The sequence below is a fragment of the Capricornis sumatraensis genome, chromosome 12 (assembly GCF_032405125.1).
Source record: "Capricornis sumatraensis isolate serow.1 chromosome 12, serow.2, whole genome shotgun sequence".
Lineage (NCBI taxonomy): Eukaryota > Metazoa > Chordata > Mammalia > Artiodactyla > Bovidae > Capricornis > Capricornis sumatraensis.
In genome coordinates, this window is record NC_091080.1 from 25,731,277 (window position 1) to 25,803,083 (window position 71,807).

At 46.4% G+C, this 71,807-nt stretch overlaps 1 protein-coding gene across 2 annotated transcripts; it reads left to right on the forward strand.

Moving 5' to 3' along the window:
* Positions 1 to 16,198: 16,198 nt before the first annotated feature.
* On the forward strand, positions 16,199 to 28,359 carry CBY2 (chibby family member 2). Of its 2 annotated transcripts, none has more exons than XM_068984773.1 (2): positions 16,199 to 16,273; positions 27,148 to 28,359. In XM_068984773.1, the coding sequence occupies exons 1-2, from the start codon at positions 16,199 to 16,201 to the stop codon at positions 28,357 to 28,359; spliced, it is 1,287 nt and encodes a 428-aa protein (XP_068840874.1). The 2 variants fall into 2 exon arrangements, with proteins under 2 accessions (XP_068840874.1, XP_068840875.1); XM_068984774.1 differs by lacking the exon at positions 16,199 to 16,273 and adding an exon at positions 17,454 to 17,507.
* Positions 28,360 to 71,807: the final 43,448 nt, after the last annotated feature.

Sequence of the window (71,807 nt, forward strand, 5' to 3'; positions counted from 1 at the left end):
GGTAGTAAAGGCAGAAGATCCTGGTATGTGGAGGAGAAGAGTCACAGGATAATAGAAATTAAGGGGAAAGGGGGAAAAAAAGTGTTGGTGACCCTACAAAAGCATCTTGCTACAGTAAGTAAACAGAGCTGTCTGTCTTCAGAAACTGACCTCTTAGCTACTCTCTTAAATAAGGGCTTATATTTATTTTGTTTTTTTGGCTGTGCCATGCAACATGTGGGATCTTAGTTCCCAGACCTGGAATGGAACCAATACCCTCCTTGGTGGAAGTGCAGAGTCTTAACCACTGGACTGCCAGGGAAGTCCCAATAACTACTTTTTTTTTTCTGTGTCTTAAAAAAAAATTTTTTTTAACACCAAAACCACTTTGTATTTGGGTTTAGCCAATTAACACTGTTATGGTAGTTTCAGGTGAACAGCAGAGGGACTCAGCCTTACATATACATGTATCCATTCTCCCCTGAAGCCCGCTACATGTATCCATTCTCCCCTGAAGCCCGCTCCCATCTAGGCTGGCACATGACACTGAGCAGAGTTCCATGTGCTATATAGTAGGTCTTTGTAACTACTTTTAAAGTCAACTCTCCAGGAATAGTTAAAAACCACTTGGCAACCATTTGATTTCCCATTCATGGCAAGTGTTTCGTTGCAGTTTGGGATGTATCTGCTGCGTGCTGCAGTCCATGGGGTTGCAAAGAGACACGACTGAGTGGCGGAATGGCTGAACGGACACTAGGGCATATCTGTGAAAGTGTTAGTTGCTCAGTTCAGTTCAGTTCAGTCGCTCAGTCATATCCGACTCTTTGCGACCCCATGAATCGCAGCACACCAGGCCTCCATGTCCATCACCAACTCCCGGAGTTCACCCAAACTCACATCCATCGAGTCGGTGATGCCATCCAGCCATCTCATCCTCTGTTGTCCCCTTCTCCTCCTGCCCCCAATCCCTCCCAGCATCAGAGTCTTTTCCAGTGAGTCAACTCTTTGCATGAGGTGGCCAAAGTATTGGAGTTTCAGCTTTAGCATCAGTCCTTCCAATGATCACCCAGGACTGATCTTTAGGATGGACTGATTGGATCTCCTTGCAGTCCAAGGGACTCTCAAGAGTCTTCTCCAACACCACAGTTCAAAAGCATCAATTCTTCGGCACTCAGCTTTCTTCACAGTCCCACTCTCACATCCATACATGACCACTGGAAAAACCATAGCCTTGACCAGACAGACCTTTGTTGGCAAAGTAATGTCTCTACTTTTTAATATGCTGTCTAGGTTGGTCATAACTTTCCTTCCAAGGAGTAAGCATCTTTTAATTTCATGGCTACAGTCACCATCTGCAGTGATTTTTGAGCCCCCAAAAATAAAGTCTGACACTGTTTCCACTGTTTCCCCATCTATTTCCCATGAAGTGATGGGACCAGATGCCATGATCTTAGTTTTCTGAATGTTGAGCTTTAAGCCAACTTTTTCAGTCTCTTCTTTCACTTTCATCAAGAGGCTTTTTAGTTCCTCTTCACTTTCTGCCATAAGAGTGGTGTCATCTGCATATCTGAGGTTGTTGATATTTCTCCCGGTAGTCTTGATTCCAGCTTGTGCTTCCTCCAACCCAGTGTTTCTCATGATGTACTCTGCATAGAAGTTAAATAAGCAGGGTGACAATATGCAGCTTTGATGTACTCCTTTTCCTATTTGGAACCAGTCTGTTGTTCCATGTCCAGTTCTAACTGTTGCTTCCTGACCTGCATACAGGTTTCTCAAGAGGCAGGCCAGGTGGTTAGTCACTCAGTCGTGTTCAATTCTACGCGACCCCATGACTCGCCAGGCTCCTCTGTCCATGAGATGCTCCAGGCAAGAATACTGGAGTGGGTTGCCATTTTCTTCTCCAGGTGATCTTCCCAACCCAGGGATCAAACCCAGGTCTCCCACATGGTGGGCAGATTCTTTACTGTCTGAGCCACCAGGGAAGCCCTGAGGCTCTTCCAGTAGAAAAAGGAATTTTGACTCTGATAGGGTTTGTAAGGTAAGCAGATTTTTCTTCCTATCATCATTTGGGAAATTGGTAGAAGACATTTAAGAGCCTTGGTTCAAGGTTATGTGGCAAACTAACACACTGTCAGGGAGCTTGAGTCTAGCCATGCCAACCACAGCCCTGGGGACCCGTTCACTATGTGGATAAACCTGGACTTTACTTTCCAACATCTGCAGTCAGAGGAAGTCTTTTTTTTAAAAAAACAATCTAATTCTTTTTTTAAAACTTATTTATTTGGGTGTATCAGCTCTTAATTGCAGCATTCAGGATCTTTCCTTGTGGCTCCCGGACTCTCTAGTTTGGCATGCAGCCTTAGTTGCCCCTCGGCATGTGGGAGTTCAGTTCCCTGACCAGGGATCGAACTGTGTCCCCTACGTTGCAAGGCAGATTCTTAACCACTGGATCACCAGGGAAGTCCCAAAGGAAGTCCTTTTGTTACTCTGGCTGTGTAAGTAAAGAAATGCCTTCTGCTCCCCCTGCCGCTCCGCCCACACTTCTTTTCATGTTGGGTTGTGTTACTTTTGTGGAAAACAATTTGCCATTTAACTGTGCAGTGTGATAGGAAATTCTGAGCTGCTTCGTCCATGTAAGTCCCTAGGAATATGTGGCTGGAGCCAGGACCTGCAGACATATGTGTGGTCCAGGCTGGGTATATGCTTTCTGTTTTCCCTTCTCCTGGGTCCAGTGTTCGTAAATAACATTCTGTATTCCTGGACATAATACTTTTCTTCATGCCCTCCTCCCTTTTAAAGAGTTGAGTTAAAATGGAATTTTCCTTAATGATAATAGGTGAATGCAGTTTCACAGAATCAATTTCAATTTTAAGAGCACCTTGAGAATTACCAGGAGTAGTGAGTTTTATTGTATTGAATTAATAGGCATTTCTGAAGCCAAGAGTCTAGGGTTCAGACTGTCAATTTTTCCCCTTTCTGGCTTCACTTCAAAGATCATAACAGAAAGCCTGATCTTGAAATGAAACTTCTGAACGATGTGCCTTGCCAATGGATGGTCCTCATGGAAATAAATTTAAATAAATAAATTTATCCATGAGAGCCTGCAAGTTGAGGGTCTAGATTTGTATACAAAGTTTTCAAGGCATCAGGTCTGTTTGAGCTATTGCTTCTATTTTCTACTCAGAGGGTAAAGGGACGATCAAGTTCCAGTGCAAAAAACTTATCCTTAGACTCAGCTGTCCTAAGGATTAGTACTTGAGGATAGAAAGTGACACAGTTCTCTCTTTGACTGATAAGGGCTGCCCCAGGCCTGACACTGTAATGGTATAAAATGCAATCCCTTTACAGAAGATTCTTAGGGTGATTTGGTCTTGTGGGCTCGAATTTATGGTGAGAAGGGATTGTGACCTGTCTTTGGATTTTCAAGGTCATTTGTGTGTCTTATAAAGTCAGAGATTTCAAACTTGGTTGTGCATTGGAATCATATAAGGAATGACAAAAAGCATAGGTTGTTTAGTTTCCACCCCTCTATTTTTTTCCTCTCTCTCTTTCTTTCTTTTCTTTCTCTATTTTGTTTAATTGCTGAGTGGTGTCTGACTCTTTTGCGACCCCATGGACCATAGCCCGCCAGGCTCCTCCGTCCAGGATACTGGAGTGTGTTGCCGTTTCCTTCTCCAGCCCACCTATATGCTAACTCTGAATTTCGGGGAGGGGGGGTTGTCTCTGCAGGATTTACTTTTTATATGTGGCTGTGCTGATGCTTCCTTGCTGCGCTCGGGCTTTCTCCGTTTTCGGTGAGCAGGGCTGGGGGAGGCTCCTCTTTGTCGCAGTGCACAGGCTTCTCGTTGCAGTGGCCTCTCTCGTTGCGGAGTGTGGGCTTCGGTAGTTGCGACTTGCGGGCTTAGTTGCCCCGAGTCTTATGGAATCTTCCCAGACCAGGGATCGATCGAACCCACGTCCTCTGCACTGGCAGGCGGTTCTTAACCTCTGCACCACCAGGGAAGTCCTCACATATATTTTATTTTATTATTATTATTTTTTTAATTTTTATTTTTACTTTATTTTACTTTACAACATTGTATTGGTTTTGCCATACACCGACATTTGAGTAGACTCTGATGTAACTGGTTCCTTCCATTTGGGAATCACGTGGGTTATCCTGTGTGTTCCTTAGGTCCAGGCTCTGCCCTTCTCTTTGCTCCAGGATGCCGACTCCATCAAGGAGCTCTCTTGCTGTCTGGATTTGATCAGTGGGACAGGAGACGGGAGGCAGGAAGGTGGTGCAGGCGGGCATCCTTTCTCCTGACTCCGCCGTGGCATCTCCTTGGGCTGGCTGTGGCCTGAGTTGAAGGTACTGCTCCTTTCCCAGTGGCAGTCTTCCGCACTCTTCCATGTTCTCATAGCCACTCCCTCCCCTTGCCTCCTTGGGCTTGGGCTGGGAGCCTTGGCCCATGAGCAGCCCAAAGGGACTGCACGGTGCCCTAGGGTGTCCCTACACCCTGCCCACCATCTTGCAAACATTAGGTCATTCTGAAAAAGTGAAAGTTGCTCAGTCAGGTCCAACTCTTTCCAACCCCATGGACTGTAGCCTGCCAGGCTCCTCTGTCCATGGAATTCTCTAGAAAGGAATACTGGAATGGGTTGCCATTCCTTTCTCCAGGGGATCTTCCCAACCCAGGGATGGAACCCAGGTCTGCCACATCACAGGTAGATTCTTTACCACCTGAGCCACCAGGGACGCCCTGAAGTCATTCTGAACTTACCTTACATTTTGGGGGTCGCCTACTTTCTGCTGGGACCCTGAATAGTATAGGAATCACTAGAAAACTTGACTTTCCAAGTCAGCTCTCCTGTTCTGAAAGAGCTACTGCTGCTTTAAAGGTGCCTGAGAGAGCCCAGACCGGGCTGACGGTGGAAGGACCAGAGAGAAATCCGGTTCCCCCAGTCTAGTACAGGAGGCAGTGCTGCAATGACTGGGGAGGCATGAAGCCATCACTTCCTCTTAGGGGCTTGGAGATGGTTCCTTTACCCTCAGGGAGACTCATCTCAGCGATTGGTATCTTTGCTTCTTGGAAAAACATCCAGTGTCACATTCTCATCAGAGAAGGGAAGTGTCCTGAGAGAAAGCTGGACTTTCCCAAGCGGTTATGGGGTGAGGGTGGATGGTGGACGGCGGTTCTCGTGCATCAGGGAGAGTGGGCTTGTGGATAATGTGGTCTAGTCTCCTGTAAATCACTCACCTGCAAATGAACACGTGGCATAAGACGATATCTGCAGTGATCGTGGGTAGAAGGCAAGAATAAGTGCACCTGAAGTGGCAGTGACAGTCCCACTTCTAGAATGAGATATCGTTTTTAATTTGAATTATTTTCATTAAGACATTTTTTGGGGTAGCAGTTTAAGAGTCCGTTTAACATTCTGTGGAAGGACTGATGCTAAAGCTGAAGCTGAAGCTCCAATGCTTTGACCACTTGATGCAAGGAGTTGTCTCATTAGAAAAGACCCTGATGCTGGGAAATATCGAGGGCAGGAGGAGAAGGGGGCGACAAAGGATGAGATGGTTGGAGGGCATCACTGACTCAATGGACATGAGTTTGAGTAAGCTCTGGGAGATAGTGAAGAACAGGGAACCCTGGCGTGCAGCAGTTCATGGGGTTGCAAAGAGTCAAACACGACTGAGCGACTGAGCAATGAAGGCTCAGAGGAAAATTAGGGAGAAGAGACGAAGATTTCCCCTATGACCTTTGCCCTCACATATGTACAGCCCCACCCCTAGCAACATCCCCTGGTGGAGTGGTGTGTCTGTTAGAACTGATGAACCTATGCAGACCCATCATAATTACTTAAAGCCCACAGTTTAAGGGTCATTCTTGCTGTTGTACAATCTATGGGTTTGGACACATGTATAATGATATATGCTTATCATTACTGTATCATGCAGAGTATTAATATTTTCATTGTTCTAAAATCCTCTGTGCTCCATCTATTCATCTCTTATACCTCGTGCCCACTGAGAAGTACTGGTATTTTTTGCTATCTACAAAGATTTGCTTTTCCAGAATACCGTATGCTTGGAATCATATGGTACATAGCCTTTTAAATTGGCTTCTTTCATTTAGTAATATGCATTTAAGCTTCCTCCATATCTTTTCATGACTGGATTGCTCATTTCTTTCTGGTGCTTGCACCCACTGTGGTATTCTTGCATGGGAAATCCCATGGACAGAGGAGCCTGGTGGGCTACAGTCCCTGGGCTCACAAAGAGTCAGACACGACTGAGTGATTAGACAACAATGTGCATTCAGCACTAAATAATATATAATATAAAGTATCTGGATATATCATAGTTTATTTATCCAACCACCTCTAAACGACACCATGGTGGCCTCAACTCTTTCAGTGAAGTTACTGGGTAGTAGCACAAATACAAATTTATACCCACTATTACTAACGATGACCTTCACCTGAACTAGGGTATGTCTTGGAATACTATCTAATAAGGGTATAAAGCCAACAAGATAGGAAAAACAGACAGTAAACATGTCTACCATCTTTTTTATATTGATTTAAAATAATGTCCTATTCAATGTAACATCTTAAAAATTTTTAATTAGTATAATGGAAAGTGCTAAAAGCATCTTTTGAGGTTTCTTACTTGGCCGTGAAAAAAATAGAAGAGGCATACTGCTGGAGGAAATACTTGTTCTTCCCACGGCAATAAATACAGCTGAAATAATACATGAGAAAATATAGTGACAAGGCTTTTAATACCATTTACACACTGACAAGTTTCAAATTTATATTTCCATTCCAAATGCCTCTCTTGTAACTCCAGACTCTTATAAGTGGCTGGTTTCTTGACACCTTCCCTTGAATGTAATCTTCCTCAACTTAGCATGTCTAAGCATGAATTCTTAATCTCCACTCCTTATCCCACCCCCAGTCTTCTTCCCCCTTGTAAATTACCGCCATATTTCCCCCAGTGCTTAGATTAAAAGCCCTAGCTCCTTTCTCCCTTGGCCTATATCCAAACCCATCAGCAGGTCTCTTTGCTTCTGTATCACAGAATTCTGTGATTTAATATTTAATAAATATTCTGTATTTATTTGGACTCTTACAATTTTCTTACCCTCTTATCATGACCTGTATCATCTCTTTTTTGGACAATTGAAATTGGTCCCCTGTTCCTACCTTGCCACACTACAGTCTATACTCCATGGGTGGCCACAGAAATCTTTTAAAACCTAAGTCAGATCTTGCTACACTGCTGAGCACCGTCCAGGGGCTTCCTATCCTGGTTGGGGAAAAAAATCCTCTGACCTCTGGCCCTCTTGTCTTCCTGCACTCACTGGCTTGAGGCACACAGACCTTTTGGTTCAGCCACACCAATCGGGCTCCTACACCAGGGCCTTTGCCCCTGCTGCCCCTCTGCCAACTGCTCTTCTTCCAGACACTCCATGGCTTACCCACAATGCCCTTGCTCAGATGTCACCTTCTTAAGGAAGTCTTCCTCATCATCTGAAAAGGCTCACTCTGCCACTTGCTATCCCAATATCCTGTTGAACTTTTCTTTGGAGTGCTTACCCTGACATGTACTTGTTTTTTTTTTTTTTGCTTACCGTCTGTTTTCCTGCACAGGCATACAGCTCCGTGAGAACTTAATTTTGTGCCTTACTTTTTCAGCACCTAGGACAGAGACTGACTCAGAGCACGTGCTCAATAAATCCTTTCTGAATGACTGAATGGAATGAATATTCATTACTTAGCCAGCAAAACTGCTGATAGATGCAGAGAAAACTTTGAAGAAACTAGTATTGAAACAAGTCAAGTAGTGTTTGTTATACAGCTGAGTGAAGTACAGATACAGCTTCTCCTTCATAAAACATACAAAGAGCTATTATTTTGTGAACCAGTTATAGGATGACAAGTCAGACAAGATGTCATCTCAGCTGTAAATAACTTTACTAGAAATATTGTTCTGATGGAACAATTGTTTAAAATAACATTTGATGGAGCATCTGCTTTAGAATGTGAAGAAGATGAGGGGTGAGTGTACAGGGATAGCATCACTCATGCAGTTTATTCACTGGGTGGTGATTCACAGTCAAAGTATCACAGCAAAGCAATCAAACCCAAGACATGCACAATGAGCTAGATGATATCATGGATGCAATTGACCTGATTTTTACAAGTGGGAGAGATGTACAAAATGCCAGGATCTTTGCAGTTATTTTGTAGCAAGATGGAGAGTGATGATAAAAATCACTTGTGTCTCAGAGATTTTGCAGTTGTCTCTTTTTCACAGAAGAACAGTGTTCTAAATTTGCTAACCTTTTCTTGTGGTGACAAGTGGTTGTTAACTGTGTGATAGGAGCCATTTTTTTAAAAAAGATTAAGAAACAGTTTTTGCCTTCATGGAAGTGACAGTGTTTTAAGAATAAATAAGAGAGTTTAGAGCATTTTTTTTTTTTTGAGTAAAACCTCATTCAGTGAACATTTGGGATGCAAATTTTAGCAATAAACTTTGCATTATTTGGGGATAGGACTGAATACTAAATATTGCTATTTAGAAATTGCTGTCAATACTGTAAATATTTTTCCATTTGGATCAGCAGACCATTGTGAGGTACCCTTTTCATTGAGGACAGTCATTAAGTCCAAAAACAAAAGTAAACTGAACTTAGAATCTGACTTTTGGCTTACTATATTAAACCAAGATTTTAAGAAGGAACCACATAAAAAAAAAATTTACACTGTGCTCAATAAAAATATTACTATCTAATTTTTGTGGGAACAAAAATTATTTTGTTTTTAATGAATAAGATAAAATAGCATTCTTATAGAAGTTATTTTCTTTGTTTATCCTGTAAAATTTCAATTTTAAGTGTGTTTTATCACATGCATGCCTTATTAATATGTAAGAAAAAGCATCAAATTTATAAATTAAGAAATATACCTTTAGGGGTTTGCACTGGAAGTATATTTTTGGTGGGATTTACTATGAAAAGATTTTGTAGTCCACTGACTATAGATTAGCAATGTTCATATGTAATTCCCTGGTACAGTGTTCAAAATAGTCTGGGTCAAATTTGTGAGAAGATCTGAAGAATATTTAGTATCCAGGGTTTGTCTTGGGGCAGTAGGGGCACTCAGGGCATTTAACCTGATGGAAACTCTGGTTTATAAACAGTGATCAGATATGACTGAACTTTATTAATAGACACATACTGCATGCCAGACATTGCACAGGGCACTCATACCCACCTTATTTCATGACAGCAAACCATTCCTTCAGTTCAGTCGCTCAGTCGTGTCTGACTGCGACCCCATGGACTGCAGCACGTCAGACTTCCCTGTCCATCACCAACTCCCAGAGCTTGCTCAAACTCATGTCCATGATTATATTAATAATGAATAATAATTATTAATAATGATTTCATGGGAGATACTCTTCAACTGATTCCTCTGGGGACAGAAAATAGAAGAGGAATGCTATTCTGATAGGGAAGAGGGAAGGTGAAGGAGGGCAGGGTGTATGTGAAGTTGAATGTTCACATCCTAAATTATCAGCATAAATCTGAAAGTCATTGAATTATAAATGGATGGAGCAGTATCTTCTGCCATTTGCTGAAGTAGAAGGTAAAAATCAAGAAATAAAGCTGCATTTTTTGTTTCAAAAAATTATTTCAGTTCATCTGAACTTTTTTGTGAATTATTTTATATTTTTCAATTGTGAAATACACATAACTTCTAATGTAGCATCTTAATCATTTTAAGTGTGCAGTTCATTGGCTTTGAGAGCATTCATACTGTTATACAACCATCACCACCATTCATTTCTAGAACGCTCTCCATCCTGCAAAACTGAAACTTTGTATCCATTATACCAAAGTTTTTCTTTACTCCCTCAGAATTGTAACTTTCAAAAACTTTTATTTTTATTTATTTAATTTATTCTTGAAGTTCAGTTGGCTTACAATATTGCATTAATTTCAGCCACCCGAACTTGTCAATCACCACATAGTTACCTGTCACTATCGTGGGTGAGCCTACCCACTGCTGTTCTGAAGTCTTTCGTCCCCTACATTATCTAGTTTGGCCCTCCCCACAACTCCAGATTTTAAGGACTATCACACCTATTCTATCACAAAGAAACTGAGGCTTAGCAAAAGTAAATGGCGGAGGTCACAGCGCCAGCTCGGAGTGGAAAAGGGGTCTTAGGTAGGTGCTGACTTCACTTTTTCAATTACCCAGTGAGAAGGCAGGTGTTTCTCTGACACGGTCACCTTTAGAGGTTGTCCTTCCTTATGGTGTTGCCAGCCCGATCTCAGACCCATGTTTCAGAGGTCTAAACACATTAAAACTCACTGAGGAAGCTGAGCAAACAGAGCCTTTGTTACTTCTTGAAGAGACACTATAATCAATTCATTTGGCCCAATTTAGAGATCACATGCTGTTTGGTAAACATTTTATCATCCTTAGGGAATGACTAATGGATACTTAGTTGCAGGGGCTGCACATTTAATTCATTTGATGATTTCAAAATTTTGCTTAGACTGAAATGTACAGAATTGCATAAATTACTTTCGAAAGTGAAAATGTTAGTCACTCAGTTGTGTCTGACTCTCTGCGACCCCAAGGACTGTAGCCCGCCAGGCTCCTCTGTCCATGGGATCCTCCAGGCAAGAATACTGGAGGGGGTAATTCATTCCCTTCTCCAGGGGATCTTCCTGACCCAGGGACTGAACTTGTATCTCCTTTTTTTTTTTTTTAAATTAATTTATTTTAATTGGAGGCTAATTACGTTACAATATTGTAGTGGTTTTGCCATACATTGACATGAATCAGCCATGGGTGTACATGTGTTCCCCATCCTGAACCCCCCTCCCACCTCCCTCCCCATCCCATCCCTCTGGGTCATCCCAGTGCACCAGCCCTGAGCACCCTGTCTCATGCATCGAACCTGGACTGGTGATCTGTTTCACATATGCTAATATACATGTTTCAATGCTATTCTCTCAAATCATCCCACCCTCACTTTCTCCCACAGAGTCCAAAAGCCTGTTCTATACATCTGTGTCTCTTTTGCTGTCTCGCATACACGGTTATTGTTGCCATCTTTCTAAATTCCATATATATGCATTAATATACTGTATTGGTGTTTTTCTTTCTGGCTTACTTCATTCTGTATAATAGGCTCCAGTTTCATCCACCTCATTAGAACTGATTCAAATATATTCTTTTTAATGGCTGAGTAATACTCCATTGTGTACATGTACCACAGCTTTCTTATCCATTCATCTGCTGATGGACATCTAGGTTGCTTCCATGTCCTAGCTATTATAAACAGTGCTGCGATGAACATTGGGGTACACGTGTCTCTTTCAATTCTGGTTTCCTCGGTGTGTATGCCCAGCAGTGGGATTGCTGGGTCATAAGGCAGTTCTATTTCCAGTTTTTTGAGGAATCTCCACACTGTTCTCCATAGTGGCTGTACTCGTTTGCATTCCCACCAACAGTGTAAGAGGGTTCCCTTTTCTCCACACCCTCTCCAGCATTTATTGCTTGCAGACTTTTGGATCACAGCAATTCTGACTGGCGTGAGGTGGTACCTCACTGTGGTTTTGATTTGCATTTCTCTGATAATGAGTGATGTTGAGCATCTTTTCATGTGTTTGTTAGCCATCCGTATGTCTTCTTTGGAGAGATGTCTGTTTGTGAACCTGTGTCTCCTGCGTTGGCAGGCAGATTCTTTACTGCTGAGCCACCAGGGGAGTCTACGCTCTGCAGCGAAAATAACGGACCTTCCCCAGCTCGTCGTGCAGTTTGGAGAGGACAGACGTCATGTAATTCACTTCACCCATGCAACGCCTCATCTCTTCCCCGACAGATGAGAAGGAGAGGAAGGTCAGCACATACCCCACGTGCACCTCTGACTCCTGGGCCAAGAGCTGCAGTTTCTGTGGCTCCCTGGAGGAAGCACGGGGGCCCCGTGCTCTCTATGGACCCTCCTGCTTGTTGAATTTCCCCCTGCGATTCATCAGCAGGCAAGTTGCAGACGTGCGAAGCCAGTGTGCGTGCTTGCCCTCTGCTTTGTCTGCTTAGGTTAGAAACCCCCGAGGCAGGTCTACCTCCGCGTTCTGTGCGCCCACCCGTTGCGGATGCTCACGGCACGTGGATGATGGATGAGGGTGTTAATCCGAGTAATAACAAGGCACGTGGAGCACAGTCTCAAGGAAGCTTTTCAGTACTGGGTTATGGATGCGTGTCTCCTGCCGAGGAAGAAGGGACCCGTCATGGGCAGCGGCAGATGTGGGTACCAGGATGCCCAGCTCGAAATGCTCTTCCTTCAAAAACAAAAGGCAAATCAAGCAAGCAAAGAAACAAGCCCCCAGGCAAGCTGTAGTGTTGAGCAGGTTTTAATAGCAGCACCAGTTGGCTGTCAGCTGCTTTGAGATTATAAGTCAAAGGGAGCAAGATAATTTTCTATGAAGGTGCCAAAACAATGATTATTGACAGCTTACTGACAGCTTCTTTACATCGGTACTCTCAAATTAAATGTAATTTCCTCATTTCGGAGATGAGGAAACAGGGCTTCTGAGATGTGGGATCACTTGCCCTGGTCACATAGCGATACAGACTGAATATCTGCATCCCTCCAAAATTCATATTTTGAAGCCCTCATCCACAGTGTGATGGTATTTCAGGGTTTGGCCTTTGGAAGGTAATTAGGTTTGGATGAAGTATTAAGGATGGGATTAGTGTGCTTATAAAAGAGAGAGACCAGAACACACACACACACACACACACTCTCTCTCTTTTTCTCTCTCTCCTCCACGTGATGACATAGTGAGAAGGTGGCCACCTGCAAACCTGGAAACGGGCCTTATCAGGAACCGAACCTGCCAGCACCTTAATTCTGAACTTCCCAGTCTCAAAAACTATATGAAATAATTGTCAGTCATTAGGTCATCCAGTCTGTGGATGTGATTAGTAGACAGAGCTGACTAAGATGCAAGGTAAATAACTATTTCTGGGCCTCCAGATCTGTACCCAGGTCCGCAGTGGCCAGTGGCCATGACCTTGCTATCTTGCAGCCTTCTTTATTCTTATCAGCACTTTTTGTTTGGGTTCAGTAAAAGAAGTTCTTTTCACGCTACTGTGGCAGGTCAGCCCATGTGCCTATTTGCTTTCCTTCCTTCCCTCAGCACTCGCCCTCCTAGAACTAGGTGGGAAGGGGCTTTGATCAGATAACAGTGGATAATGAGTCTCCCAGAATGGGATACAATGCATGTTTGTGGTCTTAAGCCATTCGGTTTACGGTCCTTTGTTTGGGCGGCTCTAGGAGACGCATACAGCTCCCTCTCTGTAGTCTTCCCAGCTCAGCTCCTAATGTGGATATGAAGGTCCTTCTGTGAGGCATGTGTATAAGGGAAAACTAACTTGTGTTTTCAGGCGTTGTGAAAATTAATCACTTACAGAAACACTTGGAGAAACAGAAAAGAGCCAGTGTTGATGAGGGTGTGGAAAATTGGGGAACCCTTCTGCACGGTAGCTCAGCTGGTAAAGAATCCACCTGCAATGCAGGAGATCTCGGTTCGATTCTTGGGTTGGGAAGATCCGCTGGCTAACCATTCCAGTGTTCTTCGGCTTCCCTGGTGGCTCAGCTGGTAAAGAATCCTCCTGCAATGCGGGAGACCTGGGTTCGATCCCTGGGTTGGGAAGATCCATGGGGTGGCAAAGAGTCAGACATGACCAAGTGACTTTCACTTCACTGCACTGCTGGGGGGGTGATGGTGTAGCTGCTGTGGAAACCAGTATGGAAGTTCCTTAAAAAATTAAAAATTAAATTATGTGTGATCCAGCAATCCTACTTCTGGGCTTATATCCAGAAGAAATAAAAGCAGACTCTCAAAGAGACATTTACACCCTTGTGTTCATTGCAGCATTATTCACGATAGTCAAGAGGGGGGAAATCCCAGATATTCATCAGCTAATGAATGGATAAAGGAAATGTGATACATGAACACGAAGATATATTATGTTACTTAAAAAAGGGAGATCCTGTCACATGTTCCCAAACAGAGGTGTCTGGAAGGCATCGTGTTAAATTAAGCCAGTCACAAAAGGACAAATACTGTAAAATTCCAGTTACATAAGGTACCTCAAGTAATTGAAAGCACAGTAATAGGGACTTCCCTAGCAGCTCAGTGGTTAGGACGCTTCACTTCCACTGCAGGGGAATTTCAATCCTGGTTGGGGAACTAAGATCCTACATGTTGTCTGCTGTTCCCACCCGCCCCCGACAAAATCATAGAAGTAGAAAGTAGAGATGGTTTCTAAGGGTTGAGGGGAGGCAGGAGCGGGAGGAAGTCCTAGAAGTTCACTTTTGCGAGATGAAAAGATTCCATCAATCCATTGCACAGCAATGTGGATACTTTTGACACTCCTGGGTTATTTGCTTGAAAATATTTAAGATAGAAAAGTTTATGTTATATGTTTGTTATATATATGTTGTTATATGTGTGTTTGTTGTGTTTGTAACCACAAATAAAAAATAAAATACAAGTTAAAAGAAGAAACCCTGGGAGAAATTCTCATTGAAAATAAGACATTCTTTGATAATAATAATGGGATTAACTACCCTCTTGGTTTTTGCATATGTATGTCTTTGATTTTTTTGTACACTGGATTTTCTTAAAGCGAGGCTTGTGTGTGACTAAGGGGTGGGAGCTTTCGGTGGGCTGTCTCGGTGGCCCTGATGCATCATTCCCTTCGCTGTGTGTGGTATAACAACATGGGTTTGGAGCTTTCTGCCTAACAGGAGACTTGAAATACGTAAGAGTGTTCCCACTGACAGCCTCCAGGGACCAATGATTTGACAGAATGGAGGCCGGGAGACTAGACTGCTCATTTCATGCAGCCCAGGTGTCAACAGTTGCTACATGTGACCTAATAAAAATATGTATTTGGTCTTGGTCCCCAGTTCCTGGCACAGAGTAACTAAACCTTTTGAGATTTCTTGAGTGACAGTATGTTTTATTCTTCAGTCTTCAAAGGCCAGTGACATAATCAATCATGACCACGTAATGAAACCTCCATAAAAACCTCTAAATGACAGGGTTTGGAGAGCTTCCGGGTTGGAGAAATGCAGGGAGATGCCGGAAGTGTGGTTTGCCCTGATGAGTTTGGAAGCTCCGCCTCCCTCTCCCCTCATACGTTGCCTTAAACGTCTCTTGCATTTGGCTTTTCCTGAGCTGTATCTTTTTTTTTTTTTTTTAAGCCCTGTAATTGTAAGTAAAGTGTTTTCCTAAGTTCTTTGAGCTTTTCTAGCCAATGATCGAAATTAAGGATTGGGTTGTGGAAACCCCTGATGTATAGCTGGTTAGTTGAAGTACTGGTGGTCCGGTTTCTTTCTTTTTTTTGATGGTCCAGTTTCTTGCAGAGAATTCCATGGACAGAGGTGCCTGGCGGGCTATACAGTCCATGGGGCGGCAAAGAGTCGGACACGACTGAGCAACTAAGCGTGAGCCTGAGTGTGAGACTGGTGGCCCAAGGGGCCTCCCAGGTGGCGCTAGAGGTAAAGAACCCACCTGCCAATGCATGAGACATAAGAGATGCGCCTGGAGAATCCCAGGCAAGAGCTGGGATTTCCCCCGGGACAGAGGAGCCTGGCAGGCTTAGAGCCTGTAGGGTCACACAGAGTCAGACCGGACTGAAATGACTCGGCACGCGTGCATCTGTGGCCCAAGACTCCTGACTGGCATCTGAGGTGGGGGCAGTTCTGTGGGGACTGAGCCCTTTAACTTGGGGGATCTGGCATTCACGCCAGGTAGGGTGTGTCAGAACTGAATTGAAGGACCTCCAGTGGGCGTCAGAGAACTGAAGAATGCGTTGGTGTCAGAAAACATTTCAGACTCCATTTGTTTTTCTCTTGGTCTGGGAAGAGTTCCATTTGGGTTTCTTGCTTCTTGAGGAATCCAAGTAGAAGATGCCACCTCTGGAGAGAGGAAAGGGGTCCCAGTCCAGCCTGGCAGTGGAGCTGCAAATGTCAGCCAGGATGACCAAACAGGGGTCCAGTGTCTGGGCTATTGTGTGTCACACCGACCCTGACCAGCCACGTGGACACAACCAGATGCCTGGCCAGCAGGCCCCTCATTCCCACCTGTGATGCTCAGAGAGAGACCATGAGCCTTGAAAAAGACCGTATTGTTCTGTGATGTCACCTCTGGAATGTTCTGAGTGTTTTGGTGACCAACTTCTGCACAGGACCTATACCTGGCACCTAACGTTGGTATGGCTTTTTCCTTGAGCTAGAAATGGTAATCTTAGGAAAGCTAGTAGCTAAAGACTTTCAGAAGGCTTTGTCATCAACTATATAGACCTGTCTTACTTTCTGTTCAGAGATTGATGAAGCATCTTATCAGACACCATCTCCACATTCTTGTAAGGTACATAATTAACAGGAGGGGAGAAGTGAATAGCAGGAAGTCCTGTTTCGCAGTTGAGCAGCTGAGGCTCAGATGATGGGCTGGAAAACAGACATCTGCCTATTTTCTCTTTTCCACAGCACTCGAGGCCAAATTTTACAAGAAAAAGAGATACCGGATCTGAAAGCCTAGAAATTCCCATCAATGTGGTTCTACCTCAGGTAGGGATGAACACTGAAGGCTGTAACCTCTCAGTTTCGGCCGGAATAACCCCTCTCTTTCCAAGCTCTAGCAAGATACTGCAGGTCAGTGGTAGCCAGGGCCTCAGATTCTAGCTGAAGGTCAGCTGCCAGCCAGCTGTGTGCCAGGGGCAGTCCACTTAGTCACTCGAGGGTGGGTTCATTGATCTGGTAAGACCGTCCAGCCTGACCACTAGAAGTTTCTGTGACAATCTTTTCAAAATTAGAGCGTTTGGAGCTTCTTTACCACCAGGGGGCACTAGTGGTAAAGAATCCGCCTGCCAATGCAAGAGACCCTGGTTCGATCCCTGGGTGGGGAAGATCCCCTGGAGGAGGAAATGGCAACCCACTCCAAAATTCTTGCCTGGAGAATCCCATGGACAGAGGAGCCTAACGGGCTACAGTCCAGAGGGTTGCAAAGAGTCGGACACGACTGAAGCGACTTAGCACACACGCACATTGTGCACTACTCTGGACTTCTGGGGAGAGGATTAGAACTGAGACTTGGGATCAAGGGCATAGGCCCAAACCTCTGAACCTGGGACATGGACCGAGGGGTCTGGGGTCCTGTGGAGGGGTCAGGAGAATTAGGGCCGTGTACCAGGGACAGAGCGTAAGGAGGATGAGCCTGAGGGGGTCAGAATGGAGGCCAGCGCACAAGTGACAGGCTGGACATTCTCAGTTCTCCTTCTGCTAAGCAGCCGTTTCCCGGGAGGGGTCCTCCTGATTGGATTGTTTCTGCTGCTATGTCACAAAGAGGGCAGCCTTGCTTCTCCAGAGTCACCTAAGGCCCTGGGCGAAGATCATGGCGGTGCAACCAGAGGGGCTGAAATGTAGGGTGGAGGAATCCAACGCAGAGGTAACGATCTGAAAGCTCTGTCCAGGGATGTGTGGGAAGAGGGTTGACTCCCCAGTGGGATCTTGGAGGCATGAAATTAGAGTTCAACCTGCTGCCTGTGCCACACACAGGCAGATGAGTGTCCAGGGTACTCTGGAGGCGCACAAGTCCTGAGTCAGGTTCCAGATCCCTGCCAGGATGCGCTGGGCACACTCTGGGGGAAGCGTGCTCAGTCGCTCAGTCGTGCCTGACTCTTTGCCACCCCATGGACTGTAGCCCCGCCAGGCTCCTCTGTCCATGGGATTCTCCAGGCAAGAGTACTGGAGCGGGTTGCCATTTCCTTCTCTCTGGGGATAGAGGGGCGTTTAGATGATCTGAGCGGGCTGTGAGAGGGACCAGTGTGCTGACTGGACCTCCCCAAAGGAGAGGCTTACGGCTGGTGGCAGGGGAAGGGTTGATCTGGGTCACACGGGGAAGAAAGGAGAGTGACTGTGCACTGGTTTGGTCAATCGGGGCCCTGGGCCATGCAGAGCAAGGGAGAGATTGCAAAGAACCGGGAACTGGGAACCTCAGCAAGTCCACTAGTAATGGCGGAGCTGGAGTTAGAGGCTTGAAGCCAGGTCAGTGCCCACGTCCTCTGCCACAAGCTGGGCACATGCCACCTGCTTCTTCCCTGGGTTTTAGGACAGGGTGCCTCCCCACCCCTCATCTTAACTGCCAAGCCCCTGCACGAATCTGCCACATTCTGCTTCGTTCTGGTTCTGAGACTGAGTCCATTTGTTTCGAGAAGGAATTGCAGGAGCAGCTCTGTGTCTCCAGAAAGTGCCTCTGCACCCCCCCAGCTCCCAACCCTGCCTGAACGCTTCTCATTTGCATTGCAAATGTCTATGATTCTCTATTTGTTATCACCCTTAGGTCTTTTCGGGTCTTATTGATTTCCAGTTTTCCTTCCTCACAGTAAATATTTGTGTTTTCTAATCTGTTTCTCTCCAGCGTATTAACTTGCCAGCCTTCTCTAGTTACTTCCTTCCCAAGTTCTCTGCACGCCGCCCCCCACCTCCCTTCCCCCCCACCCCCCGTTCCTTTTGTATGTACCGGTTTGGTTCTCCCCAGCACTCCCATTTTCCCAGTGAGCGCTCTCTGTGAATCTCATAAAGGCACTGTTTCCTGCGAGATTGTTAATGAAGGCTCCTCACCAGGTCAGAATGGGGTCCCATAGCCCCTCCAGGGCCCCGCCTTGTCCCTCTCTGTTGCTTTTTCTCAATCCCCTTTGTTTGGGTTTCTTCTTTAGAAGCTATGGAATCTGTGGCTGACAATGCCTGTAGCTCTGCCAGTTTGAAAAAGTGTTAGGAGGAAGATTTCAGAAGATTCTGTGTTAAACAATTAGCTAAAACTACCACATACGACGAGAGAGGACATCTTTAGCTTCTTTGCTGTTAGTATTAGGATTCTATCAAAATCAATTACATTGACCTGCGAATTATCCTCTTATCTGTTAACGTTTATTAAAACCAACATTGACTTTCTCATGGCACTCGGGAGCGGAGTTGATTTAAGCATATGATCGTGATACTCAGCCTTGTCACCTGGTCTGAAAATTAGTGGCAGATCTGGAGAATCCTAGGGACAGAGGACCCTGGTGGGCTGCCATCTATGGGGTTGCACAGAGTTGGACACGACTGAAGCGACTTAGCAGCAGTAGCAGCAGCAGCAGCTGCCTTTCCTTCCACCATATTCTGGGTCTCAGCTTCCCCAGGCTTGAAACGTAACCCCAGAGGGCTGAATATTCTGACCATAACCCTCAGTAATGCTGGCAAAAGCAGGGCTTTAAAAAAACTTGGTCAACAGACTTGGAGTCTGCTGAGGGCATTTGGACATCTCTTCTGGTCTGTGAAAGTGCAGAGAATCTCAGTGCCTGGCAACTAAACTGGCAAGTCACTGTCCAGTTGTGTTCCCCAACTCTTCTGATGGGAGGCCAGCAACCTCAAAAGCTCCATCCCCGAAGGTCCTATTCCTTAGAAACCCCTTAGCTTCAGAAAGATGCTTTGGTCTTATTACCTCCCCTCTGCCCTTAGCCCTACCCCCGTTTCTAGCCACCATCCCTCCTGTGTGGGCTCCATTTGCCACACAAAAGGCTGGTGATCTGACCGAAGCATGCAGTTGGTTATTTCATACACTTTCCTTCCAGTACCACGTGTATTTTACAAATGGATGCCGGGGAGAAGGATGAAGAGTGAAGAGTGAAAGTGTTAGTCGCTCAGTCACGTTTGCTACTCGGCAACCCCATGGACTGTAGCCCGCCAGGCTCCTCTGTCCACGGGATTGTCCGGGCAAGACTACTGAAGTGGGCTGCCATTCCCTTCTCCAGGGGATCTTCCGGACCCAGGGATGGAACCAGGGTCTCCTGCACTGCAGGCAGATTCTTTACCGTCTGAGCCACCAGGGAGGCCCAGGGCTGATGCTGAGCTCAGCCACAGGTGGGATTCAGGCTTCTGAGCGGGAGCTCTCGGTACCCAGGGCCCTTCCTGCGTCCTTAGCACTGATGCACCTTCCTTAGGTCACAGCCGGGAGCACTTTGCTCCCGAGGGCAGCGTCTCTGGGTCACCTTCCTAACAAAGGTGACCCGATGGAAGATGTGACGAGCCCCACGGCCACGCGTCTCCCCTCCTGCTTCCTTCCTGTATCCCGTTCTTCCATGAAGAAGCCCCCCCGCTTCTCCTCTCCCACTTACGAGGGCATGTCCTACATGTCAAGGAAGAAACTGTCCTTTCTTTCTTGGAAACCGGGCCAAGCTGTGCTGGGGGTTTGGGTCATGCTGCCGGAGACCCCACCTCCGAGGCTGAGGAGAACTTTGAGGGGTGTTCCAGGGGCTTTTAATTGGCCCAGACCTCTGGTACAGGGCTCAGTGACCCCAAGGGGCAGATTAGTTTGGCCCATGAAACCAAGCCTGTGATACCACTGGTTGAGGAGACCTACTGAGGAGCTGGCTTCAGATGTCAGCTGAGGGGGTCTGGGATTTGGTACCTCAAGTAGCTTGAGTGCTTGCAGATGCTCACTTTTTGTTACGTTCTTTCATAAAGACAGTTAGGATTTGCTCTAGTGTTTTAGGCCAGGAATGATTAAGCTTTACCAGGAGAACTGGCCCTCTGTTTGGTCTTGATGACACCTTAGTAACCACTTTCTTGGCCTCTCACAGTAACCCCTGGCAGTAGACACAGCCACTGAGGTGACTTTCAGAGAAGCTAAATGACTTTCACAGGAGCTGCCAAAGATGGGACTTTTAAGCCCAAAGCTATTGGGAATTTGAGGCCTCTACCCTCATCGGATTATAGGTTCAAGATGGTGACATGGACAACCAGCAAGCTTGTGTGCAGAGGGCAGCTTCTTTTAAGGGCTATGTAAGTGGATGTGGGTGGAAGCCCCGTGATGCAACTGCTCTGCAATTTAAAATGTGGATTGAAATGTGGACATGGCTTTAGCAAACAGACTGAAAATATCACGGCAAACGAGATCATCTCTTTGGAGAGCCCAAAATAGTATGATGTAACAGTGTTGTATGCTGCTGCTAAGTCGCTTCAGTCGTGTCCGACTCTGTGCGACCCCATAGACGGCAGCCCACCAGGCTCCCCTGTCCCTGGGATTCTCCGGGTAAGGACACTGGAGTGGGTTGCCATTTCCTTCTCCAATGCTTGAAAGTGAAAAGTGAAAGTGAAGTCGCTCAGTCGTGTCCGACTCTTAGTGACCGCATGGACTGCAGCCGACCCAGGCTCCTCTGCCCATGGGAGTTTCCAGGCAAGAGTACTGGGGTGGGCTGCCATTGCCTTCTCCAATGCATGAAAGTGAAAAGTGAAAGTGAAGTCATGTCCAACTCTTCGCGACCCCATGGACTGCAGCCCACCAGGCTCCTCCGCCCGTGGGAGTTTCCAGGCGAGAGTACTGGAGGGGGGGTGCCATCGCCTTCTCCGACAGTGTTGTGTAGTTCAACCTAATGTCTCCTCCTCACCCTTGAGTGCACTTTGGTTGATGAGAACATTGGCAAGGACTCTTTATACTGCCACTGTATGTGAAACGTGTTGCTCTGATTTCCAGAACTAGGGATGTCAAAAGAGTAAGGGGCAGTTGACTGTGCTAAGAGAATTACAATTTATTCATCTGGGGAGAAGATGGGACAGGACGTATGAAAACCACTGCAAAGTAATGAAAGCATAACGCGTGCAGAATGAAACATCGGAGCGTCGTGAAGAGCTAGAGTGAGCATGCAGTCGGGAGTCAGATATCCTGGTTTTGAATCTTTGCTGGCTACCTGAGCTTCAGTAGACCCGTGGTAGCTCTTCTCAGTAAGATATTACGTATGAATATGGAAATCAGTCAGCACTTCATCACTTAGTAGTCATTCTGTGTTACTTCCTTCACCGTGTTTATACAATTGAAGGAAATGCTAAGCAACCTCTCCTCTGAATGCAGTCACCGTTCTTGCATGTCTGGAGCCTCCCTATAAACAAAGAAGATGTCACATATTCTCCTTTAGTTTTGAATTCTGCAACAAAACCTCAGAAACAAATAGGGCAGATGTTAGTGAAGTGGCTGTGGATGGTTGCACAGGGTATGCACTGCAACACCAGTTGTGACTGGCATCCTCTGGAGTTGGACATTGTACAGCTTGCGCAAACATAGAGGGTGTCTCTGAATCCTGCTGCTGCTGCTGCTAAGTCACTTCAGTCGTGTCCGACTCTGTGTGACCCCATAGACAGCAGCCCACCAGGCTCCCCGTCCCTGGGATTCTCCAGGCAAGAACACTGGAGTGGGTTGCCATTTCCTTCTCCAATGCATGAAAGTGAAAAGTGAAAGGGAACTCGCTCAGTCGTGTCCGACTCTTAGCGACCCCATGGACTGCTAGCGCCCACATTTTCTAGATACGGAAACTGAGGCAGAGAAGTCAAGTGATTTTGTAAAGACCATGAACTTACAGCACAGAGCTGGGACTCTGTTTAGTTTTATGATGTCCAGTCCTCTGTGCCCCTATGAGAATTAATGGCTTTACACCAAGAAATAGTTGGTGCTAATGCATTGATTTCCAAATTGACTGGAAGTTCCCTGAGGGCAGGTCTGAGAACAAATGCCCAGTGTGTTAGTTGATTCATTGACATAAATGTGGAGGAAGATTTGGTGCAAGAATGTTTAACATAGGAACTGATTAGGGTGAGGAGTTTGCACGAGGCCAAGGAAGAGCTTTCCTTTGCGGACTAGGTCCAGTTAGGTCTGATTGGAAGCAGGGAAATATGGGAAAGAAAGAATTTGTCTTGGTTCAGCATCTTCCCAGAGTTTAAACATGATTCCTGGTATATCTGAAATGCCTGTATATTTGTTGTTTTTCTTTACATCCTCTCATTTTCAGAAAGAGAACAGAAGTTGCTCTATTTTGCCTTATCCTAACCCTATCCGTAGCATTGTGGGTTTGATAAAAATAGGTATATTTTCCTAATGCCCATTAAAATAAATACACGACTATCACATTTTTAAAATAAGTCTTTTATCTAAGAAACTAGGCCATGAAACGATGCTAGACTTGGCCACCTTCTGGGTCCTGTGTGGGAGAAGAGGAAGAATAGAAAGACTTAGTCATAAGAGGAGGGTTTGTTCTCTTGGTTAAGAAGGTAAAGGAGACCTATTAGGCCATCAGTGTTTTCTGGATTCGGTTACCAGGCATGAAACAGAGCACAGGGTCTGCTTGGGAAGTGTTGGCCACGTAAGGCAGGGGACTCTATGTAAGCCAGGTTGATAAAAGAGGACTGCTGGGGTCACGGCAATGCCAGTTTACAAACTTAGATCCCTTGCACCAGAGAAAGTTAGACAAGAGGGTGTTTAGAGATAATGCCACTGACCTTTCCATGACACAGAAGTGAAGACCAAGGTCACAGGGTGAGAGGATGTGACCGAGGCCACGCAATGGCGTGCATAAGGACAAGGGCCCAAGTACCCAGACTGTCCACTACTAGGTATCTGCCACCATGTGTTAAGTTTTCTGTTTAGTGCCTTTATGTTGAGAGGATAGTTGGAAATCCCTTGGCTACCCAGTTCAGGATGTGGATATAAAATACAGGCAGCTGACTAAGTAGGATAATTTTAAGGCCATAAAGTATACTGTGAATAGGTATAAAGCACCAGTGATTTCTCTTTGGTTGTTCAGTTGGATCAAAAAGAGTATCTTCCTGATAAAAATCAATCATAAACAAGAAATGAGACAGTTGGGAAAATTTGAATCAGTATTTGTTGACATTAAGGGATCACTGTTAAATTTTAAAGGGAAGATAATGGTATTGCGGTTTTGTTTAAAAAATGCACATTGACTTATTTATGGATAAAACAACACAATGTCTGTGCTTTGAAATAACCCAGTGGCAGAAGAGTGGTTCTGAAACTGGAAGATGTTACAGATGAAACAAGTGTGGCCTTGACTTGATAACTGCTGAAGCTGGGCCATGGATACACGGAGATGTACTAGACTATCCTCTCTCTTTTCCATAATAAAAAGTCCCCAAGTACTGAAAGCCCTTTGCTAAATTCATGGAGATTTCCCGTATGTGTGCTTCACGTAAATAAGCTCAGGGAGCCAGAACTGGGTTTGTGACTGAGTAAGTGGAACTTGTGCTGGTTATTTAACTTCTCTGAGTTTCAGTCTATCCATCTGTAAAATGGGAAAAATAGTAACACCTTATTAAATCAGTGTTGTGAGGATTAAATGAATTCAGTGGATGGATCACTTAGCCCAGGGTCTAGCACAAAACTTCCCTTTCTTTCTCATGATGGAAATATAAATCATTGACTAAAACTACATTTTCCATAATAACATCCTTGAGAGCAGGATGTTACTACTGAGATGGAGCCCTCTATTGCCTCACCCTTGGAGGATGAAGATGACCTCTGACTCCTTAGCACTCTGGGATCAAGCCACCTTCAATTTACAAGAAATGGTCTGGGCTCTTCACAGTGGGATTCATGTGGATCACAGGTCAGCCCCAAGAGCCAGTGTGCTTCTCCAGTTGAGAAAGATGAAAACTACTGAGGCTGGATTTATTTAAAGTAAATAATGTGCTGATCACGGAATGTCCCTGCACCCTTGCTCTCTGGAAGATTAAGCACATCCTTACAAAGTTAATGACATGTGCTTATTGCAAAGTTAATAGCATAGAACTGTGCCTTCTATTTATCTAGCTCTTTAGGTCTTAAAGAATTCTAACCAACTTTATACACTGAACAAATTATATATCTCTATATATGCTTATATATATAATGCAAACAACCTGACTTGTTTTCTATCTTCTCTATCTGTAAAATTGTGAAAATAACCTAAGAAATGAGAAATTAATATTTGGAGAGCATTGCAATGTACTTGGATGAAATGCTTTTGGTGTATTTAGAAGCAGCTCCCGTGATCTTATTTTTATTTAAATTCATTGCTGCAATTGTTACCTCTTCTCCAGGAGGCATCCCACCTGTTCATTGCTTTATGAATCATCCCAGAATTCCCCCATTAGTGAAATCTCCTTTTCTCAATAACAATACCTTACATTTCTATGGCACCTGGCAGTTTTAAAAACACTTTTGCATTCATTATCTCTTTTCAGTCCTTGTAAGGGTGCTGTGAACTAAGCAGAGCACATGGTTTTATTTCCATTTTACAGGTACCATTTGCTGACTTTCAATGTTGAAAGGTGCTTTTAAGATCACAGAGTCTGACTCTCTTTTGTGCTAGTGAAAATCTGGGTCTCAGAGAAGGTGAGCGAGTTCTCTAGTTTCATGCTAAAGCATCTGTGTGATCCCCGTCTTGACCTCTGGGCCTAGTTTAGCCCTGGTGTAACCCTCAGAGAACTCCGTGGACAGAGGAGCCTGGTGGGCTACAGTCCATGGGGTTGCAAAGAGTTGGCCCCGACTGAGTGCCTAACACTACAACCCTCAGAGCAGTTCTGACCACTGGAAGCCAGAATCGCCCAAGGGAGCTGGTTAGAAACACAGATGGATGACTGAATGTATGAATCAGGCTTGTAAGCAGAGGCTCCAAAATCTGCATTTAAAACGCGCTGAGATGACTCTGGATTGAAAAGTGCGGTCGCTCCTGGCTTGTCGGAGGTAAGCTCTGTGACTCCGATCCTCTTTTTATGGGGTGGTTTCGAGGTGCATGGCTACCCTCACGGATTCCTCCTTATGAATCCCTTGGTGTCCTTTGATGTTTACACTACATGTTCAGCTCCCACGGTCAGTGACACGACTGTGGCGGTGCCTTTCCTTTCCAAAATTATCAGCAGGACTCTGTTTTGAGCCTCGCACTGTGTGTGTCGGTGTTTAAGGAGCTGCTAAGAGGACAGACTCAGGGCTAGGGAAGAGTGAAGGACGAGCCCGAATAGGGCCAGGAAGAAGTGGGGCTTAGCAATGGCACTGGCATCTTGGATGATTTGAGTGACTGTTAGGGGGATGCCAGTTGTGGGTCCACCTGGGGTAGCAGGAGAATGATGTTTATTCTTCTTGTAGGATGACAGAAGTATGCGAGAGCCCCAACTTAGTGCTTTCATACATCATCTTTTAATTCTAAAGTGTTTCTATGCAGCAAGGCAGTAGGTGCAGTTCCTCCAGTTTGAAAGCATGATAACTCACATAATTGGTCCATATTCTTGTAACTGATCAGACAACCGGGTCAGGACTCAGAGGTGGTTGACTCCCAACATTAATTCCTTTAAAACCTCCATGCTATATTTATTGCTGATTCTTATTACTCACAGATTCCATGTTTGTGAATTTGCCTAATTTTTTTTCATTGAAACTAGTTTGCAACCTCCAGATCAATACTTGTGGCACTTTCTTGGTTTATCATGGACACTCACAGAAGGGTGAATGACTTGAGTTACCTGATGCACACGTCTCCAGTTTAGGCGCCTTGTTTCAGCTCTGACTATGAAACAGTGTCCTTTCCAGTTTGTCTCGTGTCACTGGTTTCACACTCTTGTGCTCTCTGTTGGTGATCTCACTGTCTAAAGCGGCCCTCAAGCATACTGCTGAATTGCTGTCTAGCCCTCCTTAAACCACAAGAAGGCAGTGATATCCCTTACGGAGAAAACACGTGTGTTAGGTAAGCTTCCTTCCCGCAGGAGTTACAGTGCTGTTGGCCCCAAGTTCAAGGTTAATGAATCAAAATGCATTTTAAATAAGGTGTCTTTCAACAGAAGAAAAAGTTGCCTATTGATCAGCTGAGGAAAATGTGGCCCACTGGAGGTTGGCAGGAACCTAACGCTGTGTGTCTGCCCTGAGTCCTGGTTCAGTATTAGCTAATTCTGTATCTGCTGGGACATTATAGAATAGAATCTGGAGAAGGGAATGGCAACCCACTCCAGTATTCTTGCCTAGAGAATCCCATAGACAGAGGAGCCTGGCAGGCTGTAGTCCATGGGGTCGCAAGAGTCAGACCCAACTGAGCGACTAAACCACCACCACCACCATAGAATAGAGCCGCCACGAATAACCGGGCCAAGTCCAAAAGCACCCTTGGTGGCTGGTCGACTCCCAGACGGAGTTTCTTATGGGGTCTCGGGCCTCTTACATGGCCAGCCGGCCTCGGGTGCAGTCAGAGCCTCTCTTTGCTAACCCTGGGCTTCCCTGTTCTTTCCCGCAGAGGGGCACAGCTGAGCCCTTCCTGAGGCTCCACAACTTGTACCCCACCCCTCGCTGTGCCCGGCAGGCCGCCCTGCCCAAGCTGAGCCGTCGGGTGGTCAGCCAGCACTCCTACCCACTCAACCGCTTCTCGTCGGTGCCCCTGGACCCCATGGAGCGCCCTACGTCGCAGGCGGACCTGGAGCTGGATTACAACCCGCCGCGGGTGCAGCTCAGCGACGAGATGTTCGTCTTCCAGGACGGGCGCTGGGTCAGCGAGAACTGCCGGCTGCAGTCGCCCTACTTCTCCCCGTCCTCGTCCTTCCACCACAAGCTGCACCACAGGAGGCTGGCCAAGGAGTGCCTGCTGCAGGAGAACAAGACGCTGCGCGAGGAGAACAGGGCGCTGCGCGAGGAGAACCGCATGCTCCGCAAGGAGAACAAGATCCTGCAGGTCTTCTGGGAGGAGCACCAGGCCGCGCTGGGCCGCGAAGACAGCCGGGCCTCGTCGCCGCTGCTGCACAAGGACAACGCCCCGTCCGTGGAGGCGATGAAGAAGGAGCCGGCGCTGCAGGCGCACCGCGGCCGGGAGAACAACACCCTGCAGCTCCTCCGCGAGGAGAACCGGGCCCTGCAGCAGCTGCTGGAGCAGAGGAAGGCCTGCTGGGCCCAGCCCGACGAGAAGACCGCCTCGACCGAGGAGATCAAGCCGATCTCCTCGCCCCACGAGGAGCCCCACGGGCTGCTGCCGGACCCGGGCCCCGGCCTCCCCTCCCCCTTCGAGGAGCCCAAGGGCCTCCCGGCCCCACCGGACGACTCCAAGACCCTCCGGGCCCTGAGGGAGATGGTGAGCACCCTGTCCGCACAGTCCGGGGAGGAGGTGGGCAAGGGGGGCCCGGGCCTGCCCGACGGCAGCCAGTCCCTGGAGCTGCTGCGCGAGATGAACCAGGCGCTGCAGGCCCTGCGGGAGGAGAACCAGAGCCTGCAGGTCCTCCGCGACGAGAACCGGCTCCTGCAGGAGGAGAACCGGGCCCTGCACGCGCTGCGCGAGGAGCACAGGCTCTTCCAGGAGGAGAACAAGGCGCTGTGGGAGAACAACAAGCTGAAGCTGCAGCAGAAGCTGGTCATCGACACGGTGACCGAGGTCACCGCCCGGATGGAGATGCTCATCGAGGAGCTGTACGCCTTCATGCCGGCCAAAAGCAAGGACCCCAAGAAGCCCAGCAGGGTCTGAGGCTCCCCCCCTCCCCAGGCGCACAGAGGCACCCGGCTGGGGCACCCCCACCACATAATGCCCGCCTTCCCCATGGGCGCCTGGCCTGCCCCTACCAGCTGGTGCCCAGTGCAAGAGCAGAATGAGCAGCCTGGTCAATTCAGAGAAGTAATAAAGACCTGAGGAGGCTGGGGCCTAACCACATGGCCGGCTCTGCATTCTTTCACGGTTTTAATGTTTTTTTTTTTTTTCCTTGTTTTGAGCACTTGCAGGCTTCCTGGTAGCTCAGCTGGTAAAGAATTTACCTGCAATGCAGGAGACCCTGGTTTGATCCCTCGGTCAGGAGGATCCCCTGGGGAAGGGAAAGCTACCCACTCCAGTATTCTTGCCTGGAGAATCCCATAGACAGAGGAGCCTGGTGGGCTGTAGTCCACGGGGTCACAAAGAGTTGGACCTGACTGAGCACAGCACAGGGTCACAGCAAAATGTACAGAGAATTCCCATACGTCCCCTCCTCCACACCCCCCACAGCCTCCCCGCCTATCAACGTCCCCTCCCCTCCCCCAGAGGGTACTCTGGTTACAATTGATGAACCTCCATTGACCCACGCCTGTCACCCAAAGCCATGGCTTACACTGGGGTTCACGCTGGGTGTCATACATTCTATGGGTTTGAGTAAAGTGTGTAATGACATGTATCTACCATGAATACACAGAGCATAGTCACTGCCTTACAACGCCTTTGTGCTCTGCTCATTCATCTTTCCCTACGTCTCACCCCTGGCAACCACTGATCTTTTTACGGTTCCCCACGGTTTTGCCTTTTCCAGAATGTCATTTAGTTGGGATCGTACAGTAGACAGGCCCTTCAGCAGCAGCGTTTAAGGCTCCTCCGTGTCTTTTCATGGCTTGAGCGCTCATTTCTTTTAATGCCGGATGCTGTTCTGTTGTCCGAATGTACCGCAGTGTGATTATCCATTCACCCACTGAAGGACGGCTTGGCTACCTCCAAGTTTTGGCTGTTATGAATCTGGCTTCTTTTTCTTTTTTTTTCTCCTGTCTCCTCCTTCCTCAGCCTCCTTTATCATCTGTTTTTCTCTTTTGTTTCCTCCCTTTTTCCTTCTTTGTTTCCCTCTTTCTCCTGTCTGTCTTGCTCTCTCATCACCTAGCATTGATGAAGCCATAGAGTGGGGGATGGGCTGTGGGGCTCAAGGCCAGGACTTTTCAGCGGGGCTACTGGCAACAGTGGGCTGGATAACTCCTTGTCTCGGGCTGCCCTGTGTATTATAGGGTATTTAGCAGCAACCCTGGCCTTGACCCACTAGATGCCAGTAATAGCCACCTGACCCCCAGCTGCGACAACCATTTCCAGTCATTGTCAAATGTCCCCCAGGGGACAGAACCCCAGTCCTACCCCTAAGATTGCTCTAGGCTTCTCAGAGTATCTTCCTTGAAACAGCAGTTCTTGAAATGCTCTGAGAAATTGAAGGTTTCCATGAGAGGGGAGACAGTCCTCTTTGGCAGACTCATAGTCACACTCCAACTGAAAGGGTCTGAGAGGTCCTGCAATGAAAAACCCTGCTTATCTTCAGTGGACCCAGAACTGGCCAATTGTATCTGACATTGAGATCTCTTTTTCTGTGACCCTGCCGATCACCTAGTTTGGGAAGGGCTGCTCTGTGCTCACCTCCCTGCCCCCAGGTGCCCTCAGCTCACTTACAGCCCCACCTCCTAGCTGGATGTAAGGCGAGGGGTCTGGTTAACAGGCTGCCTGGAGGGAGGCGCAGAGACTCAAGCTCGGCGTCCTGGACTCTTACTCCCGTTGTGAAATTGGACATCCTTTAGAACCAAGAGCTGAAAGGTGCCCTCCGGGGGACTACAGGGAAAGCCAGAAAGAGGTTCCCAAACTCTTTTGTATAGTAGTCTCACCTGGGGGCGTTCTTTGAAACAAATACTGGTGCCTCGACACCACCTGCAGACGTTCTGTCTTAATTGGTCTTGGGTAGGCCTGGACATTGTGAGGATCAAAGCTCTCCAGGTGAATCCAGTGTGCAGCGCGGTTGCGGAATCACCGCGGTAAGGTGAGCAAAGCTGCCTGATTCTCCGTAGAATGCCCATTTCCTGGTCATGGGTGTAGGTGAGCAGGCTTATGTGACGGAGAGGAGTTTACCCACTCTGCTGACGGAAAACCAGCAACCGTCGTGAGCTGAGACTGCAGCGTCCTCAATCCTGATCTGTCGTTCACACTGGCTCAGTTTCTGAGCTTTGAGCAGATTCCAGAAGGTGAGCCAGAGGTGGCAGCCCGTTCCCGCAGAGCTCCTCACCCATCACTTTTCACTTGCTGTGGCCCCTGTATCCTCAGCGGTGCCCGTAAGGGCGGTATCGTGGTCCATATGCAGGTTGGAAAAGAATTTCCAGACATGAGGCAGAACGGGAGGAAAATGCAATTTATTTGAGTGGGAGACACTGAACAGCAGGCCGGCTCAAGGGAGAGCTGAACCCTTTGGCAAGCTGCTGCTGTTGCTAAGTCTCTTCAGTCATGTCTGACTCTGTGCGACCCCATAGATGGCAGCCCACTAGGCTCCTCTGTCCCTGGGATTCTCCAGGCAAGAATACTGGAGTGGGTTGCCATTTCCTTCTCCAATGCTAGCACCCAATTTTTATAGCCTCAAGACAGAGAAATTCCTACTGGAATGGTGGCATTGGTTAGGATGCTATGGCATGGATAATAGGATGGGTATTTCTTTTACCTAATATGGGATCCGGGAACTGGCCAGTTTAGGTCTGGAGGCTCAGGGCAACAGTTGCTATGGGGCTTGGTCAGTTTCAGAGATTTTTGTCCTGTGACCTTGGTATGCTGCTGCTGCTGCTAAGTCACTTCAGTCGTGTCCGACTCTGTGCAACCCCATAGATGGCAGCCCACCAGGCTCCCCGTCCCTGAGATTCTCCAGGCAAGAACACTGGAGTGGGTTGCCATTTCCTTGTCCAATGCATCAAAGTGAAAAGTGAAAGTGAAGTCGCTCAGTCGTGTCCGACTCTTAGCGACCCCCTGGACTGCAGCCTACCAGGCTCCTCTGTCCATGGGATTTTCCAGGCAAGAGTACTGGAGTGGGGTGCCATTGCCTTCTCTGGTGACCCTGGTATAGGGCTCCACGATAGGCATTTATCGTTCCTCCTGCAGCTCTGAAACTAACACACTATGTGATTTGCTGGAGTTTAGTCAAGAAGAGCCAAACTAGGACTTCAACACAGACCTAAAGACAGCGGATCTCAAACTCCTGTTAGATCACATTGCTAAGTAAACCTGGTCTCCAAAAATGAAGTTTAAAAATGGTTTGGGTGCCTGTTTTCCAGATTTAGGGATTTGAGTCTTATCCAAAATAGCTTTATCAGAAATTCCAAATGAGGGAGAACAGAGTATTTTCTCTCTCCAGGTGGTGATAATATGTCCAACCCCTACACAAGGGTGGAAGGTGACTGATGGGCACTCAGAGGCCGAGTCAGTCATTCCCCTCTTGCCACCAAAATCTGATAAACAGGAAGTTGTTGCTGATGGGCCTCTGGGCCTTTGCAATTTTTTCCTCCTGAATTTGGTAAATGGATCATGCTGGGCATCATAAAATACTGGACTTTAAGTCAGTGTTCTAACTCCAGGGCATAGGGCTTTTTTCATTTTTGTTTTTCGATGAAACCGAATTGATTTCTGTGATTCTAGACAACTGGATGACATGCTCTCAACCATGTTTGTGTTATGAACATTTAACTTGGATTAAGCTACCTAACGGCAGTCAGTAGATAGCAAGCTGAAGGAGCTCAGAGGACGTAATACTATTTAACACTGTCAACTTTCTCTGTCATGCAGAATCTAAATGGGTGAAAAATTAGCAAGATGAACCATAAAATATCATTTTTATGGAGTGGGGGAGATTTACTTCAAAACCATGTTTCATTGTATAGCACAATCTGTCACAGATTAACTAACATTCAGTGGCTGCTAAGCTTTTGGAGAACAGAGTGAAATTTCATTCTTCGTGGAGAGCTTCCTTTAAGCATCTCTGCTCCTTTTTCAACTCTTCCTGTATCTGCCTTCTGGTCCAACTCGAGGCCCTTTCTCAAATAGCCAAGGCTGGTTTCTCTTTGCAGGTCAAGTCTTGGTTTCAACCCTCCCTGGGGGCTCAGGTAGTAAAGCATCTGTCTATAATTCAGGAGACGCAGGTTTGATTCCTGGGTTGGAAAGATTCCCCTGGAGAAGGAAATGGCAACCCACTCCAGTGTCTTTGCCTGGAAAATCCCATAATGGAGGAGCCTTGTGTGCTACAGTCCATGGGGTTGCACAGAGTCAGGCATGACTGAGCGACTTCACTTTCCAGCTTTCCTTGCATCTCCCATGTGGCCCCTGGCTTGGCTGGCTGGTACCCTTGGTGCCTGGAATCAACTAGAATCCTCCTATAGAATTGCCTGAGTTCTGGCCATCAGCCTATTTTGTGCTTGTTAGTTGAAAGTCAGGTCAAACAGGGGACACTCATAATCTAAAACTACTAATTTAGTGGAAACTAAAGAATCAGAGTGACTTTTTTTTTCCTAGTAGGAAAATCTGTATGTAAGCACGAGTTTCGCAGTGTCGACAGCAGGAATCAGAGTCAGCAATTCTGGAGAGAATCTGGTAGTCCTTTGTATGTGTAGATTCGGTTCTTGAACACGTCCCCTTTCTAAGGGCTTTTGCTAAAATGATATGACCTCTACCTGCCTGTCAGGAATGCTTGCAGGGGGTAGGTCGGAAAGTATGGGAAGCCCTGGGAGCTGGGTGCATTGGGACACGGTGTCGGATGGAGGAAGTGGAAGCCCTTACTAATAGCCATCCATGTATCGTCCTCTTAGTTGAATTTCTGGTTCCTCAGATGGGAAATGGCTTCTACTGAGAAACCAGTCAGTTTTAGAATATGCTAGATATGCCAAGAGCAGCTGCTGGAAACTGCACTTTCTGGTCATAATTTTGAGCCCCTGAGATGTTTGCAGCAGACAGAATGTGTGTGCTTGGAGTTGCCCACCGCCCTCCTCATTTTTTTTTTAAAAATTTATTTTTATTTATTTTTTGGCCATGCCACGTGTGGGATATCAGTTCCCTGGCCAGGAATTGGACCCACTCCCCAGCTAGGGAAGTCCCCCGCCCTCGTCATTCACGTGCAAGTCTCCTCCAGCTTGACCTCTTATCGGTGTCTCTGCGTAAACAGTTCTTTCCAGATTCCTTACCCTCTTTGTTCACTCAAACAATGGCCTTTGTAACAGAGAACAAAGTTAGGATCAGGTGACAGATTATTTTTGATGCTGTCAAGACAAGTGGCTGTTTAATTCTGACATTTTCTCTCTCTAAGCGCGTCTTTATTCTTTACAAATGGGGTGATTCAGAGTGCTCCATCAGAAGTCCATGCACCATGGAAACACTGAGTCCTAGTCTCTTTTCAGAAATTGGTCAGTCACTCAAGGACGGAGGAGCCTGGTGCGCTGCAGTTCTAAGAGTTGGACACGACGGAGCGACTTCACTTTTCAGTTTCATGTATTGGAGAAAGAAATGGAAACCCACACCAGTGTGCTTGCCTGGAGAATCCCAGGGACGGTGGAGCCTGGTGGGCTGCATAGTCCAGTCTATGGGGTCACACAGAGTCGGACACGACTGAAGCGACTTAGCAGCAGCAGCAGCAGCACTCAAGGACGCTATAAGGGGAATAGAACTTCCTGGTTGCCAGTCCCTTTTCGTGGACCTGTGGTTGGGTCATCCTCACTTTCCCCCTTTCCGTCACTCATTCAGCTAGTCACCAGGCCCTATGGGTATTCTCTTCTATATAGCCCTTGAATCCTGCTTCTCGCTGTTTCCATGGGTGTAATCTCAGTCCTGGCCCTGTCGCCCCCTGGGTGACTGCTCCAACTCTGAGTTTATCTCTCTGTTGCTGAGACTACTTTCAGTCCGTTCTTCCTGTTGCAACCAGACTGAGTTTCTCATATATGGGAATGCTGTTTCCTTATTTAAAATTCATCGCTGGCCTCCCACAGTCTTTAGGACACAACAAAACTTCACTATGGGTCTCTGGCTTTAGTGTGGAAGCGAGTTTATATTCTTCTGAATATTCTGACTTCATTTAACACATCACTGCTTCTCAGGGACCCCACTGGGCTCCTTCAGAATCCAACATAATTTAATCAAATGCCTGCCTCGTCTCTTGGAGGTTACATCCAGAGAGGAGAGGTTCCTTTTCCTGGGAAGGGCAGGCAGAGTTCGGGAAGTTGTACTCAATAAAGGAAGAGGGAGACGCCTGTGTTGCCAGATGTTTGTAATGAATCTTCTGGGTCACAAGTGGGCCACTGGGAGTCAAAGCCCAGTAACCTCTCCTCTTCGTCTTTACTCTGAACAGCTGGGCCCAGCAGCGTGGGCTTCAGAGTCAGACTGCTGGGTGTCTATCTCAGCTCCCCCACTTACAGTGTGACTATGGGCAAGCCGTTTAACCTTTCTGTGTCATGGTTTCTTCTAGAGAAAATCATGACACCTGCTATATCAGATAACTCTTGTTGCATCATAAACCCATTCCAAAATTTCGTAGCTGCTGAATCACTTCTTTGGTTAGGCTGGTTTCGGCCGGGCAGTTCTGGTTGTAGCTCAGCTCACCCTCACACCTTGCTTGGCTGGCAGATTGTTAGGTGGCTCTGCTTCCAGGGATGATCTGTCAGTTCCAGCCCTTTGTCTCTTTGGCACGTGGTCTCTCATCCTCCAGCAGGTTCCCCCAAGCATCGTCTCACAGCAGCGGCCCAATAGAGAGAAAGCAAGGCCTCTTGAAATCTAGGCTTGGAACTGGTCCATTCTTGCTTCTACTGACCACGTTCTGTAGGTGGAAGCAAGTCACAAGGCCAGCCCAGATTCAAGGATGGAAATGCATTTCCCCGCTCGATGGCAGGAGCTCTGACAGATGAGGAGGCAGGGGAGCATTTGGTTGGGTCCCCAGTGCACTTCCTCCGCTAAACATCCACTATATACCTTGTAGGTTGTTGTGCAAGTCAGGTGAGACGGTACATGCAAAGTGCTTATTAGAATAGAGACGATGTTGGAAGCACTCAATATGTTTTACCTATTATCATAATAATATTTTTGGTGTATCTTTAAAAATACAGGAATTAGAGCAATTCATAGAAAACTACCTCAAAGACTTTTGAGGATTTTTTAGTTGGTTTAGCATGATTTTTGGTGGTCCTGGAAGAGCTGTCCCAGTTCAGCATCTGAGCTCCTCTTTATGCTCTTAAAAACAGATTTATTGTGAGGATTGGATAAGTTAATGTATACAAAAGGGTGACCTTAGTGTCTGGAATGTAATAAACACTAAGTAATGGTATCTATGATTATTATATTATGGCAACAAGGTTAATGATTTGGAAGAGAATCACACAGCCCCACTTGCTTGCTAAAATAAATGCAAGTTGGCATAAATGTGATGCTGAGAAATCTAATAGGTGATCGATGCCTGAAGCAGAATAAAGTGAAAATTTTCTCACGTACACATAGAGAAAAAGTATAGTAATTCCCTATACCTCTATTATGCGTCTTCTGTAGATCAATGAGCCCATCTTCATTTACTGCCTTGAATTTTTTTTAGGGGGGGTAGAGTTTTCAACACAAATCCTGGATGTCACACCAGTGTTTCAGGATATATCACTGGTAGACATTTTTAATATAATTCAGGCTTCCCTTGTGGCTCAGCTGGTAAAGAATCCACCTGCAATGCGGGAGACCTGGGTTTGAGCCCTGGGTTGGGAATATCCCCTGAGAAGGGAAAGGCTACCCACTCCAGTATTCTGGCCTGGAGAATTCCATGGACTGTATAGTCTATGGGGTCACAAAGAGTCGGACACAACTGAGCGACTTTCACTTCACTTCACCATGTTATAATCACACCTATCCAAATTAGCTATAATTCCTGAATAGCATCTAATATCTGATCTATAATAAAATGGCTCCTATTATCTATTTGATCCAAACAAGATCCATACATTACATTTGTTGTTATGTAAGAAACACTGTGGCTCAGCTGGTAAAGAATCCGCCTGCAATGCGGGAGACCCGGGTTCCATCCCTGGGTTGGGAAGATTTCCGGGAGAAGGGATAGGCTACCCACTCCAGCATTCTCGCCTGGAGACTTCCATGGACTGTAGAGTCCCTGGGGTCGCAAAGAATTGGACACGACTGAGCGATTTTACTTTCACTTTCAAGAAACATAAGTTTGGTTTATAGGAGGAGAATTTTATTTTATTTTTTTGCAGTTCTTGGAGCATCCAGAATTGGCTAGTGCTATTTGAGGTCTGTCTTCCCAGGTGGTACAGTGATGAAGAAGCTGCCTGCAATGCAGGAGACACAGGTTTGATCCCTGGGTCGTGAAGATCCCCTGGAGAAGGAAATGGCAGCCCACTCCAGTATTCTTGCCTAGGAAATCCTATGGATAGAGGAGCCTGGTGGGTTACAGTCCATGGGGTTGCAGAAGAGTTGGACACAGCTTAGTGACTAAAGAGCAAAAAACATTCACAGTCCAGCCTGCCAGGGACATGAAAAAGGCCTGTGGGATCCGGGGTAGATGTAGCAGTGTGGCTTTCTGAACTCTTTTGAGCATCTCCAAAAAACATGGATGTTGCCATTTGGTGTGTTTCAAGCCACCGCGATTTAGAAGTATTCAGAGATGTGCTCCCTAGAGCTATACAGGGTGATGAATTGACAATGCCTAAGTGGCTAGCTTTATTCATCTCAAGGTCATCTGGAAGATTTGAGACCCACACTGTTATCTTAAGACCTGAAGTCTTGGGAACAATGGAAGCAAAGAAGCTGCTTATGCTGACACAGGCCCCTTGCAACATTCTAAGATCTGACAGATGGAGAGGTGCCCCCAAGCTAAAGAGAGCTTAATATCAGGCTGTCCACACAGGAAGCCAAGTTTCTTAAAAGAAATTTTTTTTAAAATTCTGTTTCTTTCAGAGTATTGGCTGTGATAATCAGATAGGAATTGGGGAAGGAAGAAAGGATGCCAAAAGGCCTCAGTGTTTTCTTTGCTTGTCTGAAGTCGAAGTCTTAAAAAAGCAAACAAGCAGGCCCTCTGTTCTCTTTGTGTGATGTGATAAAGAGGAAAGATCCTAATCTTCTGGACAACGTAGATTTGTGTATTTACACATTTGTTCAATATCCAGGCTAGAAACCAGAAAGCTAGACCATGTTTTCTCCCTTCTTTCCTGCATGTAGTAAATCACCAAATTAGGCCAGTTTTCCTTCCTTAATGTTTCTTGAACTTGGCCCTTACTCTTTATCTGTGAGACCACTGACCCAGCTCCGGTCCTCATCAGACGATGCCTGATCTATTGTGGTCGGATCCTCAGGAAATCCTTTCTGCACCGTAGCCAGAGTGTGTGCTCAGTCGCTGAGTCGTGTCCAACTCTTTGTGACCCTGTGGACTGTAGCCCACCAGGCTCCTCTGTCTATGGAATTCTTCAGGCAAGGATACTGGAGTGGGTTGCCATTTCCTCCTCCAAGGGATCTTCCCAACCCAGGGATTGAACCTGAGTCTCTTACGTCTCCTGCATTGGCAGATGGATTCTTTACTGCTAGCATCACTTAGGAAGTTCTCTAGTCAGAGTGAGCCATTTAAACTACAATCCTGACTATATCGTAAGCCTCCTTCAGAGCTTTTAGTGGGTTCTTATTTCTTTCGGTGGTTCCTACCACCAGTATGCTGGGTTGTATTACATGTGTGCAGAAATATTGATCTCTTTGGCTCCAAGGATGGCCTAGTCATGAGCAGCCTCATTTATTTATCCCTAATCAGCAATGGCAACCCACTCCAGTACTCTTGGCTGGAAAATCCCATGGATGGAGGAGCCTGGAAGGCTGCAGTTCATGGGGTCACTAAGAGTCAGACATGACTGAGCGACTGCACTTTCACTTTTCACTTTGATGCATTGGAGAAGGAAATGGCAACCCACTCCAGTGTTCTTGCCTGGAGGATCCCAGGGACGGGGGAGCCTGATGGACTGCCGTCTATGGGGTCACACAGAGTTGGACAGAACTGAAATGACTTAGCAATACAGTCCATAGAATTCTCCAGACCAGAAAACCAGAGTGGGTAGCCATTCCCTTCTCCAGGAGATCTTCCCAATCCAGGGATCAAACCCAGGTCTCCCGCATTGCAGGCAGATTCTTTACCAGCTGAGCTACCAGAGATGTCACTTACCACATGTGTCACTCCACATAGATGTCATTTACCACATGTGTGTGCATGCCAAGTCCCTTCAGTCATGTCTGACTCTGTGACCCTATGGACTGTAGCCCATACCATGGTGCAAAAAAACTTATGAAATAAAATCCAAGCTCCTGTCTTGAGCTCCTGTCTTGGTATCATTCTTTGCCCACACAGTTCTCTGTACCTGAAACAGTCTTTTGTATCTTGTATGCCTTTGTATCTTGCAATTCTCAATCACCCTCTAAGACTCAATTCAAGAATCATCTGTGTTAGGAAGCCTTCTTGGAAATTCAAGTTTAGGCCAATGACCATCTTTTGTATCCTTACTGAATCCTTGGCTATGAGTTTTTTGTTGTTATTGTTGTTTTTTCCCATAAATGTTTTGGCCAAGCTACACGGTTTGTGGGATTTTAGCTCCCTGATCAGGGCCCTAAGCAGTGAGAGCTTGGAGTCCTAACTAACTACTGGACCACCAGGGCATTCCCCATGAATATCCCTTTATCAAATCATCCACCATACTACCATGTAGTTTGGTTTTGTATCTGTCTCTCCTCCCAGCCTGAGAATTCCTTCAAGACAGTTTTAATCATCTAAGAATTCCTCCTGCTTGGCTTGGTGTCTGGCACACAGTAGGTGCTCAGTAAATAAGCAACTCATGAGACAGCTTGGAAGAGAGGTTCAACACACATTCATTTGCTGACAGTGTAGCTAAAAACTGAAAGCTTTCCTGACCTTTGCTAATGAGGTCTGATCTCAAAGAGTCCCCCAGCACTGGATTATGTCAAGTCCAAAGTATCAGAATGCTGAAGTCAGTGGCACCAAAAGCTGATATGGTTGAACACTCTTCTCTGATCTCAGCAGTCTTATTGTGTTTAACAGCAGCAGATGAGAAGCAAGCCACGCAAGGAGGAGGGCAGAGAAGTGAGAATTGCTACATCAGACAGGAAACCGCCCAACGCTGAGACTCGCTGGGGTCTCTGTCGTCACCTCTGCCGCCCCCCCGCCCCGAGTTTCGTGTTATTTTAGTTGTTAAGGTTTGTAGACTATTAGTTGGCAGAAAATAACTACTTCCTAGATTACATATGTGTAAAGAGACTGGTATGGAGTCCAGATTAGAGAACGTTGCTGCTAGTTGGAGAGACATCGTATAAAAGTCTCACATCTTGGTTTTTTTTTTTTAAGCGTTCTATTTATTTATTTTTGCTGTGCTGGATCTCGGTTGCTGCACGCAGGCTTCCTCTAGTTGCAGGGAGCCGGGGCAACTCTCTAGTTGCGGTGTGCGGGCTTCTCTCTCTGGTGGCTTCCCTTGCTGCAGAGCACATTCTCTAGGGTGTGGTGGGTTTAGCTGCCCCTCAGGATGCAGAATCCTCCTGGACCAGGGATCAAACCTGTATCCCCTGCATTGGCAGGCAGATTCTCAGACACTTGACCACCAGGGAAGTCTCATGTCTTGATTTTGAACACACGCGTACATACATACACACTTGAGTTTGGAGGACGTGCCCCCTTTAGAAATCTGACTTGTGAAGCCCAGCAGCTGCAGAAGTAGGGCTCCGTGTCCTGAGGTCTTCACGATGGAGATGTTCTCCATAGACAGCCTTACTAGGACAGCATGGTTGAGTCACAGTGGCCTCTTTACTTTCCTGATCTTTCTTAGTGGAGCAAAGGTCAATGAGGGAGGCAGTGATGCTCTGGGTATTTGAGTCACAAAGAGGACAGAGAGAGTACAGCAGTGAGTTTTGATGAAGGGGCCCTCTTGGTAGGGAGGAGTTAGCGTACCTGTCTGAGTGTCATATGCTGCGGGATGGTATAACCAGAGAGTATGTCCATACACCATCTGCTCGGTTCAGCAGATCCTTACAGTGTCAGCAAGGGAACGTGATTATCACAGCCTAACTCATCTTCCTGATCTTGGGGGCTCCACTGTTGTTGATATTTAGTTGCTAAGTCATGTTCGACTCTTTGCGACCCCATGGACTATATAGCCTGCCAGGCTCCTCTGTCTGTGGGATTTCCCAAGCAAGAATACTAGAGTGGATTGCCATTTCCTTCTCCAGGGGATCTTCCTGACCCAGGGATCAAACCCGTGTCTCCTACATTGGCAAGTGGACTCTTAACTGCTGAGTCACCAGGGGAACCAGGCTTTGCTAATGTTCAAACTAACTAGGCATTCTCCAACTTAACAAATTTTACTATCCAAGAATTGGTATACTGCAATGTATTGAAAAAAAATATGTTTTAAACAGAGAAAGTGGCACTATGACAAAAAATATTATTATGGATATGTCGGGGAAAATAACCAGAAATCTTACTCTAAGCTAAGTCTTACTCCAAACTACTAGCATTCTTCTTTCTGCGTGTCTGTGAATAAGACAGAGACACAGCCCAGTGGCTGTGACTGACATCTCTCAATATGAAGACAGTTTTGGAGATCATGTGTATGTATAGCTGTGTTAAGTTTTCGTTCATCATAATGAGCTGGAATACAGTGTACACATAAGGTATATACATATCTATACACATATTTTTGGTTTTATTTATTTATTTTTTTTAGTTGAAGGATAATTGCTTTGCAGTATTGCATTGGTTTCTACCAAACATCAGCGTGAATCAGCCATAGGTTTATTCATGTCCGCTCCCACTTGAACATCCTTCCCACCTCCACCCCCCATCCCACTCCTCTAGGTTGTTATCAGTCTTGGTTTGAATTCCCTGAGTCATACAGCAAATTCCCATTGGCTATCTATTTTACATATGGTAATGTAAGTTTCCATGTTACTCTCTCCAAATCTCCCACCCTCTCCTTCTCCACCCCCACAAACATTTTATATGTGTGTGTAGATACATATATTTTTTCCAAGAAAAATGAAAAACATCTTAAAAATATCCAAAACAAAGAAGAGGAACTGGTCAAAATATACGTTGTGAGTGAGAAAGGCATATATGTAATAGTGAGGCATATATCAATGAGCTTATATTTATTCAGTTATTCAATCATTCATCAAATATTTTCTCAACGCCTAGGTCTGTTTCAGCTTTGTTATAGGGACTGGAGTTTCACTGAGGAGCAGGGTAGTCATGGAGCTTATATTCCAGTGGAGAAACAAACAAGTAATCACATAAGCAGGGTGATCTTGTGTGTGCTCGGCTATGTTCAGCTCTTTGCGGTCCCATGGACTATAGGCTCCTCTGTCCATGAACATTTCCAGGAGAGAAGACTCAAGCGAGTTGCCATTTCCTACTCTAAGTGATCTCGCTGCTGCTGCTAGGTCACTTCAGTTGTAGTGCTAATTGCTATGGAGTAAGAAATAGGAAATGAGCTAGTGGACCTGAAGATTCTGCATGGCTTGAGACAGTGTTGTCAGGAAAGGCCTCTCTGAGACTTCTTAAATAAGGTGTGGGATGTGATGTTCTTTATTGTTATCCCCTGTTCATATACGATGTGTATACTGATGTTAGGAAGGTGTGATGATATCGATGTGATATGTGATGTGATATTGATGTGATGTGATGTGTGATGTGTGATGTTTATATGATGTGATGTGTGATGTTTATATGATGTGACGTGATGTGTGATGTTTATATGATGTGATGTGATGTGTGATGTTTATATGATGTGATGTGATGCATGGTGTTTATATGATGTGACGTGATGTGTGATGTTTATATGATGTGATATGTGATGTTTATATGATGTGACATGCTATGTGATGTTTATATGATGTGACATGATGTGTGATGTTTATATGATATGATATGTGATGTGTGATGTTTATATGATGTGATGTGATGTGTGATGTTTATATGATGTGATGTGTGTTTATATGATGTAATGTGATGTGTGATGTTTATATGATGTGACATGCGATGTGATGTTTATATGATGTGATGTGATGCGTGATGTTCATATGATGTGATATGTGATGTGTGATGTTTATATGATGTGATATGTGATGTGATGTTTATATGATGTGGCATGCTATGTGATGTTTATATGATGTGACATGATGTGTGATGTTTATATGATGTGATATGTGATGTGTGATGTTTATATGATGTGATGTGATGTGTGATGTTTATATGATGTGATGTGTGATGTGTGATGTTTATATGATGTGATGTGATGTGTGATGTTTATATGATGTGACATGCGATGTGATGTTTATATGATGTGATGTGATGTGTGATGTTTATATGATGTGATGTGATGTGTGATGTTTATATGATGTGATGTGATGTGTGATGTTTATATGATGTGACATGCGATGTGATGTTTATATGATGTGATGTGTGATGTGTGATGTTTATATGATGTGATGTGTGATGTGTGATGTTTATATGATGTGATATGTGATATGTGACATGATACTGATGTGCTATGTGACGTGATGAGACGTGATATGGGCTGTGATGTGTTTGCTGATGCATTGTGAAGATGTGGAGAGAGGAAGCACTCTATTACCCTAGTGTCAGCCTGTTGGCGATTCTGGGGTATGACCTTCACAAGTGCGTCCCGCCGCCCCTCTTTAGGTGGGACAGGATGGCTAGAGGGGGCTGCAGTTGAGTATTTCCCTTCCCCAAGTTAGGCTGGGCTCTGGTAAAACCCCAGCAGGTTAGGTGCTGGCGAAACAGTCCCTCCTGAGGGCAGACCTCCTTAAGAAGAACCGTGTTCTAGTGTATTTCACACTGGCTACCTTTCCCTTCTCCCTGCTGGAAGTAGGAGAGGATTTTTCTTTGATCTTCACCAGGAAAATCTGCAGGAGCTCCTGAAACTCAGGAAAGTGTGAGGGTTCCCCCAAGACTGGGTCCCTCTCAGAGCCATCCACTCAGAGCCTCCAGCGACTTATAGGTTGCAGCTCAGAGATTCCTCTCTCAGCACTGGTTCTCAGGGGCGTTTCTGCCCCAGTAAGTTGTGGTTCTCTGTTATCCTCTCTCTGTCTCTGCAGTTCAGGGGCAGTGGTTTTCCCTGTGACCTCAATTCTTGGCAGACACAGAAGAGCTGTTGATTTTCAGATTGTAAAGGTTTTCCTTGTAAGGACGGACAACTTCCAGGGTCCTCCTGTGCAGACCCTGGCAGAGTGAAAGGCGCCTTTGAGATGCCCGAGCTGAGATCAGAATGCAGAGGAGGAGCCGCAGAGTTAGAGATGGGCAGGGGCCACTTTCCCTGGCAGGAGAATGGCATATTCAAAGGCCCCGAGGCAGAACGCCAGTGTGGCTGAGCTGAGCATCCAGGCAGAAGGTGAGTGGAGGCGGGCTCAGAATGGAGGCAGGGGCTGGCAGGCAAACACGTGAGTCAAGCGAGCAGAACGGAAGAGGACTCCTTGCTGATGGCAACTGCCCATTCCCGTAAAGGAGCTTGTGCAAAGCATGGGTAAAATCTGATTTTGAGGAAGGGAAAGAACAGTCCCTGGCTCAGCCTCAGTGGGGAGGACAACTGGGACTGAATTCTGGGGGGATGGGGTGGGGAGGGGTCACTCCCCCTCCCGCCTCTTCCCACAGAGGAGCCCGCTGTGGCCCAGGAGGTTGGTCAGATGACTCCACAGGGCTGGGATCCTCCAAGCAATGGCATCATGGCCCTCAGAATAATCCCCCCTGTTGTGTGGTTGAGGGGGGTGGAGAAAGATGATGAGGCTGCATGGGAGCCATGGGCCCTGCCCACAAACTCCCCCTGCCTGCATTTCACCTCTCAGAGCACCCTAGATAGAGATCTTTGGTTCCCAGAGCTCTTGGAATCTGTTGAAACTGTCTTTATGGTGATTTGACTGTCTTGCTGGCAGAGCATGTTTTCCTGACCTCGAGGAGGTACTCCAGAGAAAGTGAAATGCATTTCAAAATCTGGATTTGTATAAAAAAGTAGGCAAGCAATTGCCAGGTAAATTCCATCCCCATGAAGATCAAATGCAGATTTTTTTTTTCAGGCGAGAAAACTGTTTTAGTCCCAAAGAGTGGTTTTCTTTTTCTTTCTGAATCATTTGAATAATGGCCTGGGTGATGCATCTCACATCTCCTATTTGTCTCCTGCAGACTGATTTAGCCTTAAATGTGCTGAGTGACAAGTCTTCCATCATCCACCTATAGAAATCATTGCGCGGTCTAATTTTAGTTCTTACAGTCGTGAATTTGCCCAAGCATGCCTTTTCTCATTTTAATTCCATTATTTCTTGATCCCATTAATCCCCTCTGTTATGTTAAACCTTTTCTCCAGTATCTTAGGAAATTGTGACTTTCTCTCTTAAGGTCCTGGTGCTAGATATTTTATTTCTCAGGATCCACCCTCCCAATCTGGGGTCGCAAGAATATTGTATTTGCTCCCCACCTTCTTCCCACCATGGTTGCTCAGACGGTAAAGAATCTGCCTGCCAGGTGGGAGACCCAAGTTCCATCAGGAAGATCCCCTGGAGAAGGGAATGGCAACCCACTCCAGTGTTCTTGCCTAGAGACTCCCCTGGACAGAGGAGCCTGGAGGGCTACCGTCTACAGGGTCACAAAGAGTCAGAACTAAGTGACTAACACACTTTCTTCCCACCATAGGCGTGAGGGTTTGGTAGGGAAGCATGCCACAGAGAATACTGGGCTGCCACCTGGGAGACAGCTGTCCAAGTGTGTGTCTAAAATCTGAAAGCTCAAGAGGGGAAAATTCTTCCTGGTCTTTTCCAGGTGCTGGTGGCTCCAGGCGCTTCTTGGCTTGTGACTTCGTCGCCCCACCCCTCTTCCATCTTTCTATGGAGCTCTCCTCCATATCTGCATCTCCCCATCTGTTTCTCATATTATCGTCCAGTCCCTCAGTCATGTCCGACTCTTTGCGACCCCATGGACTGCAGCACACCATATTTCAGGGTTTGCTCAAACTCATGTGCATTGAGTCAATGATGCCATCCAACCATCTCGTCCTCTGTTATCCCCTTCTCCTGCCTTCGATCTTTCCCACCATCAGGGTCTTTTCTAAGGAGTCAGTTCTTCGCATCAAGTGGCCAAAGTATTGCACTTCAGCTTCAGCATCTGTCCTTGAATATTCATTGGGTTGATTTCCTTTAGGATTGACTGGTTTGATCTCCTTGCTGTTCAAGGGACTTTCAAGAGTCTTCTCCAACACCACAGTTCTGAAGCATCAATTCTTCGGCCCTCAGCCTTCTATGTGTTGTAAGGACTTGTTATTATATGTAGGAGCCCTCCGGGTAATCCAGGAAGATTTTCTCCTGGGATCCTAACTTAATTATATTTATAAAGACTCCTTTTCGAAATAAGGTCACCTTCCCAGTTTCTGGGGGTTAGAGCACATACGTATATTTTGGGGCGGCCACCGTCCAATCTACTGCAGTGGTCATCTCTCTCTCTTTTTCTCATTCACTCAAGTTGCTGCCTTGGCCTGAAATCGACACCATTGGAAACACAACTGAGATTTAAGCACTGTATCTCTTGTTGCTGTTGTTGTTGTTTAGTCACTCAGTTGTGTCCAACTCTTTTGCAACCCCGTGGACTATAGCCCACCAGGCTCCTCTGTCCATGGGACTCTCCAGGCAAGAACACTGCAGTGGGTTGCCATTTACTTCTTCAGGGCATCTTCCCGACCCAGGGATTGGACCCAGGTGTCCTGTCATGACAGGTGGATTCTTTACCACTGAGCCACCTGGGAAGCCCACGAGGGCTCCTCATGAAAACTCTCTCTGCAAAAGGCCACCTGAACTTTTAGTGCCCACTATCAGAGGACGGAGAGCAGGATCCTCGGGGAAGGGGACTGATGAGGCCAATTTTAGTAAAGCAGTAAGAGGCAGGAATGGTCTGACACGCGGAGCACCACAGGGTGGAGGACATTTAGCTGAAGACCGTGGGTCCCCAGCAGACGGACTCACGGGAGGGTACCTGAGTGAGAGTCAGCGTCTGGCCTCTCCTCATGTTGTATCTTGTGCAGGGCTCACCTTCCTGGACACCCTGGGGAAGCTGAGCACCTTCTTGCTCTCATCTGTTTGTTTCTGGGTCATCCTAGAGCGAGTATGGAGTCCGCAGTGGAACTGAGTTAGGCTTTTAAGAGTGAACGGATGTCGATAGCCACCTATCCCATCCGGAAACACAGGTCCACATGGGTCTTATGCCTAGAGAGTGGAAGAATCTATAGAACCCCCGGCCAGCCACCACCCCACCAGGTGAGTATTTCTCTTCGCGCATTTTAGGAGTGTTTCCTACATACAGATCTTTCTGTTAGAACTGAAGTTTATTTAGGTAACCAGATGACATGACAAAACCCCAAATTTGTAGAGATCCCAGTGGTGTATATTGCTTGTTCCCCAGGGGGTATGACTTTGACCCATTCTGTAATGAATAAATGAATGAACGGATAAATAAATAATTTACATCAACCTTTCCTATAAAGATTTTTTGTTTGCCCAAGGTAAGAATCAAGGTTAGCAAATACAGCCCTGGGTAATAGAAGTCTCATTTTTAAGCCTCATCTGATTTCTGTTCTGGGAACCTCAGGTCTACTAGAGGAACTCTCTGAGCTGTTTGCTCCAAGGGTCTGTGCACAGCAGGGTTTAAGTGCCTTGTGTTCTGGAGACAGACTGAGTTCACATTCTGGTTACTTGATTTAACGCACTAGGGGGTCAGGGGCTAATTACTTACCTTTCCTAGGACTCAATTCTCTCATCTGTAAAGGATGGTAAGGGCCAGTGATAACTGCTATCTCTTAAGGATTGAACAAAGCACACTGAAAGAGCCTGAGTTTTCAGGAAGTTCATTGCTGTGACTTCTCTCAGGGGCAATGCCATCCACTAGGGAGCTGGTGCAGATCAGATGGGTTGGAAAGACAAGGAAGTATTTGGTCAACGCACTGCCATTGGGCTGGGGTCAGGTAAGGAGGTGACAGGTCCTTATTGAGGATTCAGTTCTCTCCCCTTGAGCATTTACTGCCTATATCCCTCCAGGCTCTGAATCTCACTTGCTATGATCAGCTCTCCCTGGAAACCAGCTTTCTGTGCACAGGCATTACAATGAAATTCATCATTAGATTTGCTCCAGGCTGCCCAAGCACACGGTGTAGTTCATTGGTAATTATGTGTGTTGTTTGGAGTGTGAGGCATTAAGAAATTGAAATGCCATAAACTTTACAGACGTGAAGGTGAGATTATCCATGACTGTAATGGTTTCCAAATGCAGATTGAATGTCTTTCTTTTGATGCCAAATGGTGGCAAGAAATGAACACGGATCTTTGATCCTTTGCCAGTGTCTAGAGAGATGATGAGGTCTCTGGGATGGGAGAATAGATCCTCATCAAGACTTCTGGCTTGAGGAAGCTGTTTAATCTCCATTCTCAGTGGCTGTGGCTTTGAGGCAGCTGTGACTGAAGGGTCCCAAGTGCTATTGAAAACAGCTCATCAGTTCAGAACAAAGCTGATTATGTAAATTGTGCATTAAGATGCAGCTCCAATTTAATTTTACTCTGTAAATAAATATCCCATTAACATCCATCTGTTGAAAGTCAGGTAAGACCGTTCTCTAAGACTGTATAGCTAGGACCTCAGTGAGTGCTCCATAAATACTGACAGGGGAGGGATTAGGATGTCCAGATTCACTCTGTAGAACTTTATTATCATTATTTTTCTTTAAATGGCACTTCAGCTCTAAAATCAATTTAGAACAAGTAGAAGCTCTGACTGGTTGAGAGAGAGACACTGCATCTATTTCTGGTCCTGCTCTTTCGAGGGTACACGAACGCTTTCTCTGATTGCTGTCACAGAGATCAATAATAATTATGGCTCACCAATTCTCTCCCAAAATAAAAACATTTCAGCTGATGAGAAGTGAGCACTAAATTAGCTCCAGCTCTTTCTGCTGCAGGGCAGTTTTCCAAGCCAGAAATGCCATTTGTGAGAGTTGTATTTATGGAATGGGTCCCGGTTCCCGCTCAGAGTGGGTGGGGGAGGGGCGGGTGGCAGAAAACCCCATCCGACCTCTGGGACCAAACCAGAATTGGCGGTGGGGTGGCAGGAGTGAGACAGCCTGCCTCCAGAGGGCCGCCCCCTCTCAGCCCCATCACTGCCCTTGGCCCTGGAGCTCCAGGAAAAGCTTTGCTACTTCCATGGTGGCCTGTTAGTACCAGGGACTCCCAATAATTCTTGGTCATTATCTGCTAAGATTTTGGTGGGAATGAATTGCTGCCGTAAGGATCAGTAAGCACCTGTTGTGTTTCTGGATGCTGCTGCTGGTGGTGGTGGTGATGTCTCTGGGAAAGGGATAGGGATCAGGATGAGCATAGGGCTAGGAAATCATGCGGGGAAGACCCACTGTGGGCCACACACTCTAACCCCAGGCACTGTTTTCCAAACTGTTGGTTGCTTTTACAGGAAAAGTGAGCATTACAGCTGCCTGGGGCATCTTGGAGGGTGTGAAGCAGAGGCCCTTCAACCAAGGCTGCTAGGTCCAAGTCCACCAGCGTAGATGGTGCTTTTGTGTATATTACAAAAAAGACCCCTCTGAAGAGAAAAATTTCAGAAAGGTTCCCAGCTGATGAAGCCCTGAATCAAGGCCTGTGGACTTAGGAGAGGAAGGTACCCACCTCTCTGAAATGTGACCCTTCTTCCGCAGGTGTGAGGAGTGGGCATCCGTTCCACATTTTATACCACAGGGATGAAACTGAAGCTAGTTCCTACCCTTTTCTTCTTCCCATCTTGAAGGTGGACGTGATGCTGGAGCTAAAACAGCCATCTACAACCATGAGGCAGTGTGCCAACTTGCTTTGGAAGGTGAAAGGAAAGATGAGTGGAGTCTGGGTCCTTAATGCCATTGTTGAATCACTATATAGCCCTGGACTCACTATCCCTGAGCCTCTTTTCATGTGAAAAAGAAATTTCCTATTTTGAACCACTGTTAATTAAATGTTCTGTTGTAGCTGAAACACCTGTCATGGGAGCAGGGAATGAGGGCCGTAGCAGGTAGGTGAGTGGTAAAGGAACCTGGACTTCTGACTCTTGGCAAGTTTGTCTTTCTAAACTTCACTCACACCCCGTGTACAACAGGACTTTGTGATCCCTTTTCCGCAGTGTTCACTGAAGACCAGAAGTTCACCCTGAGGTGGCATGGCGCCCTCCTCAGAATTCCCTTCAATTGTTCATCTCAGGATCATTCTTCCCTGCGCTATCACTGTGGGCCCTGACTGAATCAAGGATACAGGTTGAATGTGGCCTTCTGGTGATGGTCTGCCCTAGAAGTAAAGTATCAGGGCTGGCTCCATGGGCAGGGATGAGCCAGAAACATGCCAGCACAGGTGGATGCTACGCTGATAAGTCAACAGCCCAAATGTTAACAATCCCTGCACGAAAGTGAAAGGGAAGGTTGCTCAGTTGAGTCTCACTCTTTGCGACTCCATGGACTGCACATTCCATGATATTCGCCAGGCCAGATTACTGGAGTGGGTAGCCTTTCCCTTCTCCAGGGGATCTTCCCAACCCAGGGATTAAACCCAGGTCTCCTGCATTGCAGGTGGATTCTTTACCAGCTGAGCCACAAGGAAAGCCCAAGAGTACTGGAGTGGGTAGCCTATCCCTTCTCCAGGGGATCTTCCCGACCCAGGAATCGAACTGGGGTCTCCTGCATTGCAGGCGGATTCTTTACCAACTGAGCTATCAGGGAAGCCCATATAAGATCCATGCAGCTCGTCTGACACCGGTGGGTCTGAAGTGTCACTGGGCAAAATGAGTGTTTCATGTTCTAACTCCTCTTCTGTAGAAAATAAATGTGTGTGTGTGCATGCATGTGTGCGTGCACGTGTTTTTACATATGTGCAAAGATGAGTACAGACAAGACATGGCATGAGAAACATCTCCCCTGTGTCCCTTTCCTATGGCTTGTCCTAACCCCACCTCCACCCAGACTGATTCCCAGCGTCTTCATCCTTTTTGTATCAGTCAGAATAGACTGGGTATGCCGCAGTACTGAGCAAAGCCAATCTTAGTTGCTCAGATTTAAAAAAAGGTTTATTTCTTGCTTATGTTGTATGTGCTTTGAGGGTAGCTGGAGGGCTCTCTCGTCATCATTGTCATCCCCACCTCAGGACGCTGGTCATCAGGAGTAACCTTATCTGGCAAAGTCCCAGTCACTGTAGAACAGGAGAGAAAAACCCCAAGGCAGTGCTGTCCAATAGAAATATAATTTGAGCTGCATATATAATTTTTTAGGAGCCACATTAAAAAGGCAAAATGAAGATGATTCAGATGAAATTAATTTTGATAATGTCTTTTATTTAGCCCCATGTTATAATTTCCCCATGAGTATTTTATGCTTACAGCACATCTCAGTTTGGACCAGCCACATTTCCAGTGCTCAGTAACCACGCTTGGCTGGTGGCTGCAATATTGGGCAATGCAGCTTCAGGGTTTCACTCTAGTGATTACACTGTTGGTCTAGAAGTGACCAACGCACATTCTTCTGCTTCCAACCCATTGGGTAAAACTTGTCACGTGGCTCCATGTGACAAGCCTTCCCTACCCCTTAACACAACGGAGTGGGAATATTCGACATATAGCAGTTACAACCAGCAAGCCTGCCTCGGCCACCACCATCCTTCATTGGGCCATCCCACTGGGTGCTGCCTGCTCTGGTATGAATGTCTTCTGGGCCAGCAGTCTGTTTTGGCTTGACTCCATTTCTTGCTTGGCCAAGGAATGGAAGGCAGATACACCAAATCTTGCAGATGACGCAGAAGATATCACCAGGATCACATTTTTTTTTTTTAATGTAAGAAATTCTTGAAAGCTTAAAACCCAGTGAAATCATCCCAACTAGCCAACCTTAACCTGATTACTAAAAATGGAGGCAACTGTGTGGGCCAGAGGCCAGAGTTTCATGAAGCAAGGGAAGGTATTCAGGGACCAAAAGGATCTTTTCATCCTTTAAGTTTGCCAGTACTTTAACTTCCTTTTTGGCTACGTTGTTGCTGGTGCCCACAAGCATCCCACCCCCACCACAACGAGGAGGCAGAAGCAGGTCGACTGCTTACTATATTCTACATAATATGGGGTGATGTATGGGTACCAATTTTTTTTATACTAGAAGCTCTTAGAGGTCTGGACCATGACTTATTATGGAATCTCTAGTACTGCGTGGTACATTATAGATGCTCAATACATATCCAAATGAATGAATTTTATGTTAACTTTCACAAAACCATTTTCTGAGATGTTTATATTTTTAATGGCACCATTAAATGAATGGGAGTGAATTAAGTGAACGGGAGTCAGAATTGGCCCGCCTGTCAGCCGTGCAGGTGTTACTGAAGAACATGCAGGTAGTCACTGGCATAGCCTCTCCTTGAGAGTCTTTCAAGTAGGCAGATGAACATGTAAAATGTCTATAATATGTAGATGAATGTTGCTTTATTTAAAAAAAAATGTTTATTTTTAAATTGGAGCATAATTGCTTTGCAGTGTTGTGTTTCTGCTGTACACCAGTGGGAATCAGCTCTACATATACAGACACTCCTTCCCTCCTAAGCCTCCCTCCGCCCTCATCCCACCCTTCTAGGTCATCACCGATCACGGAACTGAGCGCCCTGCGCCGTTCAGCAGCTTCCCGCCGCCTGTCTGTCTTACACACGGTCGTGTATTTATGTCAGTTCTACTGTCTCGGTTTGTCCCACCCTCCTCTTCCCTGCCTGTGCCCACAAGTCTGTTCTCTACATCTGTGTTTCTATTCCTGCTCTGTGAATAGGTTCATCAGTACCTGTTTACATAGATGCCATATAAGCACATGCATTAATAAGATGTACATTACTTGAATTGCAGATTTTCACTACTATTCAGGTATGGTGAGGCCAGCAGCTCGGGGGACAGTTACTATTGGAAAGATAGCTGGTTACTCACAGTTCCCAGGAGGAGGGGGTCCTGCCGTGCTATGTAGGGCGAGGGGGAAACAGCAGAGGGTGTGAGGGGGTATGTGGGCAAGAGCCCTTACTGGGGTTTTTGCTGGAAATGCTGGCGGAGTAAGCAGGTTAGTGTTGGCTAGTTCAGATGATTTCGCTGAGTCTGGCAGGCAAGTACTGTCTTTATTTGTCTGGTCCCTGATCCCAGGGGTTAAGGCTCAGTGTGTGACAGCCCAGGAGAGATGGTGGGAGTGTGGGCTCTGGATTGGTTAGCTTACTATTGTGTGTGTGTTAGTCGCTCAAGCATGTCCAACTCTTTGTGACCCCATGGACTGCAGCCCTCCAGGCTCCTCTGTCCATGGGATTCTGCAGGCAAGAATACTGGAGTGGGTTGCTATGCCCTTCTCCAGGGAATCTTCCCAACCTAGGGATTGAACCTGGGGCTTCTGCACTGAAGGCAGATTCTTCCCCACTGTTACTATTTTCACATTTATATTAAAATAGTTATTTGGCTGCACTGGGTCTTAGTCGTGACTTGCAACATCTTCGATCTTTGTCGCAGCCTGCAGGATCTTTAGTTGTGGCTAACTTTTATTTATAGTTGTGGCATGTAGGATCTAGTTCCTTGACCAGGGATTGAACTCAGGCCCCATGCATTGGGGAACATGGAGTCTTAGCCACTGGACCAGCAGGGAAGTCCCTGGATTGGTTGGTTTGTATATAAAAGGCACACTTGCAAGCAAGTGTTTTTATTATCTCTAGGAACTGACTAGCCCTGGGAAGGGTGGTCACTTTAGGGTCAGCAAGACCCCCGATGTCAAAGCATCAGCAATAAAGAAAATAAAAAGACATGATGAATACATACATAAATGACTCGGTGGAGTTGAAAAGTGCCATTTTCGTCTCTCAGGGTCTAATAGAAAACTGGAGCTTATATACCCTTTCCTTGTAAGTTTTCAAAAGTGAATTTTATCACTCATCTGGGGGATTGAAGAGTGAGAATGCAAGTCTGGAGGTGAGAGACCTGAGCTGTGTTTGTGCATCTGAGTCACTAAAGTGAATTCCCTGGCATTCCCAGGAGGATATTGGGAAGAAGTTTCTGAATCTTTGGATTAAAAGCAACAGAGTTGTGTTCCCTTGAGGAGGAGAAATGTTATTGAATGTACGTGGGTGTGTGCTAAGTCTCTGCAATCGTGTCCGACTCTTTGCGATCCTCTGGATTGCAGCCCACCATGCTCCTCTGTCTATGAGATTCTCCAAACCAGAGTACTGGAGTGGATGGCCGTGCCCTCCTCCAGGGGATCTTCCTGACCCAGGGACTGAACCCACGTCTCTTACATCACCTGCGTTGGCAAGCAGGTTCCTTACCGCTAGCGCCACCTGGAAAGCCCCACTGGATGTACCTTTCACCTCAATCCCTCTGACTTAAAATAAGTAAGCAGAGTCCTCCAGACTTCCCAGGCGCAAAATAAAGGTTTCTTCCTTTTTCAGTGTAACCTGTAGAGCAGACTCATGTTTGGGCAAGAGACTTAGACTTGAGGAGTTGAGTGGAACCCGAGGGTGCAGGCATGGTTGCCTGCCAGAGCTTCCTGGCACAGTTCTGGCTGCCAGGCCTCCACGTGCTCAGAGCCGAGCTGTGGGTCCTTAGCCCCTCCGAGAGCAGCTGGAGGGCCAGCGAGAGAAGCTCAGTATTCCCCCAGCGCTTATGTTGGTGAGCGCACCAACCTCTGGGAGTTCCTCCCAGTATATTAGATGCTTTGGTGTTTGGTGACAGCTACTTGGAAAGTCAAGTGAGACTGAGCATTATCTGAAAAATCTCAGTGCACCATTTGCTTCTCTCTTGAGTTTCCTTCCCTACAACTCTCAAACCCATTATCATTCAGCAAAATGGAGCCCTGAGTCCAATTAGAAGTTAAACATGCAGCCTCTGTCTCAAAGGGTCTGAACTTTTCAGTCTGTCCCAATATTCATGGGGGCCTGTGAGTGCTAGGCAGCAAGGAGAACTCTTCAAATGATGGTCACTGGAGCCAAAAAGTATAGCCACTTGTGGCCAACAGCCCAATAGTGAACACTGACGTTGTGAATCGTGGAAACCCCCAGGCTGGTGCCTGTGTATTGTTGATGGTTGCACAGTGCTTACAGGGAGGCCTGCCCAGGCCTTGCCACCTAAAGGATTATAGCAGAATGGCTAGCAAATTCTTAGGGACTGAAAAAAATATGTTTAAAATCTGTGTTTTCACTTAAAAACGTGTTTCACAGTCAGGAAAAACCTTTATATGCTTCTTCAGATTTATCTCTCTAATAAAATATTCACTAATGGCAGGGAAAAATTGACTAATGATAATATTAACAACAAGTTGGTAATATATATATTATCTATCTGTATAATACACATATATTATTGATAGATAGATATGGTACTTACTGTGTGCCAGTTATTCTTCCAAACCCTTCACTTATACCGATTCACGAATTCCTTGCACCAATCCTATTAGTAGATAGTAGTATGATTTTCTCTTTGTGGATGAAAACAACTAAGATTATGCAATTTGCCCACAGCCAGTAAATGAGGTGGGTTTGGGCTTTGAAGCCAAGCCGTTGAGCCTGAGTGCACTTTTGCAGCCCTGACCCTGTGTTAAAGTGGGGGGCACAACAGAATTTAAAAACAAAAAAAAATAAAAATAAAAACATTCAAAAAAAATAAAAAAATAAAATAAAATAAAATAAAGTGGGGGGCACAGAGGGAAGGGCAGCTTCCCCTCTGCCCCACCAGTCACTTCATTTTCAGTCTGTATTGATGTTTATCGAGTATCTCTGCAGAGAGCTGTTGTACATATCACGTATTGAAAGTCATGCCTTCTAGAATCATGAGAGGGTTTATAAACTCAAATAGGCTTCAGCAAGGCTTTAAGATCATCATATTGCAGCATTCCAGGAACAGAGGTTTATCTGGGGACACCAAAAGTCTTCATTCGGTTCAGTCGCTCAGTCGTGTCCGACTCTTTGCGACCCCATGAATCGCAGCACGCCAGGCCTCCCTGTCCATCACGAACTCCCGGAGTGCACTCAGACTTGCATCCATCGAGTCAGTGATGCCATCCAGCCATCTCATCCTCTGTCATCCCCTTCTCCTCCTGCCCTTGAAGAAGGAATTCATAGGGCCTGGACTCCATCGTAGGCCTGTTCATGCTGATCGTGCTCGGCCACCTTTCCAATGGACTCTGACTCTGTGTCAGTGCCTGTGAAAGCAACAACAGAAGGATAAGACCCCCTCCAGACAGGGGAACCTTGAAGATCGTATCTAGGTTACTCATCGCCTAAGAGAAAACATACACTATCACCCCTTCCTCCAGACAGGCCATAAATTTTGCTGAATCTATCGGAGTGTAACCTTGGGTTTATTGATTATTGGCTAATTGTTTGACTGGTTGAGCACATGAGCACATAACACTTGAATGATGGGGTTATTGGGATTGTATTTTCCTTGCTTTATGTAAGTCTCAAGGAATTTGGAGTGGTGGGTTCAGACACGTACACATGGGGTATAAAAGATTTTCACAAATGCTGGTCGGGGTCCTTGGCTAAGAGGAGACTCTGCCTTGGGCCCACCGGTGTAATAAACTGCACTCCACTATCTGCATTGTCCTTCTGAGTGAGCTTGTTTCCCGGAACGCGTGGCTACAACACCCCCAATCCCTCCCAGCATCAGAGCCTTTTCCAATGAGTCAACTCTTCGCATGAGGTGGCCAAAGTACTGGAGTTTCAGTTTTAGCATCATTCCTTCCAAAGAAATCCCAGGGCTGATCTCCTTGAGAATGGACTGGTTGGATTTCTTTGCAGTCCAAGGGACTCTCAAGAGTCTTCTTCAACACCACAGTTCAGATGCATCAATTCTTTGGTGCTCAGCCTTCTTCACAGTCCAACTCTCACAATCATACATGACCACTGGAAAAACCATAGCCTTGACTAGATGGACCTTTGTTGGCAAAGTAATGCCTCTGCTTTTCAATATGGTATCTAGGTTGGTCATAACTTTTCTTGCAAGGAGTAAGCATCTTTTAATTTTATGGCTGCAGTCAGCATCTGCAGTGATTTTGGAGCCCAAACAAATAAAGTCTGATACTGTTTCCACTGTTTCCCTATCTATTTCCCATGAAGTGATGAGACCAGATGCCATGATCTTAGTTTTCTGAATGTTGAGTTTTAAGCCAACTTTTTCACTCTCCACTTTCACTTTCATCAAGAGGCTTTTTAGTTCCTCTTCACTTTCTGCCATAAGAGTGGTGCCATCTGCATATCTGAGGTTATTGATATTTCTCCCAGCAATCTTGATTCCAGTTTATGCTTCTTCCAGCCCAGCGTTTCTCATGATGTACTCTGCACAGAAGTTAAATAAGCAGGGTGACAATATACAGCCTTGACGTACTCCTTTTCCTATTTGGAACCAGTCTGTTGTTCCATGTCCAGTTCTAACTGTTGCTTCCTGACCTGCATATAGGTTTCTCAAGAGGCAGGTCAGGTGGCCTGGGATTCCCATCTCTTTCAGAATTTTCCACAGTGTACTGTGATCCATACAGTCAAAGGCTTTGGCATAGTCAATAAAGCAGAAATAGATGTTTTTCTGGAGCTCTTTTGCTTTTTCTATGATCCAGCAGATGTTGGCAATTTGATCTCTGATTCCTCTGCCTTTTCTAAAACCAGCTTGAACATCTGGAAGTTCACAGTTCAGGTATTGCTGAAGCCTGGCTTGGAGAATTTTGAGCATTACTTTACTAGCGTGTGAGATGAGTGCAATTGTGCGGTAGTTTGTGCACTTTGGCATTGCCTTTCTTTGGGATTAGAAAGAAAACTGACCTTTTCCAGTCCTGTGGCCACTGCTGAGTTTTCCAAATTTGCTGGCATATTGAGTGCAGCACTTTCACAGCATCATCTTTCAGGATTTGAAATAGCTCAACTGGAATTCCATCACCTCCACTAGCTTTGTTTGTAGTGATGCTTTCTAAGGCCCACTTGACTTCACATTCCAGAATGTCTGGCTCTAGGTGAGTGATCACACCATTGTGATTATCTTGGTTGTGAAGATCTTTTTTGTATAATTCTTCTGTGTATTCTTGCCACCTCTTCTTAATATCTTCTCCTTCTGTTAGGTCCATACCATTTCTGTCCTTTATTGAGCCCATCTTTGCGTGAAATGATCCCTTGGTATCTCTGATTTTCTTGAAGAGATCTCTAGTCTTTCCCATTCTGTTGTTTTCCTCTATTTCTTTGCACTGATCGCTGAAGAAGGCTTTCTTATCTCTTCTTGCTATTCTTTGGAACTCTGCATTCAGATGCTTATTTCTTTCCTTTTCTCCTTTGCTTTTTGCTTCTCTTCTTTTCACAGCTATTTGTAAGGCCTTCCCAGACAGCCATTTTGCTTTTTTGCATTTCTTTTCCATGGGGATGATATTGATCCCTGTCTCCTGTACAATGTCACAAACCTCAGTCCATAGTTCATCAGGCACTCTATCTATCAGATCTATGCCCTTAAATCTATTTCTCACTTCCACTGTATAATCATAAAGGATTTGATTTAGGTCATACCTGAATGGTCTAGTGGTTTTCCCTACTTTCTTCAATTTGAGTCTGAATTTGGCAATAAGGAGTTCATGATCTAAGCCACAGTCAGCTCCCGGTCTTGTTTTTGTTGACTGTATAGAGCTTCTCCATCTTTGGCTGCAAAGAATATAATCAATCTGATTTCGGTGTTGACCATCTGGTGATGTCCATGTGTAGAGTCCTCTTGTTTTGTTGGAAGAGGGTGTTTTCTATGACCAGTGCATTTTCTTGGCAAAACTCTATTAGCCTTTGCCCTGCTTCATTCTGCATTCCAAGGCCAAATTTGCCTGTTACTCCAGGTGTTTCTTGACTTCCTACTTTTGCATTCCAGTCCCCTATAATGAAAAGCATATCTTTTGGGGGTGTTAGTTCTAAAAGATCTTGTAGGTCTTCATAGAACCGTTCAACTTCAGCTTCTTCATCATTGCTGGTTGCGGCATAGACTTGGATTACTGTGATACTGAATGGTTTGCCTTGGAAATGAACAGAGATCATTTTGTTGTTTTGGAGAATGCATCCAAGTACTGCATTTCAGACTCTTTTGTTGACCATGATGGCTACTCCATTTCTTCTAAGGGATTCCTGCCTGCAGTAGTAGATATAATGGTCATCTGAATTAAATTCACCCATTCCAGTCCATTTTAGTTCGCTGATTCCTAGAATGTCGATGTTCACTCTTGCCACCTCCTGTCTGACCACTTCCAATTTGCCTTGATTCATGGACCTGACATTCCAGGTTCCTGTGCAATATTGCTCTTTACAGCATCGGACCTTGCTTCTATCCCCAGTCACATCCACAGCTGGGTATTGTTTTTGCTTTGGCTCCATCCCTTCATTCTTTCTGGAGTTATTTCTCCACTGATCTCCAGTAGCATATTGGGCACCTACTGACCTGGGGAGTTCCTCTTTCAGTATCCTATCATTTTGCCTTTTCATACTGTTCATGGGGTTCTCAAAGCAAGAATGCTGAAGTGGTTTGCCATTCTCTTCTCCAGTGGACCACGTTCTGTCAGACCTCTCCACCATGACCTGCCCATCCTGGGTTTCATTGACTTAGACAAGGCCGTGATCCTAGTGTGACCAGATTGACTAGTTTTCTGTGATTATGGTTTCAGTGTGTCTGCCCTCTGATGTCCTCTTGCAACACCTACCATCTTACCTGGGTTTCTCTTACCTTGGATGTGGGGTATCTCATCATGGCTGCTCCAGCAAAGTACAGCTGCTGCTCCTTACCTTGGATGAGGGGTATCTCCTCACCACCACCCCTCCTGACCTCAAACGTGGAATAGGTCCTCTAGGCCCTCCTGCACCCCCACAGCCACTGCTCCCCCAAAGTCTTAGGGGTCCATAATTCCTTAAAGGTGATGCCAGCAAAGCTTTCCTACCAACTCAAAGTTCCCAGTTCCCTTGCTTGTTCCTGACTCAAAAGCTTGGTTGCTGAGTTAATCAGAATAAGCTAGAGTATGCTGAGGTAACAAAACTTCCAAATCTCAGTGGCTTTAACCAATAAAGATTTATTTTTCATGCATGACCTATGGGCATGGGCATGTAGTTAGATACTCCAATGATACATGCCTAACACAGGTTGCCAAGGGGTCTCTGTAGCTATTCAGGAATTCTGGATGTCAAGAGCAGTTGAAATTGACAGTTGCCACACTAGAGGAAAGCTTTCCTGGTGCCTCAGGCAGTAAAGAATCTGCCTGCAGTGCAGGAGACCTGGGTTCAATCCCCGGGAGAAGGAAATGGCAACCACTCCAATATTCTTGCCTGGAGAATCACATGGACAGAGGAGTCTAGTGGGCTACAGTCCGTGAGGTTGCAGATACGATTGAGTGACTAACAGTTTCACTTTCACTTTTTCCACACCAGAGGAAAAGAATGCCCTGGAAGTTCTTGCACCTGCAATTACGGTTTCTGCCTGGAAGAAGCATATTCATGGGCTGGAACTGGTCTCATGGCCCCACCAACCACAGGAGACCAGACAGTGCAATTCCTATATGTGCTGAAGGGGGCTGCAGAGAGCAAGCTATCACCGGCAAACAGCATTAATGACCTCCGTGAGGCTCGGTCTGAACCACTGTGAGAAGGAGGATTTCAGAAAGTGACCCGTACACTAATCAGAATCTGCCTAGATCTTGGTAGCACAGTGAACAGGGATCAGTGCCAAGCTTTATTGAGTCTGACTTAAATACGTTAGATTAGAAAGCATTCAATTTAGCCAGTTGTTTTCCTGACTTCCGTGACTGTTTCATCCATTTTTCTCTGCTTCCTTCCCCACCTCCTCCCCCATCCACCTGCCAGGTTCCAAGATTATACCAATGATGCTGTTCAGTTGACCCAAGGCAAGGCTTCAAGGCAGATTTAATTCATAGTGATTTAAAGGGTTGCATGAAACCATGATTGCAAAGGGTGACAAATAAGAATGTATTTGTAAATATTGTCTGTACCCTCCATTGATTAAGTGCTCACCAGAGGCAGCTCTGTGGGACTCCCTCCCTTCCCCTCATGAGATAGAGTCGTTTAATTTCTTCTGCACTATTTTTGGTGTGTGTAAGATAAGCGCTCTTCAGCACACAGAAACTCGCCATCACATTTGATTCTGGATTGACCTGGAGCAGAGGAAGTGAGAGACCTGTCACTGCTTCTCAGTTTGACTGACTGTGGGAGAAATACTGGTCGCAAAGGTGGTTGATCTGGGTGTGTTCTCCACAAGGAAAAAGAGGAGAGACGGAATGGATTTTGGAGTCACACAAACCTCGGTTCAGATTTTAGTGGTTTCACTTATTAGTCTGTGATCTTGGGCAGATTTGTTTCTTCACCCTTAAAAAAACACAGTGTCAACCAATCTCTTTAATCAGGCATGAAAGGAGTGTAAGGCCGGACCCCCAAGCCATGATGGGCCGCCCCTTCTCTTCCCCACCTGGGGGGGAAGTCCCTAACAGAAGGCGCCTCCCAGATCCCGGGGACCAATGAGAGCACACTTCGCCAGCTAAAGCCGCCCCACCCCAGCCACATAGAAGGAACTATCAGCCTGCGACGCCTCGACCTGGCGACCTATCCAAACCCCCGTCCATCTAGCCTGACCTTCCCTCACAACCGACCTATGAAAGCCACCCCCAACACGGTCAGGGTGCGGACTTCCTTGACCTGCCTCGTTCGGGTCTGGGAACCCCGCCCGGGAGCGCTTCCCCATTAAAGCTTGTTAGACACTCTTTTCGGTGTCCTGGTCGTCTTTACCTAACAAGGAGGAAGGCAGGAGGCTGCTATGACCTTGTCTCTGATTCTGACATGTTAGGGACTCTAGGGTTGTGGCTCAGACGGTAAAGGATCCGCCTGCAATGTGGGAGACCTGGGTTCGCCCCCTGGATCAGGAAGATCCCCTGGAGAGGGAAATGGCAACCCACTCCAGTACTCTTGGCTGGAGAACTCCATGAAGAGAGGAGCCTGAGGGTCTACAGTCCATGGGGTGGCGAAGAGTCAGACACGACTAAAGCTACTTTCACTTTCAGGGATTATAGGATTGTTACAACCATAGGGTTCTACTTAGGTCCAATACATTGAGCCCAGGAGACATAGGTTTACATTGACATTGTCACCCCTATCCCTTCAAAGAACTGTAGTTAACATATTTCAACATATGGTTTGTATTTAGGAGGTCAGAAAAAATAGAGCTCTCTAGTAAAAAGATCTTTCTAGGAGAGAGATGTGAAAGTAGTCTCGGGTGGGGTGGGGGGATATTTTGTCAGGTTATTAAGCATAAGCAGCCTGATTTAAAAACTTAGAGCATCTGAATGCATCAAAAGTAGGAAAGAAAAGCGTAGTGGAAATGAAAGTCACTCAGTCGTGTCCGAACCTGTGACCCCATGGACTGTACTGTTCATGGAATTCTCCAGGCCAGAATACTGGAGTGGGTAGTCGTTCCCTTCTCCAGGGGATCTTCCCAACCCAGGGATTGAACCCAGGTCTCCTGCATTGCAGGCGGATTCCTTACTAGCTGAGCCACAAGGGCAGCCCATCTGGGAAAAAGTAGGAAAGTCCAACCAAATTGGCTGTTTTGGTGTGAGAGTTGGACTGTGGAGAGAGCTGAGCACCGAAGAATTGATGCTTTTGAACTGTGGTGTTAGAGAAGACTCCTGAGAGTCCCTTGGACTGCAAGGAGATCCAACCAGTCCATTCTGAAGGAGATCAGCCCTGGGTTTTCTTTGGAAGGAATGATGCTAAAGCTGAAATTCCAGTACTTTGGCCACCTCATGCGAAGAGTTGACTCATTGGAAAAGACTCTGATGCTGGGAGGGATTGGGGGCAGGAGGAGAAGGGGACAACAGAGGATGAGATGGCTGGATGGCATCACTGACTCGGTGGACGTGAGTTTGAGTGAACTCTGGGCATTCGTGATGGACAGGGAGGCCTAGCATGCCGCGATTCATGGGGTTGCAAAGAGTTGGACACGACTGAGCGACTGAACTGAACTGAACTGAACTGATTCCTTCATTACTGATGCAGTGCTGCGTGAATATATTCTGTTGCATTTTCCAGAAAATGAATTTAAAACATGTTTGTTGTTTTCTGTTTCATTAGAGTGAAAAGTATAGCAATATGTGGTTGAAATAGAACTCATGAGTTCTGAGTAGATCAGAAATCACTAGTATCATAAAAGAATATCAAAGCCCAGGCTTTCTCTTAAATTCTGTTGACTGCCCCATGTCTAATCCTGGGGACTTGGTGGCTTCCCTGTTCATTCCCATCTGTGGCTACAGTGATGAGTTATTAGAGTCTGGAACACCCTGACTAAAAATAACTCAATGAATCAAACTCCCTGGAGATGTGGTCCAGGACTCTGAATTTTTATAAGTTCCCCAAACACTGATGTTTGAAAACCATTGACATGGAGTCCACGTAAGAAATCATTCCTAAACCCCCATTTTCAGCAAGGAGAACCATGCCACCTTTGAAGGCTTATGAAAACCAGAGGTGGAGTGTTCTGGAGCTTGAGATGAACAGAAAGCTTCCTGAAGTTTCAGCTGGTACCCACTCCCTCCTTATTTATGCTCAGAACTCCAATAAGCATCCTGAATAACAAGCCACTTGTTACGGATTTTCTACCTTCAAGTTACATTAGTTCATTGACTCTTTGAGTGGCTTTTCATAGATTTCTCCTTAAATTTTCATAGGCTTATGTCTTTACCCTGTAACTGTGGATGACTGACTCTCTTGGCTGTGCCTTGGCACGTCTTGGTGTTTATTCCAGTGCCCAGCACAAAATCTGTGCTCTGCAGAGATCTATGAATTCCTTGATTGGGGTTCAACTCGGGTGTCAGGTCAGCTAAGGTGTTAAGGATGCCTTGAAGGAGATATCCACATCTGAGCCTCCTGCTCCACTCATCCTGTGCCTGAAGCAGAACTGCCGCGTGGCAGGCAGCCATGCTGATGGGTTGATGGATCGACCTTAGACCTGCTATCTTATTTTGATCAGTACCTTCATATCTTTAGGAAAAGCTGCTCCTGCTGGCAGCCACCTGTGAACATTCAGGCATTTAGAAATGGCTGCGTCCAAGGTGGTTCCTCTGAAAGTTAATGTTAACGCCATCTGACTGCCTGCCTGCCGCCTCCTCTTGGATGTGCAGTGGGCATCTCTAACTCCACATGCCCCAAACAGAGCTCCTTATCTGCTCTCCATTCTCGTTCTCCCCGTCTTGGGTAATGAAAACCCCATGCTTCCAGAGGCTCCGGCCCCAAACTCAGGAGCCCTCTTCTATGCCACACTCGTCTTGCGTCTCATCCCATCTGCAGTACATTCTGTTCATCCAACAAAATGCATCCAGGATCTGACCGCATCTCAGCACCTGCCCAGAGACCACTCTGGTCTTGGCCACTGTCTTGTCTCTGCAGGGGCCTCATGAACGGTTTCCTTGATTCCACCCTCACCCCCTCCAGCCCATTCTCAGTACTCCACTCTCAGTACAGCGGCCAAGGTGACAATATGACAACTGAGGTTACGTTATCTGACTCTGCTGCTAAAAGCCTGCAATTCCTTGCTTTCCTGTTTCTCCCAGAATAAAAGCTAGAATCCATAAGTGGGCCTTTTTACACCTCTGTGACCATTTTCAATTTCTTGCTCAGTCTTCTCCAGGGACGCTGGCCTCCTTGCTGTTCTACAGTCATGTCAGCCCCCCACCCCAGAGGGGGTGGTTCTCTCTGCCTGGAATGCCTTTGTGCCCCGTGGATCACTTCTTTGCTTCCTTCGCATTCTTGCTCAGATACCATCTTCACAGTGATTCCCTCCCTTACCCCTCAGTGTACCCACTTTACCATCCCGCCAGCACTTGTGTGCAATCTCAATTTTCCCATATTGTTTGCCTCATTTTAGCATTATCTATAAATTGTTTCGGCTGCCCTGGTGGCTCGGTGGTAGAGAACCCGCCTTGGTGAAGTCAATGTGGGAGATTCAGGTTTGATCCCTGGGTCAGGAAAATCCACTGGAAAAGGAAACGGCAACTCACCCCAGTATTCTTAGCTGAAGAATTCCACGGACAGAGGAGCCTGGCAAGCTACAGTCCATGGGTCACAAAGAGTCAGACACAGCTGAGCGACTATCACTTTTACTTTTTTTTTTGACTCGTGGGTCTTACCTTTTCCCACCATTAATGAAAGCTGGGCAGGGATTTTTGTCTGTTTCAGTCACTGAATAATGCTTAGATTATCTAGTAAATTGTTGAGGAGGGAAGAGAGGAAGGAAGGAAGAACAGACTCCATTTTCTTAGAAGCCCTAAATATTAGATCAGGGTTGTTAAGCCGAAATCAATATAAGTCCACATTGCGTGGGGAGAAGCACCAAGTTATCGGTAAAGGAGGTATGTCTCACAGTCCGGTTGTTTCTGATTGAGCTCTGCATGAGCAGTCTGCAGCGACTGCTCAGATTGATTAAATGGCTTCCTGTCCAATCAACTCCCCATCAGTTACCTGCTGTGTTCTCGCCTGTCCACCATAGTGAATGGTACACCCCTCCCTCTGGCTCCTTGTCAGGCTTTCAGAGCCATGGGTTTGGGGACGTGGAGTTCCAGGGAGGATGGAAGGAGACCGTATCCTATAGAAGTTGAGACAGTCTCCTTACTGGTGGCCACGGGTCCCCACTGTAAGTGTCCCCTGGAAGCCAAGGACTTCTTATGGGTACTGAATGATGCTAACCCGATGCGGAAGCTTTTAACCCATCATGCCTGACCTGGGAGTCACTGCTGCCTGTGGTGAGGAGACAGATTCAAGAAGATGTGGGTGGCTGGGAAGCTGTTACAGTTCATCAGCCACGTCCAGTATTAGCATTCAACAGCAGTGCTGGGTGTTCATGGGGGAGGGTCTGTGTCATTACCAGGCCCATGGTTTCCTATGAAAATGGTCCTTCAAGCTCTCTTACAGGGTGATTAAAGATGAACAGATCCCACTGAGATCTTCCACCATCGGTAACTCACTCTCTTGGATGGGGTCCAAGTAGAGCCATGTGGTGCTGGGTGACATCCTCATGGGCTGAGTTATTAAAAGTCTTTTTAAAAGACCAATAAAAGTTATTAAAAGACTTTTAATAAAAGTTACTAAAAGTCTTCAATGTGGTTCCAAAAGGCAAGGGCCACATGTGAGGGTGGTCCCTCTGGTTGAAAGTGATTGTGGTGGTTTTACAACAAAGTCACAAGGTGGATAGATTCCCCCAATCGGAGGTGGGGGTCTATGTCCTCTCCCTTGAATCTGGGGGTCTCTGTGACTGTGGCATACCAGCAGCAAAAGGTGAAGATGTGCCCCGTGACTTCCACAGTTGGACTGTTAACTGTCAAGCAGCTTCCACCTTGTTCGTGAAAACACTCACTCTTGGAGCCCTGGGCCACTGTGTGTGTGCGTGTGTGTGTGCCTGCTCAGTCACTCAGTTGTATCTGACTCTTCTGGGACCCCATGGACTGTAGCCCACTAGGCTTCTCTGTCCATGGGATTTCCCGGGCAAGAACACTGGAGTGAGTTGCCAGTTCCTTCTTCAGAGGATCTTCTTGACCCAGGGATCATTATCTCCAGCATTGGCAACTGGATTTTTTACCACTTGCACCGCCTGGGAAGCCTGGGAAGCTTGGGCCATTGTGAGTCTGGCTAGCCTGAGACTGCCATACCAGAGCGGCCACACTGGGGACAAACTCATCCTCAGGTCTTTCTGACCAGGCCCCAGACCTGTGAGCCAAGAAGCCCCCCAAAAGTGGGTCCTCCAGACATCAGGCTGCAGAGGACCTTCTGTGCTGTGGCCTTTCTGGATTCCTGCTGTGTAAAATCCTTGAGTGTAATCACGTGATGTTTTAAGTTTTGGGAGCGTTTCACAGCAATACATACATAACAGGAACAACAGCATGTTGGGCGAAATAACAGCTTTGGAGTCAGTTATAATAAGTTCAAACGCCCGCTCCTACTCCGCTAGGTTTGTGACCTTGGACAGGGTCTGATACAGCTTTATTTTTTTTGGCTTTGCTGGGTCTTAGTTGCAGCATGTGGGATCTTTAGTTGTGGCTTGGGAACTCTTAGTTATGGCACGTGGGATCTAGTTCCCCGACAAGAGTGCGAACCTGAGTCCCCCTGCATGGGCAGCTCGGAGTCTTAGCCACTGAATCGCCTGGGTCCACCTCCCTCTGACACAGTTTTAAAGTGGGGAGAAGATCAACTATATTTCAGGCTGATGTGAGGATTAAATGAGGTAACACACCTATAGTGCCTCTCATGTATTAGGCTTTTGGAGAAAAAAAAAAAATCTTAGTTCCCTTCCCCCCTTCCCTTCCACCAGGGGCAGAACGAAACAATGAGACTGAGCTCTGCCTGTGTTGGCAATGCGAGGTTATTCAATGCATATTGTGATACAGGGCGGGTCACTCTGCGTTAGAGAGGTCAGATCACTTGCCCCCCCCACCCCTCCCACCCCCCCCCCCCACCTCCCCCAGCTCCTTTAGGCAGCGCTTGCTCTCTACTAACAGGAGCTAGCCCAGGGCTTGGCTCAAAATACTTGCTCCATGAAAGTGAAAGTCACTCAGTCGTGTCTAGCTCTTTGTGACCCCTGTATGGTCCATGCAATTCTCCAGGCCAGAAGACTGTAGTGGGTAGCCTTTCCCTTCTCCAGGGGATCTTCCTGACCCAGGAATCAAACTGGGGGGTCTCCTGCATTGCAGGCAGATTCTTTACCAACTGAGCTATCAGGGAAGCCCACTTGCTCGTAAATGTTGGCAGGTAAATGTATTGAAGAAATATCTACAGGCAGAACATTTATATATGGTTTCACTGTAGGATGGAAGTGTATGAAGAATTATAATTCCAAGAGTTAAAACTGATTTTTAAAAATCAAACTCTAGCACTTGACTGCCAGGGAACAAATCCTGGTTCCATTTATTCCTCATTAGCTGTGTGACCTTAGCCGAGTTGCAGAACCTCCCTGTGCCTACATTTCTCCACCTGCAAAATGGTTCCTACCTAGGAGGTTTGCTATGGTGAATACATACTGTGCACAAAGCCTGGCCGGCTCCTGGTAACAATGTAATCGTCACAAAGTATATAGTCCATGGACCAGGCAAATCCACAACATCTATGAGCTAGTCATTAATAGAAACGTGGGAATCTCGGACCTCAACACAGACCAATCAAATCAGAATCTGCATTTTAACAAAATCTCCAGGTGATTCATGTGCCTGTTAAAACTTGACAAAGACTGCTTGGGTAAGTGTTAGCTATTATTGTTGTGTGGAAAAGAAGGGAAACCATCTTCCTGAAAACTGTGGGCCGCCACAACCTGCAGGGCTTTGGGGATTAGACCAGATGTAGGGCAATGCCAAGGGCTGCCGCACACCGGTTCAGCAGCGGCTTCTCCACCGCCGCCTCCTGCTATGCTCCGTCATCTTCTGGCTCCCGCCAGATGGCTGCTGGTTTCTTCCTGGGTCTGAGTCCCCTCTGAGGTTCAAGTGTGGTCCATTGTGCAGTGCTTGTTCCAGGCAAAAGGAAATGGTGTCACGTGCCTTATCTCATGTCATGGACAGTTACATTGTCAGAGGTATCCTCCTCTGTTACAAGCATCAGTTCAGTTCAGTTGCTTAGTCATGTCCGACTCTATGTGACCCCATGGACCACAGAACGCCAGGCTTCCCTGTTCATCACCAACTCCCAGAGCTTGCTCAAACTTGTCCATAGAGTCAGTGATGCCATCCAATATCTCATCCTCTGTCGTCCCCTTCTCCTCCCGCCTTCAATCTTTCCCAGCACCAGGATCTTTTCCAAGGAGTCAGTTCTTCGCATCAGGTGGCCAGTGTATTGGAGCATTATGTTACAAAGTATTGTGTTACAAGCATAAATGCACCTATCAGTTCCGTTCAGTTCAGTCGCTCAGTCATGTCCGACTCTTTGCGACCCCATGAATCGCAGCACGCCAGGCCTCCCTGTCCATCACCAACTCCCAGAGTTCACTCAACCTCACATCCATCAAGTCGGTGATGCCATCCAGCCATGTCATCCTCTGTCGTTCCCTTCTCCTCCTGCCCCCAATCCCTCCCAGCATCAGAGTCTTTTCCAATGAGTCAACTCTTCGCATGAGGTGGCCAAAGTACTGCAGTTTCAGCTTTAGCATCATTCCTTCCAAAGAACACCCAGGGCTGATCTCCTTCAGAATGGACTGGTTGGATCTCCCCGCAGTCCAAGGGACTCTCAAGAGTCTTCACCAACACCACAGTTCAAAAGCATCAATTCTTCGGTGGCCAGCTTTCTTCACAGTCCAACTCTCATATCCATTCATGACCACAGGAAAAACCATAGCCTTGACTAGATGGACCTTTGTTGGCAAAGTAATGTCTCTGCTTTTCAATATGCTCTCTAGGTTGGTCATAACTTTTCTTCCAAGGAGCAAGCGTCTTCCAGCAACCCATTAAAAAATGTATTCCTTTGTGTAAAGCCATAAGGCACGTGACACCATTTCCCTCTCCCTGGAACAAGCACTGGACAATGAACCACACTTGAACCTCAGAGAGGAATCAGACCCAGGAAGAAACCAGGAGCCACCTGGCAAGGCTTCCCTAGTGGCTCAGACAGTAAAGCATCTGCCTACAATGCAGGAGACCAGGTTTGATTCCCTGAGTTGGGAAGACTCCTCTGGAGGAGGAAATGGCAAAATCCCATGGACGGAAGAACGTGATAGGCTACAGTCCATGGGGTTGCAAAGAATCGGACACAACTGAGTAACTTCACTTTCACTTTAGACAGCCTCACAGTTAACATGTTTGCCACTCTTGGGCAAAAATAGTGATCATGGCCTACTTGTGAACTGGTTCTTTTAGTAACACATACCTCTCTGACTACCTGCATTGCAGTGGAGAGTTATTCACACAGTTTTTTGGAATGAAGATAATCATTTCTTGTAAAATACTGCAGGCTCACCTCTCGTTAAAACTTGGTTAATGCCTTTCGTGAGTCTGTTGGACTGGATACTTTCGAAAGCATATCCTCTATTGTATTTCCATTAACATTGTCCACTAGTTTAGTTGCCCTGGAATGTTGTAATACCTTTGTGCAGTGAATGCAAGCAGCAGCAATGGAGACATTCCTGGTAGTCCAGCGGCTAAGACTCCTCGGTCCCAATGCAGGGGGCCTGGGTTCAGTCCCTGGTCGGAGAACTAGATCCCACATGCTGCAACTAAAGATCCTGCATGCCACCATAAGACTGAAGATCTCAAGTGGAAAGTAAGACCTGGAGCAGCCAAAGAAATAGATAAACTATTGGGGGAAAAAAAAAAAAAAGCATTGATGTTGAATGACTGAGAGTAAATATTCTCGTATTCTGCAGTATTTTGCACCACCTTGTCCCACTTCCACACTTCATTAAGTCTCTGTTAGTTGCTCAGTCATGTCCAACTCCTTGTGATCCCACGGACTGTAGCCCCGCTTCTCTGTCCGTGGAATTCTTCAGGCAAGAATACTGGAGTGGGTAGTGTTTTGCCGAAAGTTTTCACTTTCGTCTCAGGTTCAAAGGATTTGCTAGCAAAATAAGCTGCTCATTCTATGCAAATAAATAATATCAATATTTATTAGAGAATTATCTAGTTTACTTTCAATATAGTGATAGTGAAGTCGCTCAGTCGTGTCCGATTCTTTGTGACCCCATGGACTGTAGCCTACCAGGCTCCTCTGTCCATGGGATTTTCCAGGCAATAGTCCTGGGGTGGATTGCCATTTCCTTCTCCAAGGGATCTTCCCCACCCAGGGCTCGAACCCAGGTCTCCCGCATTGTAGGCAGTACTTTCAATATACTAACATTAAAAGAAAAGAGAAATAGAAACAGCAGAGGATACATCACCAAAATGGGTTTTGACCAACATCTAGACTCAAACAGCCCTGCGAAGTCCTGTGACACAGCGCTTTGGAGTCCCAGTTGGGAAAGGTCCCAGGCAACGCATTTGCTCTGTGGGTTAGACTTCAGAGATGGCAGTTCGGGTTCCTGCTTATAATCCCAGGATTTAAACTGATCTCCCTATCAATCTGTGAGAAAATTGAAGCTCTGGTTTCATGTTAATGATGTTTGTTTTGTCTTGTAAAACTCGGAATGTTGTTAAGCCCGGGGCTTGGTTGGTTGGCCAGGGCCCCTCCAGGGGCTCAACAATTTCAAGATTTGTCCCCTATCTTATTTGCAGTGCCCTTGTGGCTAAGCTGGTAAAGAATCCGCCTGCAATGCAGGAGACCTGGATACGGTCCCTGGGTTGGGAAGATCCCCTGGAGAAAGGAAAGGCTACCCACTCCAGTATTCTGGCCTGGAGAATTCCATGGACTGTATAGTCCACGGGGTCACAAAGAGTTGGACTCGACTGAGTGACTTGCACTTTCACTTTCAAGTCCAGCACTCACAACAGGCAGTCAGGGCAGCATCCAGACAGGTTACAAGCAAGGCCAGAGGCTGCTCTGCTTTGTCTCTGAAGCCTAAACAAAGTCATTTATTTAATTTCCCTAACAGCCATTCCTTTCTCCAGGGATCTTCCCTATCCAGAGATCAAACCCAGTTCTCCCGCATTGCAGGCAGAGTCTTTACTAGGTGAACCACCAGGGAAGACCTAACTCTCTCAGTTCAGTTCAGTTCAGTTCAGTCGCTCAGTCGTGTCCGACTCTTTGTGACCCCATGAATCGCAGCACACCAGGCCTCCCTGTCCATCACCAACTCCCGGGGTTCACTCAGACTCACGTCCCTTGAGTCAGTGATGCCATCCAGCCATCTCATCCTCTGTCGTCCCCTTCTCCTCCTGCTCCCAATCCCTCCCAGCATCAGAGTCTTTTCCAATGAGTCAACACTTCGCATGAGGTGGCCAAAGTACTGGAGTTTCAGCTTTAGCATCATTCCTTCCAAAGAACACCCAGGGCTGATCTCCTTCAGAATGGACTGGTTGGATCTCCCCGCAGTCCAAGGGACTCTCAAGAGTCTTCTCCAACACCACAGTTTCAAAAGCATCAATTCTTTGGCGCTCAGCTATCTTCACAGTCCAACTCTCACATCCATACATGACCACTGGGAAAACCATAGCCTTGACTAGACGGACCTTTGTTAACTCTGTAGAACTCAGCAATAAAAGCAGGACAGCCTTCGAGAACATGCTGGGCAAATAGGAAGTCAGTGGATTCTGCAGTAGGTGTCCTTGGGCCCCTGGGTTGTCATCTGACTGATAAGGACCACCCAGAGCTGGGGATGCAGTCTCTTCCATGGCGTCGTGGTGGCTGGGTTACTTCCCTGG

What these genes read in the sequence shown, in the direction of transcription:
- CBY2 (XM_068984773.1), top strand. Translation starts at nt 16,199, where the DNA reads ATGTCACCTCTGGAATGTTCTGAGTGTTTTGGTGACCAACTTCTGCAC. An exon ending in ATACCTGGCACCTAACGTTG is followed by an intron (nt 16,274 to 27,147) that starts GTATGGCTTTTT and finishes TCTTTCCCGCAG; the next exon opens with AGGGGCACAGCTGAGCCCTT.